At 35.1% G+C, this 56717-nt stretch overlaps 3 protein-coding genes, 1 long non-coding RNA gene and 2 pseudogenes across 19 annotated transcripts; 3 read left to right on the top strand and 3 right to left on the bottom strand.

Annotated features, from left to right (window-relative positions):
* The first annotated feature begins 717 nt into the window (after nt 1–717).
* Nucleotides 718–13283, top strand: LOC110806822 (uncharacterized). 12 transcript variants are annotated; one of them, XR_015821395.1, is made up of 7 exons: nt 719–1145; nt 1248–1298; nt 1406–1539; nt 1628–1719; nt 1813–2032; nt 2165–2201; nt 2607–13283. XR_015821395.1 is itself a non-coding variant. In XM_022031772.2 (6 exons), exons 1-5 carry the CDS (start codon nt 846–848, stop codon nt 1998–2000), a joined length of 765 nt encoding a protein of 254 aa, XP_021887464.1. In that variant the 5' UTR covers nt 719–845; the 3' UTR covers nt 2001–2032; nt 2244–2377. The 12 variants fall into 12 exon arrangements, 5 of the variants coding, with proteins under 5 accessions (XP_088078253.1, XP_021887464.1, XP_021887458.1 ...); XR_015821393.1 differs by having other exon boundaries at nt 2126–2201; XR_015821396.1 differs by having other exon boundaries at nt 2114–2201.
* A 2975-nt stretch (nt 13284–16258) lies between these two features.
* LOC110806821 (protein HEAT INTOLERANT 4) lies at nt 16259–22386 on the top strand. 2 transcript variants are annotated; one of them, XR_015821732.1, is made up of 14 exons: nt 16259–16716; nt 17223–17261; nt 17350–17403; nt 17718–17781; nt 18092–18150; nt 18293–18417; nt 18547–18606; nt 18965–19023; nt 19297–19376; nt 19584–19622; nt 19824–19886; nt 19956–19999; nt 20107–20235; nt 22022–22386. XR_015821732.1 is itself a non-coding variant. In XM_088223181.1 (14 exons), the coding sequence occupies exons 1-14, from the start codon at nt 16522–16524 to the stop codon at nt 22067–22069; spliced, it is 1062 nt and encodes a 353-aa protein (XP_088079307.1). In that variant the 5' UTR covers nt 16263–16521; the 3' UTR covers nt 22070–22386. The 2 variants fall into 2 exon arrangements, 1 of the variants encoding a protein (XP_088079307.1); XM_088223181.1 differs by having other exon boundaries at nt 16263–16716; nt 19956–20003.
* A 3211-nt stretch (nt 22387–25597) lies between these two features.
* Nucleotides 25598–35581, bottom strand: CPR5 (protein). 4 transcript variants are annotated; one of them, XM_088222872.1, is made up of 7 exons: nt 35269–35581; nt 35085–35196; nt 34898–35002; nt 29674–29730; nt 29223–29258; nt 28347–29075; nt 25598–26589 (listed from the first exon to the last, which is right to left on the bottom strand). In XM_088222872.1, exons 1-7 carry the CDS (start codon nt 35487–35489, stop codon nt 26065–26067), a joined length of 1785 nt encoding a protein of 594 aa, XP_088078998.1. In that variant the 5' UTR covers nt 35490–35581; the 3' UTR covers nt 25598–26064. The 4 variants fall into 4 exon arrangements, with proteins under 4 accessions (XP_088078998.1, XP_088078997.1, XP_088079000.1 ...); XM_088222871.1 differs by having other exon boundaries at nt 35085–35580; XM_088222874.1 differs by lacking the exon at nt 34898–35002 and having other exon boundaries at nt 35269–35579.
* A 1571-nt stretch (nt 35582–37152) lies between these two features.
* LOC148253468 (uncharacterized) lies at nt 37153–38254 on the top strand (annotated as a pseudogene).
* Nucleotides 38255–53144: 14890 nt separating this feature from the next.
* LOC148253467 (uncharacterized) lies at nt 53145–54179 on the bottom strand. The gene is made up of 3 exons (XR_015821675.1): nt 53761–54179; nt 53480–53550; nt 53145–53235 (listed from the first exon to the last, which is right to left on the bottom strand). It is a non-coding gene; the product is annotated as an uncharacterized LOC148253467 (long non-coding RNA).
* Nucleotides 54180–55168: 989 nt separating this feature from the next.
* On the bottom strand, nt 55169–55885 carry LOC110806818 (nuclear transcription factor Y subunit B-1 pseudogene; annotated as a pseudogene).
* Between the last annotated feature and the right edge of the window lie 832 nt (nt 55886–56717).

The following is a 56717-nucleotide window of genomic DNA, read 5'->3' as shown; positions in this document are numbered from 1 at the left end:
AATTTATATGTAGAGGCCATGAATGAGGGTTTATCTCTTTAACATATTTTTCAAAACTTTCGTTTTAAATCAACTATAGAAGCCTAATATACCTCACTTTAATTAATAAATTAACACAAGGGTTTTTAGTAGAAATGACACAAACACTTTAACATTCTACAATTATGCTGATTCCAACATTTAAATATATATTGTTCGTCCTTATTCTTATGAAATAGAAGAAGAATCAAGAAATACTTAAAAAATAAATAAAATATGATACATATATATATTAATTATTATAAGAATCGAAATTACATATAGCATTATTTTAATGATCTACATGTTATTTGATAACAACTTTATACTTTTCTTTTATATATACATATTTAAATAAGAAGAGTAATACAATATTGAGTTCATCTTTTCAATTATAAACATTTTATAATTGATCTTACTATATACAAAACATATTTATTATTATAAGTACGAATGTACATATTTATTATAAATAAATAAAAATAGCACATAAATTAAAAATTATTAATTACATAAATTTATTTTTATCACTATTAGACGTTTAATTCATCATTATATATGTACACGTCTGTCTTAGTAATTATAAATTTTTTAAAAATAAAAATAAAATTACATTAGAACGCTATTAATTACAATATACTGCCGTGGCCATAAGTATTAAGTACAGCCACCTGTTGATATATATACATACATGTATATGTATGTGTATAGTTTTGCAACACAAAATAATTTGACCGGTTGCTTATGCCAAATGAAAGCCGAAGGACAAAGTAGAAGGGTAATCCGTTGAAGCGCCGGCTGTGAAGAGGGAGAAGGAGGCCAGGCAAATGTTGGGTGCAGTGAGATTGCAGGTCTCAAACCCTAAATTCAATCCTCCCATTCGGTTCTCAACCAATGATTATGTCCGCTTCCGCCCCTTCCATCTCCGCTTGCCGAATCGCCGACTCTCTTCCCTGGCTGCTCCATCAGCCAACAATTCACCTGCTTCTTCATCCTCATCACAACCATCAGAGCCCTTCGTTTCGTCTCACTTCACATCCTCCATTGGATCCTCTCCTCTCCACCTCTCTACTCCGTGGAGACTCACCGAACGCCACATCCTCTTCTTCAATGTCATCGCCTGCGCGGTATTTTTTCTTAACTCCGACGTGATTTCAGTCGATTGGAACCATTTTTGTGTTCTCTTCGTTTTTTTTTTTTGAAAATTTGAGTCGTATTTCGTTGTGCAGGCAGCTGTTTCGGCTACCTGGCTGTTTTGCTCTGCAATCCCAACCCTATTGGTTTGAACTTAACCTGCATTGTATTTCTTCTGCTGAGTGATTCTGTTACAATTTTATTATACTGATTGATATGTTATATATTAATTCCCCGATCTGCCATTAAATAGGCTTTCAAGAGAGCAGCGGAATCGCTGGAGAAGCTGATGGATGCCACGAGGGAGGAGCTTCCTGATACCATGGCTGCTGTGCGGTTATCGGGCATGGAGATTAGTGACCTTACTATGGAACTCAGTGATTTAGGGTTAGTGTTTTGAAACTAACAGCGATCTCTTTTTTTTTTCCGGTTCATTGCAGTTTAAATCATCAAACTCCTTCGTGTTCATTTTTAGGCAAGAAATTACGCAAGGTGTCAGACGTTCAACGAGAGCTGTTCGCTTAGCTGAAGAGAGGTTACGCGGGTTAACGAACATGGCTCCATTAGGTTATTTACAAATTTGCAGCTCTTTCCTTGTTTTCTATACGCGCTCAAATGGATTCGGAGTCGGGAGTTTTACTCCATCTTATACTTGCTTAGCTTCGGTGCAGGGAGTGGTGGCAGTGAACCAGAACAGGAATGATGAAACTGGACCAGTATTAGCTAGAACTGCCAGGGGCATAAGGGAAGGGATTGTCAAGGGGCGTGCCATTTTACAAATGTTTTTCACATTAACTCAATTTTCTAGGATAGCCCTTCGCTACTTTGCCCGGCGAACAAAGCGGTAGATAAACAAATCAGACAAGGTTTCTGTCTTTTGGTGAGCAATATCATCTCTCTCTTATGTATTGATTTTGTTTCTGTCTAAATTTTGTAATTTTCAGATAGCATTTCTGTTAAGTTTCATTTTCAGGACGAGGAGACTAAGCATTCCTGCTTTCTTCATTTGTAGATGCTTGCAAATTATTCACTGTGGCTCTGTCATTAATGTAAGTGGTTGATTTGGTTATTCTGTGCATTTTTTGCTGCAGCTGTCCTCTGATGTTATTCAAGTCTTCCTGTTGGTTTCATTTCCTGCTCTCACAGAATTTCTTGCGAGCTGTTAATGACTATGATATCTAAGTCTGATAATAATGTGCAGAATTAGAGACCTTGGACTGATTGATTGCTGGATTTTTCTGACATGAATATTGCATTGCATTGTCTTGGTATGACATCCAAAGGCAAGATAGGTTTCATGATACTTTTTTTTGAAATAAAAAGATAGGCTTCATGATACTTGGTTAAGCTTTTAGTTTGAATGGATCAAAGATTGAGAAATATAAACATATAATTTTGTTTACGGTGGAGCTTACTGTTGTTATCACATTAGTAATGTCGTCATCATGTGGCAGGAACTAGGTTATGATTTGTTGCAACGCTAGTGCCATGTGGAGGCACACTATAGTGCAGTTCTGAGCTTCAGATTGCGTTAATCTGTTAGGAGACTGATAACAAACATTGCTTTGTAACATGGGGTGGTCAATGTTGGAAAGGAGACAATGGGATGAAGGCTGTCATTGTGTTCTATGATTGAACAAAAGTTCTGGATATATGTAGTTAGTGTTAGATATTGTTCGTTGACTTTTGAACAGGAGAACCTAGCTAAACACTGATAAAGTCAATGACAAGTAGGAATTAAGAAAGAGAGAGCAAATTATACCAAAACTACAGCATACGCTTTCTATTTGGAGCCCTGAATTAGGATCTAGGAGAAGTTTCATTCTTATAATAAAAGTCTTAGTTCCTAGTATATTGGGAATTAGACCTAAGTTAATCCCTAGAAGGAAAATAGAAACTAAAGTTTCCTAATTTGGTAAGCATGAATCTCTCATAAAACTTCATTATACGAATAAAAAAAGGAAAATCTTATGCAAATATGAGTACTTGCATGGCATTAGGTTATGTTTGGTTCAATTCCCAATCAGTTTTTTTTTTTAATTCTAGCTTTTATTTTCATATTAGTCTTATTAATGCACAACTAAAACATAATTTGCTTTGTTTAACTTATCCCACCTTAAATTCTTTAATGGTAGGAATCAAATTCCTAGTAAATTTAAGATGGGGATTGAATTCCTATCATCAAGGAACTTAAACCAAGGTGGTGGTAACTCAAACACAACAAACTATGTTTTAATCAACATATTAGTAGTGATATTTATTTTTTTTAAAAAAAACATATTATTAGTGATATAAAAATCTGAACTAGAAAATTACTGAGAATTAACTTTGAATTAAACCAAATGCAATGTAACAATAATAAGAATTGGTAGTGGATCAACTTTAAATCACTTGTTTTCAAGTTGATTTTTACGATTCAGTCGATTCTAGTAAATAGTAAATCTAATTAAATATTTAGATATTTTATATTAAGTTTATTTAAAAATTATATTTTTTTGAATGATATAAGAAATTGTCTTTTGTTATTAGAAAAGTTAAATTATATTCGTATAAGAATTCATATAAATACTCGTGCAAATTTTGTTTAGAAAAAAATATTTTTTAGTCTTCTATAAAATTTATTTTAACTTTTTTATTTTATATATATACACAGCAACACACTTTTTACTAATTTGAGTAATAGGCTAACCTGAGTTGGGCTTAATTTGGATAAATGGCTTTAGCAAAAGGTGGTGGGTTTGCTTGAGACAATTTATATTGGGTTTAGAAGTAGATTTTGATTTGGGTTTAGAGAAAGTGAATATATAAGGAACATTTGGACTCTTGATGAAGTGGATGTTTGTGTAAAGGTTCGAAACTTAAAAGGAAATAAAGTCACGAATTAAATGCGGAAGCGAAACAATAGAGTTTAGGGTTTACGTTGCTTATACAATAATTTAGAATGTCCAATAGGGTTACGGAAAAAACCATTATAAAAGAAATTACGAAAATTAAGGAAAGAAGCAAAAAGTAAATAAATGAGTATTTTAGGACGATCTTCACTAACTTTTGAAGAGAGTTTGGGTGATGAATTATTCACAATCCTTTTGTTGATCGGGATTTAGGTCTTGGTTTTCTTGATCTGAAATAGTTAATGAAATGGTGAGTTACATTAGTTCAGTAAGAATATCACACTACTCACCGATACAGAAATGAAGATTGGTAAAAATTATAAAAATAATCAATAGAGCTCTTAAATTAAGTAAATTCATTTATTATAAATAAAACTATTTATTGTATACTTACCGTTGCAAGATTTTCAAAACCGACCTATATAGACAATAACTCAAATAACATTCTAATCTCATATTTAAGTGAGTAAAAATAATAATTTTTTTTTATTTGCCTACTGGTATTCCTGAGGGCTTATAGGAATGTCTCACTACGCGTAAACCGATATTCAACATTGTCAACTAACCGATCGTTCTCATACCCCATCCGGTATGAGCGCCAAAAATACCTTCCCTTAATATCTCGTCCGGTATGAGGATGAAACGGACCGTCGCATAATCTGTCTGGTATTAGCACCAAAAATATCAATCCTTGATACCCCATCCGATATAAGGCAACGTTCACGGCAGGGTTCTCTATATACCCGATTCGTCCATCATTTCTCAGGATATCCAGTAAGGCTACCATTCATTAATTTATATGACCAATTAATTTTCTGTTTGCATATTAATTATCAATTTCACAATCAATCATGAATCACGCAAGATAAGCAATATATACATTAAGGAAGTATATTTGAATCATTTAATCATTCCAGTATATGATCATATAATTAAAGCTGTAAATTCAACAATCAGTTAAACAGAATAACAAATAAATGATTAACCGATTTTCTGCTCAATTGGTAACCTGTAATTATTATCAAAACTTTTTAAATTACACAAAATACCGTATTACTGATTAGTACGTCTCAATTCCATAACAGGGAATAAGATGAGGGATTCTTATCCGAATCGGTGTCCGAAACACCGAACTTTCCACTGCATCTACTGGCGGTTCTTGAGTTTTCTGAATTTTTCTGCGAAGGTTAAAACACGATTCACGTACTTAAAAATACTCCAAAAAATTCAAAATCGGTGTTAAAAACCTTTTCCGGCCAATTTCGAAATTTCGGCACGGCGGCATCGCCGTGCTTTTGCGATGGCACTGCCACCTGTGGCGGCGGTTTGCCTCGGCCTGGCCGTATTCGGTCAGTTTTGGCTAATTTTGACCGATTTTATACTCATCCCTGCGAGAAAATACGTTAGTGGGTCTCGGTTGGCCGAAAAAAGTTAAAAAACAAAAACCTACCGACATGATTTTTTGGTGCGGCGGTTCCACTAGCTCACCTTCGCGGCTAGGTATTTTTCTTCGGTCAACTTGTAGAAAGTAGAATGGTGAACATAATGGTGGAAAATCGCACGAAACGTGAAACGAGAAGAGGCTCATCAGAGGTAGTTTCAGATTTTGCCAGCGGTTTTTGGCTCATCCGCCATTCATTTTACTCTGATTTGACCATGGGGGTGTTTAGAATTAAATTCCGAAAAGATAGGAGAATTTTTACCTTTTTTGGCAGTCGAATGTGGCTCTGGCACAACAGTTGGTGACGGTCGGCTCTCTTTTCTGGCAACTGGTTCTTCTTCTCCTGCGGGAGGCTGGCGGCTAAGGTTTGGGTTTGGTGTGATGTGAGATATTTATACCAATCTCCCTTAAATCTGGGTTGTTCATTGTATTTGATCTCGACTGTTCGATTGTATTTAAAGAAAAAATATATCTGAACCGTTCATCGCGATTTGATCTCGACCGTACGATCGCATTTAAAGAGATAACGAATGTGGACCATTCATTGCGTTTAATTGCGACCGTTCGATCGCGCATGAGGATAGAACGAATTTGAACCGTCTGCGCGCGCGGGAACGCATCTGGACGGTCCGATCGCGGACACGCGGATTGCCAGCGTGGCCTCCCGCGTGATACTGAGTCAGCATGCCTTGTTACGCGGCACGCTCCGGTTTGCCGGAGCTGCTGACTTGGCATTCCTACGTGGTGCAATTTTTCTTAATTGCATTTTGACCCCTAATTTTTTATTTTTCTTTCAAAAATACTTTTCAAACTCAAAATTTCACCATTTTTTCTTAAAATTGTTTTTAATTTTATTATCAATATATTTTTTTCCTAATTTCACATTAAATAAAAATTTATTAATTTCAAAATTATATTTGTATATATTTTTTAAATTTTAAAATTAATCTCGGGTCAAATTTTGGGTCTAGGTATTACAGCTCTCTCCTTTTAAAGAAATTTGGTCTCTCAAATTTGTCTCTCTCACTCAATCAAACAGTTGGGGATACTGAGCTCTGAAGTCTGATTCTATCTCCTATGTGGTCTCTGTGTGTGTGTGATTCTGTCATCGGATCTTAACGAAAGAAATTTTTTGGTTACGGAGTACTTTAGTCTTTCGTTCCATAATACCCACCAATATCTCCTCATAGGACAGATTCTCGTGAAGTGAAAGGGGTTCGTGAACCAAGATGTGATAGGGGTCCGAGTTGTACTTACGTAACATAGACACATGAAACCTACTGATTCCCTTAAAATGAGTGACTTTAAGGAACATTTGATCACCTTTCTCAAATTCTAAATCTTTCATCCAAGTGTCCGCATAACTCTTCTATCTACTCTGAGCCGTCTGGTTGTTCTTCCTGATCTTAACTATTTTGGCTGTAGTCTTCTCCACAAGATCTGGGCCAAACAATTTCTTATCACCCACCTCTTCCCAACATATCCGCGATTTGCATGAAAGACCATATAACGCCTCATACGGAGCCATACCAATACTTGCTTGGTAACTGTTATTGTGGGCAAATTCTATTAAGGGTAAATGATCATTCTAATGGCCCCTGAAATCAAGAACACAAACTCGGAGCATATCCTCCAATGTATGGATCGTCATTTTTTATTGTCCATCGATTTGAGAGTGGAATGTGGTACTAAGAGACAGTTTCGTTCTCATGGCTTGCTGAAAACTAGATTAGAACTGATAAGTGAACCTGCGGTCCCTGTCGGATACTACTGTCACTGACACTCCATGTTCCCAACTATCTCCCGGATATACATTCTTGTTATCTTATTTAAGGGGTCGGTCATCTTGATGGCCAATAAATGAGAAAACTTGGTGAGTCGGTCAATAATTACCCAAATAACATCATGTCTCGAGCGTCCCCTAGGCAATCATGTCACGAAATCTATTGTGATGTGTTCCAACTTCTACTCCGGAATCGATAATGGCTGAAATAGCGCGCTTGTGCGTTGATATTCTACTTTGACTTGCTGACACACCAGACATTTAGAAACAAAGTCGGCCACCTCTTTTTTCATTCCGTTCTACCAAAATCGGGGTCACATACTTTGATACATCTTAATGCTTCTGGGATGCATCGCAAACTTTGAGTTATAAGTCTCTATCATGATGTCCATCTGAAATCTAAGCAACCTATCGGCAGAGACTCGAAATTCTGAATTTATTCCATATTCTGCATCTTTCCTGAGGGCTGTTAGGGTGGAATCGGTGTATTGATCTTTCTTTATTCTCTGAATCAACTCAGGTTGAACAGTTAGGTGGGTTAAACATGTAACTCTCTTCACGTTCTAAAGTCGTACCTATTGTGCAGCCTCTATTACCCTGCATTCTGAAACCATTAGGTGAGCTAATATACCTGTATTTTTTCTGCTGAGTGCGTTGGTTACCACGTTATCCTTATTCGGGTGATATAAGATGTAATCGTAGTCCTTGAGGAGTTTTATCCATCGTCTCTAACGTATGTTGAAATCCTTTTGAGTGAATATGTGTTTCAAGCTCTTATGGTCGGTATAGATCTGAAAAGTTTTCCCATACAAGTAATGGCGCCAAGTCTTCAATGTGTGGATAATCGCGGCAAGTTCTAAGTCATGGGTGGGGTAGTTTTTATCATGACTCTTCAACTGACTAGACCTATAGGATATGACCTTCCATTGCTACATCAGAACACAACCCAACCCCACGTAGGAGGCATCACTGAAAAGTGTATATCTACTTGTCCCGCTCGGCAAGGTCAACATAGATGCAGTAGTCAACCGCTTCTTTAGTTCTAAAAAGCTCATTTCACAGTGCTTGTTCTACTCAAACTTGACGTTCTTCTTTGTTAGCCAAATCAAAGGAGCAGCTACACTAGAAAATTCTTCCACAAATTTGTGATGATAACCTGCTTTTCCCAGAAAGTTACAAATTTTCTTGACCGAGATCAATTTTCTACCAACCGAGCACTGCCTCAACTTTTTCGGGGTTCACTGACACTTCATTCCTTAATATGATGTGTCTTAGTATGGTATTCTGCTCGAGACAGAACCCACACTTACTCAATTTTGTATACAACTTTTTCTGAGAACCTGCAAAACCTAAGTCAGATGGTGAGCGTGTTCCTCTCTGCTTTTTTAATAGATCAGGATATCATCGATAAATATAATGACGAACTAATGCAGGAATTGTCTGAAAATCCTATTCATCAAATTCATAAAGATGACTGATCTGTTGGTTAGTCCGAATGGTATGATCAGGAACTCATAGTGTCCGTATCTGGTTCGAAAAGTTGTTTTGGGAATGTCTTCTGCTTTGATCTTTACCTGATGGTAACCTGAATGCAGGTCTATTTTAGAGAAGATCTGAACACCCTGCAAGTGATAAAAAATGTCATTGATCCTGGGGAGGAGGTATTTGTTCTAGATCACGACCCTATTAAATCCTTTGTAGTCAATACATGATCCTAACATCTCTTCTCATTTCCTTGCAAATGTGACTTCAGCGCCTCAAGGAGAAACACCGCGTCGGATGAACTCACTGTCCTGCAATTTTTTGATCTATTTCCTCAACTCTTCCATTTCTACGTGACTCATACAGTAAGGAAAAACTAAGATAAGCTGCGTGTTAGGGTGAAGGTCTATGATGAACTCAAATTTCTTATCCACTGGTAGTCTGGAAAGTTCATTAGGAAACACATTTGGGAAGTTTCGGACTACCGGGATCTCTAGAATGTAAATTTCTTTTTTAAATTTGCCTAGTTAGAGAAAACAACTAAGTTAAAGCGCTATGTAATAAAGAAATTGCTATAAGAGAATAATATTAAAAAAATTTATTAGCTTGTAAATGACTCTTCGTTAAGAGACTTAAATACAATTTTTCTCGTAGAAACAATTCACGGTGGCGTGATACGTTGTTAACCAATTCATTCTTAGAAATACATTAGGGTCCCTCGTGTCAATCTCTATCAAGTCCATCATGGGTAAAACCGAGTCCCGTGGAAGAGGGGTCAGATGTTGCTGGGGAGGGACCGGGTGACCCTATAACGATGTCGGATGATATGGTGGGGGCTCCAAATTGTATTGTGACGGTGTCAAATGATACGATGGAGGAGCAGAGTTACATCGAGGTGGTATTAGATTCTCTCGTTGTAGGGGTGGCTTATAGTGTGAAAGTGGTAGAGGGTCAGATAATTCCCTCATTTCTTCCCTGGCTTTTTGGGCAGAGGTGAGTCGCTCTTAATTTCGGAGAACTGATCGACATCCTCTCGAAGCGACCCATCTCGAGCTGCCCTATTCAGTAAGGGACATCATCTCCTCGTATCTTGTATTTATTTTTCATAAGGAAGGGTTGGGCGATAGTTCGTATTTGGTGTTTTTAGGTTTTTGTGTAAGAAATGATTTCGAGGAATGCAGTTCTGATACCAACTGTAAAGGTCCGGAACTTAAAACGAAATAAAGTCACGAATTAAATGCGGAAGCAAAACAATAAAGTTTAGGGTTTACATTTCTTACACAATAATTTAAAATGCTTAATAGAGCTACAAAAATAACCATTCTAAAAGAAATTACGAAAATTAAGGAAATAAGCAAAAAACTAATAACTGAGTATTCTAGAACGACCTTCACTAGTTTTTGAAGGGAGTTTGAATGGTGAACTATTCACAACTCTCTTGTTGATCGGGATCTGGGTTTTGGTCCTTTTGATCTGAAATAGTTAATGAAATAGTTAGTTACACTAGTTCAGTAAGAATATCACATTACTCACTGATACAGAAATAAAAATTGGTAAAAATCATAAAAACAACTAAATGAGCTCTTAAATTGAGTAAATTTATTTATCATAAATAAAACTATTTATTGCATATTTACCGTTGTAAAATTTTCAAAATCGACTTATAGAGTCAATAACACAAATAATATTCTAATCTCATATTTAAGTAAGTAAGAACAATAATTTTTCATTTTTATTTGTCTACTAGTATTCCTGAAGAGCCCATAGGGATGTCCCACTACACGTGAATCGATATTCAACATTGTCAATTAATCGGCTATCCTCATACCCCGTCCGGTATGAAGACTAAAAATACAATCCCTCAATACCTCGTTCGGTATGAGAATGAAATGAGCCGTCTTCATATCCTGTCCGGTATGAGCGCCAAAAATACAAATTCTCGATACCCCCGTTCGGTATAAAGCAACGTTCACGGTAGGGTTTCTTATGCACCCGGTCTGTCCACCATCTCTTAAGATATCCAGTAAGGATACCATTCATTAATTTATATGACCAATCAATTTTTCGTTTGCATATTAATTACCAATTTCACAATCAACCGTGAATCACGCAAGATAAGCAATATATACATTAAGGAAGCACAATTGAATCATTTAACCATTTCAGTATATCATCATATATTTTAAGTTGTAAATTCAACAATCAGTTAAATAAGACAACAAATTAATGACTAACCGATTTTCTGCTCCATTGGTAACTTGTAATTATTCTCAAAATTTTTCAAATTTCACAAAATACTGTATTACTGATTATTAAGTCTCAATTCCATAACAAGAAAGAAGGTGATAGATTTTTACCTGAATCGGTGTCCGAACTTTCTACTACACCTACTGGCGATCCCTGAGTTTTCTGAATTTTTCTGTGAAGATTCAAACACGCTTTATGTAGCTAAAAATACTTCAAAAAATTCAAAATCGGTGTTAAATTTTTTTTTGGCTAATTTCAGAATTCCGGCACGGTGGCATCGCTGTACTATGGCGACGACACCGCTGTTCGCGGCAACGGTTTACCTCGGCCTGACTATTTTCGGCCAGTTTTGGCTAGTTTCGACCGGTTTTATACTCATCCCTGCGAGAAAACACGTTAGGGGACCTTGGTTGGCTGAAAAAAATTAAAAAAACAGCGGTGAGATTTTTCGATGCGGCGGTTTCACCGGCTCACCCTCACGGCTGAGCGTTTTTCTTCAGTTAATCTGTAGAAAACAGAACGGTGAACACAATGGTGGAAAAATCACACGAAACGGGAAACAGGAAAGGGCTCATCGAATGTAGTTTTGGATTTTGCCTACGGTTTTCGGCTTATCCGCTGTTCCTTTTGCTCCGATTTGGCTATGGAGGTGTTCGGAATTAAATTCCGAGCTGATAGGAGAATTTTTACTTTTTTTGGCGGTCAGGGATGGCTCTGGCGTGGCGGTCGGCGGCGGTCGGCTCTCTTTTTCGGTGACTGGTTCTTCTTTTCTGACGGGAGGCTGGCGGCTAAGGTTCGAGTTTCGTATGATGCAAGATATTTATACCCGTCTCCCTTAAATCTGGGTCATTTATCGCGTTTGATCTCGACCGTCCGATCGCATTTAAAGAAGAAATGAATCTGAACCATTCATCGCGATTTGATTTCGATCGTACGATCGCGTTTAAAGAGAGAACGAATCTGCATAATTTATCGCGTTTAATTGCGATCGTCTGTTCGTGCCTGAGGAGGGAACGGATCCGGACCGTCTGCGTGCGTAGGAACGCAACTGGGCCGTCTGATCATAGACACGTGGATTGCCCGCGTGGCCTCCCGTGTAGTACTAAGTCAGCGTGCCTTACCATGTGGCGCACTCCAATTCGTCGGAGCTGCTGACTGAGCGGTCATACGTGATGCAATTTTTTTTAACTGCGTTTTGATTTCTAGTTTCTGATTTTTCTTTTAAAAATACATTCCGAATCTAAATTTTCACATATTTTTCTTAAAATTATTTTAAATTTCATTCTCAATTTATTTATTTATTTTTTCTAATTTTACATTAAATAAAAATTTATTAATTTTAAAATTATATTTTTATATGTTTTTTAAAATTTAAAATTAATTCCGGATCAAATTATGGGGCCTTCCTGTTTCCCTTTTCGGCCTTGTTGAAGTGGGTGTTTAAACTCGGCCCTCTCAATGGATCTCGTAAGTGAAGTGCAACCCCCACTTAGAAAGGTTAGTAATGGCAAATCCGAAAGCAGAATATTTTGCTTGACTAGTTCATGAGAATAGGAAATCTTTTGGTGTAAACTTAAACTCAAGCTGTTGTTAGCTTGTGAGATCTTGTTAGTGGTAAATTGTTTTCTGCCTTGTACTTCTAAGACGTGTATCCCTAGTTCGTGCGCACTATTTTGGTTGGGCTCATAGGGGTAAGGGTTTGTGAGACTAGGAGTTGTATGTGAATTCTCTTAAGGTTGTCCTTCAGAAGGACTAGAATGTTCCCTCCTCCTCGGAGGGTAATCCTCTTAAGCATTGATGAGTATTTCACGCTAGTTCAGTTGATAATTAGTCATTGATGATGATTAGTTTTCATATCCTAGAAGTTTAAGGCGAGTCAACCTATTTGGTGTCCCACCCAAATGGGCATTAACTTGATAAATTGTTGTGCAGTCTGGTGCCTCACCTAGCGGTGGTTCTTGATAAGAAGATAAAATAGTCTGTATGGAAGTGAATCAGCTTTCATTAGATAGAAATAAACGTTAGAAAGTTTATGATTCAAACAAGTTAAAAATGTAGGCTCTAGTTGATTGAAGAAAGCTCTCTCATAGTTGGCAAATACATTTCCTGCCCCCCCTGAAATGCTTCTTTTCTGGACAAGATTTCTGCAATGAACTTTCTGTAGCGGCTGTCCTCTCGATAAGATTTTAGATCTCTCTTTGATTTTCTGCACTCGGTTAGATTCTCGTGAGAACGTGGGGCTGTGAAATTAGAAGGAAATGATGATGAAGAAAGAGAACAAGGAAAAGATATATATATATATATATACATACATGTTATTTTTTAAGTTGATCCATAATATTGAATCGAACTGGAATAACATCGAAAGAGATTTAATTCTTGTTTGTTTGACGTGGTATAGACTAAACAAGCTGGTCTAGTCCAACTTTCTGATTTAGATTAAGCAATGATACTCATTTCTTATAATAAATAATTAGTCTCATAGTACTGTTTAAGAATTTTTAATTAAATTATACAAAGCAATAGCCAGTTGTGACTTTTTTTTTTTTTTTTTTTTTAATTATTTATAGAAATAGTTGTTGATATGTCACATAAATTGTCCACCGACACAATCAACTTTTGATAAACAATTTCTGTGAGTTGTGTCACACATTAATTGTGTTGACATTCTACATATTTTATAATTGCAAGAATTATGTATCACCGACCTAAGAAAAATAATATAAAATTAAGGAAAATTATAACATGTGTGTGTAATCTTTTTTAGTGTTTTTAGCTTAGTCTTCTCTAAAAAATGAAGTTTTAATTGAATATAAAAATTGACTTACCACATGACTCAGTTTTTTGAAATAAATTTCTTCACTATCTATAATGTTGCATATGAAGTTAAATAATGAATTGGTATTTGTTTATTTTTGAAGGTGTAACTTTTTTAAAAAAAATTTACAATTCCTCTTGTATCTGGATTTACTGTCATTTTAATCGTAATAATTCCTGTAAACTAAGTAAATATATATATATATTTATCAATAATATATATATATTTTTTAGTAAATTCCTTGTCAATATCTAAATTACCTTAATATTTTTTAATCCTGTCAAATTAAAAATACAATTATTAAAAGGTCCTGATTTTTCTCTGATAATTGACTTCATTGAGCAATTTTTTTTCTTAAAATAGGACAATTAATTTTTATTTGAGTTTATTTTTATTCTAAGTTCAATTCTTAAACTCAAAAAATATGATAATATTTATATGTGACTATACTTTAGATCCTCCATTTTAATCTCAACTTTCTTACTACATCTGTTGTCTCTATTATTCTCAAGAATTTTTATCCTATGTTGTTAACCCTTTAATTTGTGATGGTACCTTAAATTGTGTATCTCCATTGTAAATTTATATGAAAAATAACAAAAATATTATTTGATGTAAACAACATTACACAGAAATTGAATATTTTTAAACAATGATACAAAAAAAAAAAAAAAAGTAATAAAATCGTCTCAACGATTCTTTTTTAAAATGCTGATAAAAAAAAAAAAAATAAGTAACGCGATCAAATAACTCGAATATAAAGATTAATTATTTTATTTTATGAGTTACTTATCCACATACCTATTAGTTAATGGTAACGAACAAGAAAAATTAAAATATAATATTAATATTATCAATTTAAAAACATAAATTTACTTGGTTAGTACATATCTTAAATATTTTGTAGAAAATTTATATAATGAATGAGTTGATAAAAAAAGTACGTCAAGAGATTATAAAGTGAATATTCCAAGAGTTTTGTGATTTTTCCAAATTGGCAATGCAATATAAGAAAGATGGGGGAAGGGGGATTTTAGTCTAGTTCGAACAGATCCTGTTTAATTTTGAATTGATGAGCACCTTCATATATACATCTAACTTTTTTTCATAGCAGCATTATCATGTAAAATGTTGCAAATTATTCCACTTAAATAAAAAAAATCAAAAAAAAAATTGATATAGTTTAAATAAAACACGTATGTATAACATGACAATAGGTGTTAAGTTAACTCTAATACAATTTGCAAGGTTACAAACATCTTGATTTATTGTTCAAAAGTAACAGTTATTAGTATTTTTGAGGTTTTTATGTCACACACACATATATATATATATATATACATAATTTTTCTCTATAGAACTACTAACATATGACATGAGATATTTCTATACATGTCATTTATATTGACAACATGATGTTAGTTTGGATTGTGAACAAATATTGCTTGATACTTGTGGGGGAAGATATTTAGAAGTTGGGTATGTCTAATAAATTTAATTTATTTGGGATCGGAAAGTGACAATACATGGGTAGAAACAATGATATAATTATTTTAGTTTTATAATTAAAATAGTTAAAAGTATATATGGCACTAGATCAACTATTGCTTGTTGTTAGGAAGACGAATAATTTAATGGTTCACAATCACATCTAATAACATTAAATTTGATCTATCAATAAAAGGGTTTGTTTGAAATAATTTTAGAAATATGTTATTTAATTAAACATAAAATTTATTTAAATATGTATTTGGATAGTTTTAAATAGTATACAAATGTTTTTTGTACTTTTGTTTAAAAAACATATTTTGTATATTTTCAAAAAATTACGTTGATGTAATCCAAAATCCAAATAAAAATATTTTTTATACATTATAAGATATTACGTTGCTATATTATACATACAATACTATATATAATTAAAGTTGTTTGGATTCTGGTATGGACCAAAAAACTAGATTGCACAAAATTGAATAATTCAAACTAAATTGAATTAAAAGTTGCCAAGACATTAAAGGATAAAAATGGTTGGTTTTTAGCATGGTGTTCTGATTTGAAGTGAAAATATAAAATTAGTTTGAACTTTATTTTAACTAATAAATAAATATAATAATAAAAAAAAAAATTACTTGTTCAAACTAAACTGAAAAAATAACGATTTGGTCTTTAGTCCAAATTTCACTTTTAATAGTTTGAAGTCTACAATAAAAAAAAAAAAAAAAAAAAAAGATAAAAACCTCCCCCTTCCTTTCCTTTATTGGAAACAAAATCCAGAGAGTTCAATGCGATTTCATCCATGGATGTACGATGATGACGTGGCAAAATCACATTGGATAACAACTTAGCACAATGTAGACTCGGATGCAGCTTATAATTCCGGAAATTAAAATAAAATTGAAAGCCCATCAAAATTTTTGAAAAATTTCAATCCGGTTATAGTCCCCCGCGCCTCTCTCTAGAATCTTTTTATTTCTTACTTATTTATTTATTTATTTTTCAAAATAAAAACCCTATCACTCTCTCTCTTCTTCAAATTCGGACCACCTGCGTCCAATTCACGTCCAAATCGCCGTATTATTCGAATTCGAATCCGGATCCACCGCTCCAAATCCGATTCTTCTCTCTGTTTCCCTCTATCTCCGCCACTAGATTATTTACACTACACCTTCATTTTTTCTCTGTTGTGGTGGCGTTTTGTTATCAGACAATGACCAAGAGAACTAAGACGACGGCCAAGGGAGCTAATAAGAGAAAAACAGCTCCTAAAGAAGAACCTAAAGCTGCTGCTGCTGCTTCTTCTTCTTCTTCTTCTTCACAAGCAAAGCCTGCTACTCGCGCTGTTAAGAGAGTCAAGGTTGAGCATCAACAGGAGCCTGAGTACTTCGAGGATCAGCGTAACTTGGTATCTTTTCCCTCTTATTGTTTATGTATTTCTAAATGTTTGCTGGTATATATAATGCTTCTTATAGTGTTCGTATTTTCCTTTTTCCATTTTTGGAGGCTCTGGTACGCGTTATTGTTTCATTTAAGTGTCGAATTTCTTCGGTCGTAAATGTAATATTTCTTCTAATTCGGTGGATGAAGATACACGCGACATTATTCATCTTTTAAATTTTACTTATTGGGTGCTATCAAAATTCGGGGATAAGAAGGAACTAGAGTACCCAATCTTCCGTCTTCTGTTAGTTCCGTTTCTTAAAAGGTCTTGAAAAGCTTGTTTAACTTTGAGGCTAATTGGTGCATTGACCTCATACTAATGCTTTGATTACTGTTTCTGGACAATGGAAGGTTTAAAAATTTGAGTATTGCATACTGGCTTCTGTGACGTTACTATCCTTGTTTCCATTAGCTAAAGTTTGAAATTGTATTGATGTTTGCTGATGGCATTTGTTGACGGTTTCCCTGTAGGAAGATTTATGGAGAGCTATATACCCTGTTGGAACCGAGGTACTATAGTAACTTTGATTCGTCTTTATTTCAGCCTATTTCTTTTCTTTTTAACCGTGGCTTACATATGCTAAAATTTTTATGTCAGTGGGATCAACTGGACTCTCTTTATGATGGGAAGTGGAGTTTCTCAAATTTAGAAGTAAGTTTCCATGAGAAAAATTATTAGTTAATGCTGGAGAATAAGTGAGTTGGAAAATTGCATAAATGTGATTAAACCATATAGTGTATTCTATAAAGTTTTGTCTCAGATATAAAATGAACATGCATATGTATTTATTATTCGAACTCATCTACGTTCCTGGAATACGTAATAGTTGTTGCATAATCATCTTTGCTTTTCAAGTTCTTTTGTTAATCTGGTATTAGATTCCTTTTTGACCAATATTTACTCAAAACTGGTTCTGACTCATCAGATTTATTTACCTAGTTACTTATTTCTATTTTTGTGATTAGGATGCATTTGAAGAAGGGGGGAAGCTATATGGGAAGAAAGTTTATCTTTTTGGTGCTACAGAACGTATGCAACTTCTAATCTTTGTTCGCCATTTTTTGTTGTTGTTTGTACCGTGCTTTAGTTTCTTATGTGTGTCAGAGGATGAGTCCTGCATTTGATGGTTCTAGTTCTTTTTCCCCTTCTCTTCTTTTTCAAAAGGTGGCTGATGTGTTCTATTCCAAATTTAAAGACATTGTTGTCTTTAAACTGTGTGCATGCGTGTTGCCATTCTATCCTTCTTTGTTATTATCTTTTTTTTTTTTCTGAAATTCTTCTTTGTTATTATCTTACCAAGTTTTAATTCTTGCATTATACTTCTTTAATGTTCCTGCAGCTCAGTTGGTCTTTTATAAGGGAGAAAATAAAGTCATGTGCATACCTGTTGTGGTGGCTGTAAGTTTAAATCTTCTGAAGTTGCTATTTTTGCTGTTTTGTTTGTGATTCCTTGTAACGAAGAACTTATAAAACAAGTCATCTCATTGCTATGCATGATTGCTTAGTCTTGTTTGGTAATCTTTGTGTTTCATTTTTGCAGGTCGCATCTCCTTTCCCTCCTTCTGATAAGATAGGGATTAACTCAGTCCAAAGAGAGGCTGAAGAAATAGTTCCCATGAAGAGAATGAAAATGGATTGGATACCTTACATACCACTTGAGAAGAGGTATCCAACTATTTGGTGATTATTATATTGATTTTTAACAGATTTCAAGCAATGTGTAACTCTGATATTTTTAGTTTCTAACTGAAAATTCTTTTATTTCACCACTTGTGGGATTTGGTTCTTCTGCAGAGGCAGCCAAGTCGATAGATTGAAATCACAGATATTCATTTTGGGCTGTACTCAGAGAAGGTACAGTTGCATTCACTTTTTCTCACTGTTTCTCACATTAGAAGGTAGCAATCTTGTTGATATATTACCACAGGACACATCAGTTAATCTATTACAATAGCAACGCAAGATGCATGTCTATTTACTTTGAAGGAAAAGTATGTTGGTAGCTTTGCTGGAAAGTGAGTCTATTAATTATTTTTGGCTTTGTATGCATGTTTTCATGCATTTCATCATGCAGTTTACCAAACTTATACATAGTTTTGACTGTCACAAATAACTGCCACAATGAAAGTTTTCCTTTCCTGATTTCATTTCCAATTCCTAGACATGGTTTCTTGCATGTTTAAAAGTTTCTGGATTTGGATTATTCCTGCAGGGCTTCTTTGAAAAATATGAAGTTCGACCATATGAAGAAATTTGAATATTGCTTGCCTTGTAAGTTTATGTCTACCTTTTGGCATTATATACTTTTTTTTTATATATACCTAACCTTTGTATTTTAAACTTCTGGGTTACTGAGTTATGTTATGAGAATATTCTGTCAAATATTGCCAAAATAATTGTATAGGGGTACATTTGTTTGACTCGACCAAACTCTGTTATTCGGTCACTGAATCAGGAGTCAGCACGTCTAATATGTTTCCAATTCTCCTGTCATGTAATTGTTGATACATGTAGAACTAACTGGTCATGTTACATGTACTACAGATTTCTATCATCCGTTTAAGGAAGATGAAATTGAACAAAGCACTGAGGTTCAAATAATTTTTCCTGCAGAACCAAAGCCGGTAAGGTTATACTGATTCTATGAGATAGTGTTAGACTTTGGATCATTTCGAATGATTGGTTTCTATTGAACGGTGTCTAGTTGTTAGCCTGTCGAATTCATTGGAGTTATACAATCCAACTTATTTGTGATTTGCTAAGGAAGAAGATTTACATGATTGAGACCTACATGCAATCTTTTTTAAACTGACTTTTATTTGATTCTGCAGGTTTTCTGTGAATTTGATTGGGAATTAGATGAACTTGAGGTATCTAATCAATATTTTCTTGCTTATACCTTTAGTTTGTAAAATATATTGCTTTTGTCTTGCAAAACTGGATATTATTCTGTGAGCATTTTAGGCCAAGAAGCTTTTTGTTAACCATGTAGCTGTTGAATTTTCATACTAAGTGTCTTTTTCTTATAAATTGCATATTTTCTTGCACTAAGTACACCTACCAATTTATAGGAGTTTACTGACAATCTGATCAAGGATGAGGCATTAGCTGAAGACCAAAAGGATGCCTTTAAGGTAAATTTGATTGTTGTGGTGCAAGTTCATCATGGGTTTGTGCATATCTAATCTGCTGTGGTTTTTCAGGAGTTTGTTAAGGAGAAAGTACGGGAAGCAAAGAAAGCTAATCGGCAGGTTTCTTTTGACACGCACGTTATATCTCTCTGTGTTTATGTAATTATGTGGATTCAAAAATTTTATATTAATCAAAATGTTTTACTAATTTCCTTCCTTTTAGGCAAAGGAAGCCCGGAAGAAAGCTATTGAGGAAATGAGCCAGGAGACTAAACAGGCATTTGAAAACATGAGGTTCTACAAGTTCTATCCCGTGCAGACACCTGATTCACCTGATATATCAAATGTTAAGGTAAAGCTCTTGAACAGCATTGTCCGCATGTCTCTTTAGTTTGCAACTTAAATTTATTGAGACAATTTGGGCAGATTAAGATAAATTCATTTTGCGTATGATGGGATTTTTCTGTGGGGTTATAAATTTTATGCTGACAAAGTTTGTTAGGCTGACAGAACTAGTTTTTGTTGCTTAATATGGTGAAGTGAGAAGGGGGTTTTTTCGGCCATTTCCAGATGTCTTGGGGAAATGGAGCCTACATGTTATCCTGATGAAATTTTTGTTTTAAGGCAAAATCATTTTTTTTATCTGATTATTTGAAAGATTTTCTTTAATATGTCAGGCTTAGGTACACGAGCAAACTAGTTTTTATAGCTTAATATGGTGCAGTGAGAAGGGGATTCTTTTGGCCATTTCCATATGTTGTGTGGAACTCGAGTCTAGATGTTATCTCGATGGAATATTTGTTTTAAGCCAAAAATCATTTCTTTTGATCTGATTGTTTGAAAGATTTTCTTTGATATGTCGGGCTTAGGTGCACAAGAGCAAACTAGCTTAATATGGTGAAGTGAGAAAGGGGATACTTTTGGCCATTCCCAGATATGGTGTGGAACTGGGGTCTGTGTTATCTTGATGAAATTTTTGTTTTAGGGCATAATCATTTCTTTTGATCTGATTGTTTGAAAGATTTTCTTTTATATGCTGGGCTTAGATACACAATAGCAAACTAGTTTTTATTGCTTAATATGGTGAAGTGAGAAGGCGATTTTTTTGGCCATTTCCAGATATGGTGGGGAACTGGAGTCTACATGTTATCTTGAAATTTTTGTTTGAGGCAAAATCATCTCTTTTGTCTGATTGTTTGAAAGACTTTTCTTTAACATATCAGCTTAGGTACACCAGAGCATGTATGTGATAGAAAAATTTGTGTTGTAATGGATATATGTTGACATAATTCCCCATTCCCGTTTTCTTTTTTAGTAATTTAAAGAAAACTCAAAGCGGCCAATAAAATTTTTTGGGACATTAATGGTATGCCGCTAATATTATAAGGGGTATTGCATCTGCTTAATTTCTTGTCCAAGGTGATCAGTGTAAGTAAACATGTGATATATATGTGATGTATCGAGTGGAGAGGGTCTAATGTAACAGTTCTGGGATTTCTCCTTCTTCCTTTTGTACTTCCAGGATAAACTTGTCGTATAACATGTTACGAGTAACACCAAGCATACTTTTTATTTTTGAGATGGAACACTTTCCCATATTTTGATTATCGGCAAAAAACAAAAAGTAAAACCCTTCACTTGTGTATGCCAATATCATTTCTTTTGGTATACTTGGATGCTATATTCCGAGTTTCTCATTCTTGTTGTTTGTTGTATTTCATTTTATTAATTGGGGTTTACAGAGTGAAAATTACTTATTGAATCCATTTAATTTCTTATCCATTCAGATGTGGATTAGTCATATGAAATTTAGTATTGACAGCTACATGGGCATACAGGTCTAGTTCCTTCCTGGGGAAGCTAGGGTCTACTTCAGAAGAGTAAAGCGTGCATATTAGACAGCATATTCTCTTGTGCAAATGATTTGGCATCATTACTTTTGTTAGTAACTTAAATAAGACATTGCTCTCGTTATGTGTCATATCATGATTAAAGAAGTTCTAAAAAAAAAAAAAAAAAGAAAAGAAATTTCCTGTAGAATGGCACTGCTGTTGTCATATACACGGAAGGAATCATAACTTCTCCTTTCTGTTTGCTTATTGAATGTTACACCTCTTTATGTTGATTTTACCTTGCAGGTACCATTCATAAACAGGTATTACGGAAAGGCTCATGAAGTGCTATAATCATGCTGATGAAAATCTGATATGGCTGGATATCTATTAGCCAGACTGCTTGCTTGACTGCCAAACCATTAGCAGGTGGCTAAATATGTTCTTTTTTAAGTCGAGGAGGCATACACTTGGTGCCCAATCGGATGATCCTTGATCGGCTAGTTGTATCTGGAGAAAAATATTAACTTGTAGTTTCAAAATTGGTAGATGAAAAAGATCAGGTACTCAATTACAATAGGAGAAATTGTAAGATACATTCTTAAGATTCTTTTATTTTTCCAACAATTTCTTGAGCTCCAGGTACAAGAGCTTATCCCTGGTTTTTGGTAGGCCTCTGGTAATGTTTGTTCTAATGTTCTAATACCAGTCATGTACGACGGCAACTTCAACATACATGATAAAACTAAGCTACAATTTTGGAGGCAAACCATTGGCACTAATCCGATGGACACAACTCATACAAAATATGATATACGTGCAAGCAATATTGAAACAGCACCACAGGTAATATTATCGAAATTGGATGTTTTGGATTGCCCATAATACATAAATTCATGACATGGAGAGTTGAATTGGATGGCAATTTGGAGTTTATAATAAAATTTTAAAATTGGATTTTTGTTTTACATAAACAATTTCAAAAGCTTTAAAATATTTAATATGATGAGGTTATTTATTAAGAATAAAGCTGTCCTTAGTATTTATCTATTTACAGGATACCTTTGCCTGTGCACAAAATCATATGATTCTAAATGGTATGAAAAGTGAACAACACACTCCCTGTTTAATCTTTTAAACTTATCTCTTAATGTTTATTTACATTTTAGTTTTTAATATTTTTATATAATTTGATACTTTATATTTTATATTTATTTTAAAATTTCAATTTTTATATATTTTTCACAAAAAAATTAAAAATAATTAGAATATATTTCACTGTTTTGAAAAACAATTTAATTTTAATTTTAAAATAATTGAAATAAAATAAAAAAAAAGAAAGAAAAAAAACCTTGTAGAAGCAGCTTAAGCTCTTCAACAATAACCTCTCCATTTCTTCTTCTTCTTTTTCATTTAATAACAATAATAATAATAAATAAATTAAGTAAAATTACTAATAATTTAATTTAATTACCTTCTTCTTCCATTTGACTCTTCTCCCTTTCTTCTTCAACCTCTTTCTACGAGCTACTAGCAATAATAGACAAATACACATACATAAATAAGCACACAACCTATAGGCAAATAAATGTGCATATATAATCCAATATCAACTAAACACACACAACATGAGCATTTGGCTTAATAAGAGATTTAGAAAAATTTTGGAATTGAAATGGAATTTTTGTATACTTCCTATAATTTTCTATATTTGAAAGCTTGTTTAAGTAAATAACAAATTTAATGAAAATTTTATTTTTTATAAAAAATATTACATAATTATTTAAAATATTCAAAAATTAAAAATTAAATCTCAAACTAAATAATAAGGATTTAGTTTATAAACAGATTTAGAAATGTAAGACATGATTTTTATGCCATCATGCGCGGAAGGGTCGTGTTCTTGCATTGCCATATGCATTTGACTCCACTTTCCTCTATGTGTGCATTTGCGTACATTGCCTCACTTGGCTTTGTTCAGCACGACCATGTGTTTTGTCTTTGTTTTTAGATTCTAACGATTGATGTTATTTTTAAGTTTTTAATTATTTTATGTTTAAACTTTAGTAAATAAATAGTGAAAAATAAGATTAAATCTCTCATTATTTGTTTCGTAACTTCATATTTTTAATTTTGATTTTATAAGATTTGAACATCATAATTATTTTACAAATTTTTTATTTAGATGATTATGTACCGATTAAAAAAAATTGAAAAACACTCTCTATATACACAAATTTCATTACATTTCGTTTAATTTATAAATATTGATTATAAGGTTTAACCATTTAAATTTTTAGATTTTAAAATTTGTATTCAAAATTTTTGAGTACCATTTTATAAACGTGGTAACTTTTTCTTATAATCTTTAAAATTTTTGTACTTCAAGTTTTTTGGGTAACGTTTTTTAAACATAATCACTTTTTCTATAGATTACAAGTACGGGTACCATCTTCTAAATATAGTAACTTTTTCTTTTAGTCTTTCAAATTTTGGTATTCAAGTTTTTTGGATACCATCTTTTAAGCGTAGTAATTTTTTTTATAGACTATAAGTATGGTTATGTGTGATTTTGATAGTTATGGGGTAGATTTATTTAGGTTTTCATGGTCATATGTCATTTGGTTCATCATAAGCATCCAGGCCATGATCCACTTCATATACCAATAAGAGAGGCACATAGCAAAGTAGAAGATTGACTTTGACACTTTGAAGACCCGTGTTGAATGCCCAAGAGAAGGAGAAACAGGAAATTTTAATTTTTTTATTCGATTTTATGCCAAAGGATTTTTGATCTTTTAATATTTGAAAGAACTTCAGTTAAGATTTTAAAAAATATTTATTTCAAAAAGTTCAAAGCTTTTACAGGTTTTCTTTTTAACTCTTTCTGTATCACTAAGATGCATGGTATAAACAAATTGAAAATTTTGTTGGAAATTTTTAACCCTTTTTGTGTTGACAATATTTAAACATGAATTCTTTTAGACACATATTATGCAAAACCCCAGCCTCAAATCTGTAAAATGTTTTGTTTAAGGGTTAGTAAGATCTTTTGGCCTTTTGAATATCTTTTAACTTATAGCATTATAACAAGATTTTGAAGGAAAATTAAAAACTTTTTTTTTTTTTTTTATGTGATTATTCTTCTGAAACCAATTGCAGAAAAAACTTAAAATTTTTCTCGAACCGGTCGAAAAATGTTTTTTCAGAGAGAGATTATAAATAATGTTTTTTTTTTTTTTTCAAAATTTGGAACATAATTGGGGTGATCTCTTAAATATGTATTTGGGTGAAGGAAAAAAAAAAAAAAACATTTTATGATGAACTAGATGAAGTACCTTCAAGAAAAAAACATAGGTAGAAATTTTTGATCAAGCCTTTGCAAAATAACATTTACAATTCTTATTTTTATTCTATTTAATTCTTATTTTTATGTTTAAATTTAATATTTTGAAATTATATAATCAATGTTCCATTTTATTTAAAAATTTTAAAATCCAATTCAATTATCGCAGCCTTTTGCACTATCAATGTGAAATATTCCAGAGATTAGTGTTTTCTTTTTCTTCTCTGCCTAGTAGCTAAAGCATGAAAACCATCCAGGCTCAAGCAAACACTCAAAAGTTCTTTTTTTTTTTTCCAAAATTTCATTCAATCATTCATCAAGCACGTTACTTGCAGCTGAAGAAGCTTATGTTACCAGCAGCATCATAACTCCTGTCTTCACTTCTAAGTTTCTCTAAGCAGCCTTCTCCTCAATGACAATGCCTCTCAAGGCTTTCCTTCAACAACTCAGTTTTATTCTTTCAGCGGCATCACGATCCTAATGAGTCAAGATATTACCTCGAAAGAAAGATCATGTAAAGGGAACAGCTTTATGACTAAAACGCAAACCAGCCATACAAGCTGCAATACTGTTTATTAATCCAGCACTTTTATTAGTTTCTCTAAAATTCGAGGACAGAACTGACTTCTATAAGTTACATTTTCTAATGGTTAAACATAATACAACACATTGACAACAAAATACAGACTTAATACTTGGTCAAACCCTAACCCGCCATAACAAAGTCAATATGGCGAACACTGATACAGATGTCTGAAATCAATAAAACCAGCCAAACCCCAAGTCCTAAAAGTTGCCAAGTTTTTACAGTTAGGCTTAAATGACATGTAGTCCACTCTAATCAAACTCATTTTTTTTTTTTTGAGATTGAGTAAGGTAAGACTTGAATTCGGTCGTCAGCTTTGAAATAGAATTATCAAGCCTTCTATTAAAGATATCATCTGATAATATTACAGAGGAGCTCGCGTTGGCACTCTAAAACATCAGGTTTCAATAATCACCATTACTTGAGAAAAAAATCCAACATGAGCTCTGAAAAGTGGTCTTTCCACTCACCCAAGCCTGCGAAAGGCATAAGGCCGCAGAGAATTGGCAGAATCAAAGGCACAATAGCATAGAAGAGAACTTGTCGAACGGAGTATGGAATCATTGGATTTCTTTTCACCCTTTGATCAACAGTGACTGGTCCATACAGGAGAAGAAACAATGCCGAAATATAGACATTTGAAAAGAAATGCAGCAAGCACAAAGCCTCCCAATGCAGGAGCCAATGATATCCACTACCTCCCAGTGCATCCACACAAAACTTGCCAGCAAAACCACAGAATGTTCCTAATAACAGAAGAATGAAAGTAACTGGCATTGCTTGTTTTGAGGCTGCTGAACGCTGGAGAAGCAAATATCCAATTGCAGTGATCATGAAGATGCCAAACAACATTCGGCTCACAACCTGAGCTTGACACTTAAGAATGCTTATCCCAGAATTGAAAGATGCCATGGGCTTTGGAAGCCACCAAGATTTGGACTCCTGAAAAAAGATAAAGCATCATAAATATTACCCGACTTAAAAATGCTTAAGGAAAGAAACAAGATATCAATCATCATACAGAGTTACTTAGCATTTGATTTAATCTTACTAGAATACAAATAGAAATTCGGGTCATTTTTCACAAGCTAATGGCTTTTAGGATGATCAGTCAGCTACTTGTGTTAAAATTTTGCCATGAGCAAGATGCAACTGGTCAGGTCTATAGGTTGAAAATAAGCATCAGCTTCAAGTAGATCTGGCTAGCAATTCAGGGTATGGCAGCCATAAGCAGAGACATGAGCCGTTCACCACATTTATATTACTGTTGACACGATGACTTTTTGGCAATTTTCTTAATTCACCGAATACTTTTATGATCTGGTGGCCTCTTGAATTCAATGTTTATGTCTTCTTTTTTTTTTTTTTTTTTCAAATTCAAATTAGTTTGAAGTGTTTTAGTGAATTTGGTAATTGTTTGATCTTTTAGGCAATAGGTACATCCAGTTTGCTGGGTGGATAACATGTATTGTTGTAACTGGGAAGAGCATAACAGTTGAGATTCAATGTTTGAGAAGCTAAAAAGATCATTTTCATGTCTGGCACTGAAGGACAAAGAGAATTTTGATGATTATCGCATTTGATTAAAGGAAGATTTGTTTGAAGTTCCTATTTGGATTAGGATTTTTGGCAATATTCATAATTCACCAAAGACTTTTATGATTTGTTGGCCGCTTCAATTCAATTTTTGTCTATTTTCTCAAATTCAAGTTAGCTTGAAGTGTTAGTGAATTTGGTAATTGTTGGATCTTTTAGGCGATAGGTAGATCTATTTTGCTATGTGGATTACTTGTAGTGTTGTAGTGGAGAACAGCATAACATTCAAGATTTCAATGTTTAAAAGCTAAAAAGGTTGATTTCATGTCTGGCATTAAAGGACAAAGAGTTTTGATGATTATGACATTTGACTAAAGGGGGGATTTGTCGAGATTTGTTTCAAATTCGTATTTGGTTTAGGATTCTTGATTAAATATTTCCCATTTAGGGCTGACTTGACAGGTATCAGTTGTCTACAAATAGGATTCAACTGAAGAGGTCTGTTGGCTTTGGGCTAAAGGTTATGGAGTACCTTTACTTGGTGAGAGTATAAGTCAATGAGAGATCCTTTGTGTCTAAGGAATCAAGAGGTTTAAGAAGTTTCAGAGGTTGCATGTTTTCTAACTTTATTGATTAATTACTAGGATATACTGATTCTAGTGGATGTTTGTTGAGAGATTGACTATATTATTTTGTCTTGTTACTCATTGGTCTATCATGCAACTTCCGACTGAACTTGTAAAGATCTGTGCTGTTATCGTACGTGTTTTTACTCATTGGTCTATTATGCAACTTGGACTAAACTGGTAAAGATGTGTGGTGTCAATTGTGTTTACGATCATGATTGAGTAGTTGTCAATGAAATTAAGGATAAAAAACAAATCATAAATTATTTCACATGTGCAATATAGTGATATTTCTCTAACCAACATAATTATTTCGGCTAGTATCTTGAGCTAGAGGTCAAATTTCAACTTAACTTCCTTGTTTATATTTAAAAACAAAAAAAATCAGCAGAAAATAGGGTAGGTTTATACTTTGTCTGCGTTCTAAACCAAATAGATTAGCACCAATGTTTACTCATCAAGAAACTAAATGATAAACAACAGATGTCATTTAGTTGAGGCTTTACTAAATGTAAGAACAGAAAAGGCAGTTCTTACCTCAGAAGAGGGAATACATGATGCAGTAGCTTCTGTAATCCTTCTGTACGAATAAATATAAGCACCATAAGAAAGGGAGAATATCATGATAAACAGACCAGCAACAAGACAATCTATACACTTCCTGAGCAGCTCTGAGGATCTCATATCCTCTAATTGATTCTTGAACTTCTCAGCTTTAAAAGATGCTTTTGACACACCCATAGCTAATTTTGATCTCTCCAAATGATTTGACTCAAAGTTTAGGGCTAGTTGCTTCTCCTTCAACTTCAGTTTTTCCATTGAAAGACCAAGCTCTAGTGTCTTCAAATCATTTGCACGGGCCTGCTCCATCAGAGATTTCTCAGTAGTGCTCATTTGGTTTATTACAAAATGTAAGGAGTTTGAAGGAACACGAGCCAGTTGATTCATGTGTCCCTGCAGCACAAGCTCTCTATTCATGGAATTCATTGGGATATTCCCTTGCAGCTCCTCAGGTGTAGTCATCCTACTCTGAATTTCAGCAGGGGGTGATATCATCACTCCATTCTTGTCTTTTACATAAGAATTGCTTCCAGAGCATTCTACTTCATTGCAAGTTGAATCTGAACAACTTTCTGAATTCAGGTTGCCTAAGTGACATCTTTCCTTGTTCATGGATGATTCATTAATCAATCTAAGAGTCCTCAATGTACTTCCAAAGGATCTTTCAAAGTTATTCAGAAAGCAATCGAACTTGTCCCTGTACACCTGTTTCAACATTAACAGTGAAAAGAAAAGGGCAAATACACTTTAATGATTCAATCCTATTTGGTGATATTTGATAAGAAACTAAACAACTAAATTCACTAATAGAACTATGGCAATCAGCAAGTAGACAGTTGAGATCTTGCTTACATTTGCCAAAGATTCCCTGATAGCTAAAGTGCAGACCTACAAGCAGAGAAACAACATACATCAGTTACTGCTCCAAACAAAAACAAATTTCATCAACAAAAGCTCATAAAATTGGGAAGGATTACAAGGAGACAATTACTATCCATTGTTGGCTTAAACTCTGCATGATTGATTTCATCAAAATGATGAACCAGTATGTAGACTATTCACTGAAATAAAAAAAATTAATTGGCTGGTTTCTGTCAAACATTTTTTTTTGAGATAACTTCAAAGGCGGATATGAAATATTATAATATACATGGTTTCTGTCAAACATAGGGGTACATAGTTATGCCAACGGGAAAAAAAGGCTACAATAACTGAAAAACGATGAATGGGCTCACACATACCGATGACTTGTTATAGAAACTTAAAAACTGTTGTTGACCTAGGATAAAAATGAAAAGAATACCTTTGCAAGCTCATCGATGGACATATTTTCAGCAACTGTATCTTTCCTGTCAAGAACCTTCAAGCAACAAGCACCACATCGGTAAGATGAAAAAAAGGTATTGATATTGTAACAAAAAAAGTAAGATAAACCATTGTATGAAGTTTAAAGCAAGAAAGGCATTTTTTTTTTATGTATAACAGATTGCAGCAAGAGAGATTCTTTTTTACATGAGAAGGAAAGGAAAATATTGTTAACAAGACAGTACGGAGGTACTGTCGAGAAACAAAAGGAGAATCACAGAAAATTTAGAGACAATAAGATCCCCATGGTCATCAGCACAAAACAGGATAGTCCTTATACAAAAGAAAAGAGCCTCGAACCACATATCTTTGACTCATCAAAGGAAAACGCCACATTCTCAAAAGCTCTCTTATTTCTTTCTTTCACAGAAAATTTAGAGTTAATAAGATCCTCATGATCATCAGCGCAAACAGGATGATCCTTATACAAAAGAAAAGGATCTCGAACCACAAATCTTTGACTCATCAAAGAAAAAACCCACACTCTCAAAAGCTCTCTTATTTCTTTCTTTCCAAATAGCCCCAGGATAGCCAGGGGGGTAAGAGAAATAGCCTTCTTTTATCGCCCTTGATACCTCACCAAGCCTAGATCTAATCAATAACGAAGCTAGCCATCACACAAGTTATACCCAAGGAATCGAGGACTACACACCAAAGTTACAAAGAAAAAGGGTACAGCAAAAGTAGATGGTTGGACTCTGTCACCCTTCTACACATGTAGGATCCATTGACCAAAATCTTGCTCCTTTTTCTCAAATTATCATTAATTAGGATCTTCTCGTGCATAGCCTCCCAAGCATGAAAAGCACTTCTTGGTACCACATTGACCTTCCAAATGAGCTTCCATAGAAATTGCTCTAGGAAAAGGAAAAATGTCCAAGGTGTGAGTAGAAGTATCTTACTAAGAAAAGACCATCAGCACCAGGTTTCCACACAGGAACATCTGTCTTGGAGGACAAAATCCTAAAAAGAGAGGAGATTCAGGAGTCTAAATTTGTTCCTCATCCTCCTAGATATTGAAGTTTGTAAACATGTTCAACTTCCAACGCAACATGCCCAGTCGAGATTGAATAGTGCTTGCTCACCAGTGCTTCCCTTCTTGTGTACAGAAAAAGCACCCTAGAAAACTGTGTATTAGGAGCCTTCACAGTTCAAATATCTCCAAAACTTTACCTTCCTCCTAGAAATGACTTTCATTTGTATACATCTATAAAACATAATTATACTCTTGTAGATACCAACCCTTTTATACTCTTCCAAGAAAGATTGAGTCAGATTCACATTCAGCTAGAAAAATGACGCAACACCAAAGCATCAAACAAATTTGTTTGATCTCAATTAAGCTAGATGTTTACTTTTGCTTGATCCCTGTGAAGCTAGATTGAATTTTCTTGATATTGTTTAAAAACTTAAAGTCCACAAGATCTTAAAGCTAACCATTTTCACTGATGAATAATGAACATGTTATAAGTTACAAAACATAGTAATTTACCTATTTATTACATGTCTACTATGACTATTTCAGTAAGTGTTGCCAAGAAACTGGAAGGTACCCAAAACGGGTTCCTATAGGGAGATGTGGAAGATAGAAGACAATACCAATTAGTTACTCAGAATGAAAATAAGAAACCACTTCTCTTTGGTGGTTTGGGTCTTCGATCTTTGGTGGAAATGAATGTGGCACTGCAGAGTAAATGATTATGGAAGTTCTTAAAGGAGGGAGCTTTGGAGACGGATTATTGCAAGCAAAATTTAGGATTGAGGAGAGTGAGTGGTTTACTAGTATGGCACTGAGAGCTCATGGTAAAATTTTGTGGAAAAAGATAGGGGCGGGAAGGGAGAAATTCCAGACATACATCAGTGGATGGGAGGAGATACTCTCAGGGATCAATTCTCTCAGATTTTCACTATTGTTCAACAAAAAAGCGTGAAGATATGTGATTGTCATACAGGGATGAGAGGAGGGGACTGGGAAGTGGATGAATATGAGAAGTTATTAAGCATACTTTTGTTATTGTCTATAAGGATCTCGTACAGACAGATTTCAAAGGTAAGAGTTCCACCACGAATATCATTTTTTGTGTGAGAATTTAGCAGAGAATGTATCTTAACTATAGATAACCTAAGGTGTAGAGTAAGGTTCTGGTGAATGCTTGTGACTCATGTAAGGGGGCAGAGAGAGTTGTAATTTATGTTTTATTGTGGTGATCGATGGTGTACAAGCAATTGACCATGATTTATGGGTTGTTAAGTATCAATTAGATGATGACAGATTTGGAGAGGGAAGAACTATGGGCACAGAAGGGCACCAGGAGTAGGAGCAAATACGCTGATATGATTCCACTCACTATTTTATGGACCGTGTGGAAGGAAAGAAATAAGAGAGCTTTTGATTGGTGGATGACGTGAATGGTTTCAATATCCTCAAGAATAGATGGTTTAACACCCTTATTTTTTGTTAGTGGTCATTCTCTACAGTCAATATTTAGGGAATCTTTTTGACAAGTGGATAGATTTGTAAATATTTTTGTACGAGTTGGTATCCCGTTAGTGCCCATAGCAATATAATTCTTTATACTATTTCTTTCAGGAAAAAAATTACAAAACATGGCAGTTATACATCTACAGCGCTCTAAAAATTAGTCCTAGATAAATTAAATTCATAATTAAACAAATTCTAATCCACTAAGAACCTAATTAAGCTATTTCTGGAACAAATTTAAACTTCAACTAGGAAGAATGAAAATTTTATTAGCAGATAATAAAATTAATGTCATACTAATAAATTATGTGGAATTCCAACTAAACTAATAGAATTAATGAAGTATTATTTCAATTTCACTTGATTTCTTAAAAATAAATTTTTATCAGTTTAAATGGATTTTCATCCTCTTTTAACTAAACTAAGTACGGATTTCCAAACAAATTCCATATAATTGTTCACTTGCTCTATTTAGTCTAAATAACTATCTTAACTAAATTAGTAAATAATAAGATCAATAACAAAATTACCAATCTTCATCGAAAACAAAACCTAAAACAAATTTTAATACCTTTTGATAATGCAAATGGAATTTCAGAAAATTTTCAACATTGTTCACTTGCTCCGAACATAACCTTACTACATAATCTAAATAACTATCTTAGAAAACTAGTAAACATAAGATTACTAATAAAATCCTAATTTAGATCAAAAACAAAATCTAAAACAAATTTTAATACTTTGATAATGCAGATAGAAATCCGAAAACTTTCCTTTGTGTTACTCTTGCCAGTTTAAGAAAAACTCAACCTCAAATTGAAGTATCGAAGGTATCAAGAATGACAACTTGTGAACATCCCCAAAAAAATTAAATTTTCTTATGTGTTTTCCTCCAACAAGAAGGAGAAGGAGCTTAAACGAAGAAAGAGCATCCAAATACATTTGCAACATCAAAAAAGAAAACCCCTTCAAAACTAATGGATTAGCCCCCATCTAAGCTAAATGTTAAATCTTCCTGATACTGTTTCATTTAAACTTGCATGTATCCTAGGATCAACTAAAGATAAAGAAATATTGGAATCCATAAAGACATATAGAAGCGATATTATAGGTGTTTTTCATTGGAGAATAGTGAATATGTTATTACTTACAAAGAAAGAGTATACATGTTTACACCATTCTAAACTAATCCTAAGACAAAACTAGTCTCTAGGTAAGCAAATGCTAAGGTACTAAGGACTTATTTTTTATCATAAGATCTAGATAATATCCTAATTGGACTAGAATAACTATAAGATCATCTTACAAATGTTAAGATGGATAAGCCATGGCAAGTATACAACAGGTTCACACAAGGCTCAAGGAAGAAGCAGGATTATTATCTAACTAAAGTATATCCCACAGCTGTCATCATCTCTTATTTTTTATTTCAAAAAAATATCTCAATGTAATTTCTATGCTTTAATTTTGTGTGGTAGGTGGCAGTATGCCATTGGTTATGAGAGTTTTATTATATTGCAGACTGACAAGATGCCAATGGACAGTAGATTTATTTGTAGATAGAAAGTACTTATATGGCAATTTCTATAGAACCATAATTCTGGATCCACTACTTTCTTGGAGTAGTTATGATCCTAATTAACAGTTGTATCCTAAAAAGTAATCTGAAAAATGCCATCTATTCTAAATAAAACTTGTGCAGAAAACTTCTCCCAGAAGTTTCTTAAAGCACTCTGACTTTGGATTCTCTCCTAATGAGCCCTAACATTCTATGACAATAGTTTGAAATAAAGTAAAAACCAGAGAAAATCCAGGGCTCTGGAACAACCCAGATCAATAACCCAAATCTACTCACATAGAAAACCAAACCTAAAAACAAATTGTAATAGCTATAATATCAATGGAAATTAAGAACATTTTATCTATTAGTCTGTGAAACCTACAAATTTTGGGACTGAGGAGTAAGGGGGAAAATTAGTGGAGCCAAGATGAGTCGCACCAAATGTCTCACTGCTCTACTCAACTCAGAATATGTGGGAACAGTAGGCAGAGGTGTTTTAGCCACATGAGCTCACATAAAACATGAGAGATTGATTGTTCAACAATCAGTTGCATTCACTTTTTGCCTTTCAAGAAACTGAACTACTACCAAACACCTAAACTAGTAGCACACTTTCTGTCATGGTGTCATCTGCAGAAAATGTCCAATCAAGAATCTGTAAAGCCTACTATCTTTGAATCACAATCCACCCTGAACAGAAAAATAAACATTTACATACAGAAAAACCAATAAAGCAATCATTCTTCCCAGAAAAAATTCCATGGTTAACCAATTATAAAAGAAAAACAAGTAGCTTAATTGGGTATTTTAAGTTAGATGCTGGTTTACTAGGTTAGACAACCAAGTTTTTGCATTCTAAATTTTAAGTTTTATATCCCCATTTGCATTATGTAGCTCAAAGTGCAAATATAGTTCACGAATAAGGGACAATTACCCAGGAAAAAAGAAAAGCAATTTTGAACAATTCCACGCACTAATTGCAGTTACCTTTAGCTACATTGCTACAAAGTATAGTTATACGTAATCAAAATCATATCTTTTTAATCCAAAACACGATAATACGAAAAAAAAAAAGTAAACCTTTTAGAAGAAAAAAATCAAATTGCCAGAGGAACTAACATTGAGGACATTGGAAGAAAAAACCCTAGTAATCAACATTTTCAATCCCTTCGTTTTTTGTCTCCAACCAATACTAAATCCAAAAAGAAAAGAGAGAAGCCAGTCCTGTGTCATACATCCACGTATACACATATAAAAATTCTGTTTTGAAAAAAGAAAAACAAGCGGAGGGGGAAGTCCAACTAACCATGTCAACGAAAGCAGCAAACGACATCCCCAGAGAAAGAGCCAATGCGTTCACATCACGCCATCCGAGACTTGGCCGAACCGCACCGAAGCGAACCGCAGGATTGCGCCGTCTGCAAGGTACGCGAGTGAGCCTCTGAGAAGAATTAAGAGAAGGGGAGCAAGAAAGGGATAAGGGCGCAGACAAGGAGACATCTTCAATATCTAATCTTTTCTTCTTCTGGGAATTCATCGTCGTCTTCGTCTTCGTCTTCTTCTTCTTCTTCCTCTGGTTATCACAGATGGAACTAGGAAGATGAGAGTCGAGCGTTAGAGTGGAAGAAGTAGAGACGTCAGGAGGTTGTAATGCGGATTCGCAGAAAGTATGATGATTGGGTGGTAGAGGAGGAGAGCCGGGAGCGCCCATGGAAGCGGGGGAAAGAAACAGGGGCCGTGTATGGGAGCGTAAGAGAGAGAGAGAGAGAGAGAGAGAGAGAGAGAGAGAACCGGCTTCAAAAATATAACCTGTTTTGTTTTCTTTATGAAAAAAATAATTAGTATTAATTCTTCGTAATGAAAAATTCAGTTATTATTAGGTTTATTGGTAGAAATACGAATGGATTTTTTTTTTTAAAATTCAACACATAAAATCACAAAAAGAATTAAATAATTTGAAATAAAATAAAGAGAGAGAGTTTGAAAAGTATGATTGGAAAAGCTTAATTGACTAATTTTTTTGGTATCTTATTTTTCAAAGATTTTTTTTGTACATATTTTTTTTAAAAATATCAAATTTATGTCTAGTAATTATTCACTAGAATTCGGATACTCCAAGTCTGAAAAAAAAAGAAGAATTAACTAGATGGAATTAATTTCAATTTGATTTTTAATTTTAAAAAAAAAATTAAACCATTAAAATTTTAATATGGTTTATTGTAGACTTTGATCTGGACTAGGAATCAAATATTGTTATATTTTAGTATTCGTTTAAATATTAATTTTATGTTATTAACTTTTTTAGTTTATATATAAATATGCCTGTTGATTTTTATTTTTATCATTACTATTAAATTAAAATATATTATAAATAGTCGGCTTATATTGAGCTGGTTTTATTATTTAGTTCAATTTTGTATCAACGATCACTCATATTTCCACATCACATTTTTTAAATGAATCATTTTTTTTAATCTTTTATGATTGTATGTTGTATTATAAGTGATTCTAATTCATAATGATTATTTGTACTTATTTATCTGAGTCTAACTCATAAAAATTATTTTTATCGAATGATTGAACAATTAAGAACATTTGCTTGATGAATTTAGATTCTCTTTTTGATATTTACTAATGTCATGGCATGGTAATGTTGATATTATTTATCTTATTGAAAATCATGTATTTCATACATTTATAAAACATATGTGGAGATTGACTTTCATGTTTTGTGAGAACTAATGGTTACGAGAAAAATCATGTCTAAGTTATTTTTTGTGCTAATCAACTTTCTAATATTTTTGTTAAACTATTATATCAAGCTTTGTTATTGGGCTTGTATAAAACAGGCTGACTCGACCTAGTGACAAAGACCAAAACGCATCGATTCACTAATGTGTGATCTGGTGCGTTTGTGCTCATGTGAGCTCGGGGACAGAACGAGTATTTAAACCCGTCTTCTTTCCTAAGAAACCCTAATTTTCTTCTTTCCTTTATGCTATCGCCAATGGACACCAAAGCTTATAGTTTATTTCGTTTTCTTGCATTTTTTTGTTTCTGGTTGTTTGCAGGTTATTACACACACATATCGCACACACACTCTCGTGAAGAACTTCTCTCTCCGCTCACTCACCTCTGCGCCTTCCGCCTTCACCAAGCTTTTCTCCCTGTTCGCTTGCCTCTACGCCTTCTGCCTTTGCCAAGTTTCTCTCTCCCTTTACTCACTTCCGCAGCTTCCATCCTCACCGAGGATCACCTGCGCAATTCGATATTTTCCTTAAACTTTATTTGTTGTTTTTTATACAAAACGTTGATTTCTGGATAGCTTAGATAGTGAACTTCATTTTCTTTCATGATATCAGAGTAAATTAGAAATGGAGAGCCAAAATTCTTACCAAACCACCACAAACCCGAACCCAAATTTTAGGGATTTGGCTATAGCAAACCTAGACCCTTTAAATGTCAATAGCCTGTATTATCTTGACAAATCACTGAATTCTACGACAATTCTTGTCTCAGAACTGCTTAATGACAACAATTATTACACATGGACAATTTTCATGGAGCGGTCATTGAGTATACAAAACAAGATAAGGTTTATAGATGGAACTCTAACATAACCTATGGATCCAACAGATCCATTGAGAAAGCACTGGAAACGGTGTAATAATATGGTGATTATTTGGATATAGAATTCACTATCACCTGATATTAAGACTAGTACATTTTATGCCCAAACAACACATCAACTATGACATGAACTAGAACAAAGACATTTTGAGCAAAACGCAACTAGAGTGTATCAAATTAAGCAGTCGATATCTGCACTCATGCAAAACTAAGAGCCAGCACGAGCTTATTTTTCAAAGCTCAAATTTTTAATTGATGAACTCATAAATTATGAATCCATTCCCATATGCACATGTGGGGACTTAAACCGTATATTGGATATCAAGAGAAGGATCACACAATGAGGTTCTTAATGGGACTTAATGAGTCATATGGTAGTTTGACGTCCCAAATCTTGACAAGGAAGCCTCTCCCTAGTCTGAATGAAATATTTTCTATCGTTCAACAAGAGAAAAAAATGAGAGAAATTTCTTTGAAGTTTGTTACTAACCAGACCATGGTCTTTAGCATAAAAGAGGCCAATAAGCCACAGAGAACTGCCAGCCCAAATAAGGAGAAGTATTATTGTACCTGTTGTAAGAAGACTGGATACTCTTTAGAAAGATGCTTTCAGGCTAATCCAAATAGACCTGTATGCACCAATTGCAATTTGGCAGGACATACGGCTGAGGTATGCTATAGAGATAAAACCAAACGAAGGGACAAAGGACCTAAAATAAGATAAGACAATCCATTATCAATCAGGTATATTCTCTTGATGCACAAACTGAGCTCAAGGGAGAAGATCACAATCTATTGATAAAGAATCAACTCCACCAACTTATGGCCTTTATTCAACGAAGTTAAACTACTGTCAATATGGTACAAACAACTTCAGAGCAAACTCAAGATCATAAACTCAAAGCATTCTCTGGTATGTTTTATTGTTTTAATGTATGCACAATAAATAGAAATATCAACACGCACACAACTTGGATAATTGATACTGGGGCCTCAGATCACATAATACACACACCATAATTATATACTGAGAAAACATCGAATATTAAATTTAAAGTTGTATTACCGAATGGAGAAACTATAGATATGTCTCATGTAGGAGTAGTAAAATTAAGTGATAAACTTATGTTAAATAATGTGTTATGTGTTCCCTCATTTAGATTTAATTTAATATCTGCAAAAAGGTTAACAAAGGATATTAAGTATTGTCTAATTCTTTTAAAACAACATTGTATCATTCAGGACCTTTTGACTTGAAAGATACATGGGATGGGCGAGATTAAGGATGGATTATATCAACTTAGACAGCCTAATGATTCAAAAAACGCAAGTCAACAAATCTTTATAGGAATGACACTACAAAACTCCAGCAAAGAGGAGAGAGATTTTGATTTGTGGCACTACAGATTTGGACACCCTTCATACAAATCTAGTTTTGATTTTGATATATTAGCAAACAAAGATTCTAAGTTATGTTATATATACCTATTGGTAAATATGCATAAACCTTCATTTTTTGATAGTAGTAATAAAGCAGAACAATGTTTTGATTTAATACATTGTGATATTTGGGGACCTTGTAATGAAATTTCTTATGATGGTTTTAGATATTTTTTAACGATTGTTGATGACTTTACTAAATGTACTTAGGTATATATGATGCAAAGTAAGGCTAAAATAGGTTTACATTTGCAATATTTTTGCACTTTTGTTGATACCCAATTTGACAGAAAACTAAGAGTAAATAGAATTGATAATGGAAGAGAATTCGAAATAAAGAGATTTTATGATGAGAAGGGAATCATAAATTAAAAGAGTTGTATAGAAACTCCACAAAAGAATGGGAGAGTGGAGAGAAAACATCAATAAATACTCAACACTACAAGGGTGTTAAAATTCCAAAAGTGGAATGGACATTAAATATTGGAGCAATTTTGTTCTTATTGCTGTACATTTAATTAGCAGAACACCCTCCTCCATGTTAAGTGGGAAGACACCTTTTGAGATTCTACATAGAAAGAAACCAAATTATAGTCACATGAAAGTGTTCGATTGCTTAGCGTTCACATATACTTTATTGAGTAGAAGACGAAAATTCGATGCAAGAGCAAAAAGATGTGTGTTCATAGGATATCCTTTTGGTACAAAGGGATACAAATTACTAGATGAAGAGACCAGTGAGGTCATTATTTCTAGAAACGTAATATTTCATGAAAAAGTAATTCCCTCACAAGGAAAATAAGTGTATAAAGGACGTGCAAACTATACACGATTTTAGGAATATATTGATAGACTATAAAGATCCTGAACTTAAAATGAAATGAATTTACAATTTAAATGTGGAACCGAATAATAATGTTAAAATTTATATTACTTACACAATAAATTAAATTTTTCAATAGGACTACGAGAATATCTATTTTACGTGGTTCATAAAAGATAAATGATAATTAAAAATAAAAAATAAATAAGTATCCTAGGACAACTTTCACTAATACTTGAAGGGAGTTTGGGAGGTGGACTACTCACAATTCTTTTGATGATCGGGATTTGAATCTTGGTCTCATTAATTTGAAATGATTAATGAAAATGTGAGTTACACTAGTCCAGTAAAAATATTATACTAATCACTGATACAGAAAACTGAAGATTGGTAAAAATAAAAAAACAACTAATGAAGTCCTTACTTTAAATAAATACATTGAACTTTAAAATATTTTATTCGATATTTACCATTACGGTTTTTTTTTTCTAAAATAGACCTATGAAGACAATTGACTAAATGACATTTCAATTTCATGCATAGGATCAATAATCCTTTCTTTTTACCCTACGTACTAGGACCCATGGAGGTCCATTGGGATATCTCTCTACTTGTGAACCCAGTATTATGATTTGGCAATTAACCTAACCATCCCCACACCCCATTTGGTAATGGGTGCTAAAAACATCATCTCCTCGATATCCCGTCTGGTATAAAGGTAAACCATATATCCCAAAATCCATCCGGTATGGGACTTCTCAGCCCCGTCCGACTGAGATAATGTCCACAGTAGAGTTTTCTATGTACTGGATTCGTCTACCCTTTCCAAGGATACCTAATAAGCTTTCATTTATTTAGATTCTCATCATCCAAACAACTACTAAAGCAAATCAACATCTCATTTTATATTCACGATTAATCGAAAGACACTTAAACGAGCAATACAGTTTAGTATAGCCAAATAACAAAATAATCAGAATACCGAATAAACAATGCAAGACGAACCAAATAACCAAATAATCGAGGAGATCATGAAAACCATCAATTCAATTATGCACAGTATAATAATAACTAATTATAGGCAGTACAGAAAAATAAACAGGAAATCGGAACAAATGTGAACTAACCGATTTTGACTCCACTAGTGACATGTAATATTTTTAGAATTTTTTTTAATTTTTCACCAACATAAAATTATCGATTATTAATACTCAATTTATCGTAACCGAGAATAGGGTGAGAGATCCTTACTCGGATTGGTATTTCGAGATGTCACACTATCTATTACGCCTCCTAACGAGTCTCGAATTTCCTAAATTTTCTTACGAGAATTTAAAATACTTGTCACACAACTAAAAATACCACAAAACTCCCAAATCAATGTCGAAAACCCTTTCTGAAAAATTTTAGGGTTCCGACATGGCGCGTCGTCGTGCTCCGGCACCGGCTCTGCCGCCCATAGTGGCTGTTCACCTTGGCTTGACCGATTTTGGTCAGTTTTCATCAGTTTTACATGTATCCCTATAAAAAAACACGTTATAAGGCATCAGTTGGCTGTAAAATTACAAAAAATCGAACCTACCATCAGGGGGGTCTTCGGTTGCGACGACACCGCTAGTTCTCATTCGCGGTTGGGATTTTTTCTTCGGCTAACCTGCACAGAAAATGATGGTAAACACAATGGTCAGAAAATTGCGTGAGATGAAAACGAGAAAGGGCTCATCGGATGGGTTTCAAGGTTTTGGTCGTGGCAGCTCTGTCAGGCTTTGCCCACCACCTGTTGTCCCCTTTGCTCCGATATGGTCACAATAAAAGTCAAAATCGAATTCTGAGCGGGTAAGGGAGAATTTTACCTTTTTTAGCAGTCGACGGTGGTTCTAGTGCGACAGTAGTCAGGGCTCGATCTCCTTCTCCAACGGCTAGTCTTTCTTATCCGGTAAGGGCAGGTGCTAGGGTTAGAGTTCCCCTGCGATGCAATGTTTTTATACTCATCCCACGTCAATCTTTGTCATCCATTCGCGTCAACGTGGAGCGGGGAGAGTCGTCTTATGGTTGCTTATTTAGGTTGATTGTGGGGGCAAATCTGGACCGTTCATCGCGATTGATCTCATCTGTTCGATCGTGCCTGAAGAGAAAATGCATATGAGTCATTCATGTGCGCGAGATTGAATCTGGATCGTCAGATCACTTGGCATGTGGATCGCTTGCGTGGCATCGATGTCAGTGTGTTTTGTCATGCAGCGTGTTCTGGTTTACCGTGACTGCTGATCGGGCCATCCCACGTGGCTGAATTTCTTCTTTTTATATTTTGACCCCTATGTTTCTAATTTTTCTTTCAAAAGTACCTCCTGAACTTAAATTTTCATCCATCTTTCCTAAAATTGCCTTCAATTACGTCCCTAATCTATTTTTCTCAAATTATTTAATAAAATTAAATTAAAATAATATTTTTAATTATTTTTATAAACACGAAACTTGATCCTAGGTCAAATTTTGGGTTCGGATATTACAACTCTCTCCCCTTAAGAAAAAAATTGGTCCCTCAAATTTGTCACTATCTCACTTAGTCAAATAGTTGGGGATACTGGGTTATGAAGTCCGATTCTAGCTCTTATGTGGTATCTTTCTGTGTGTGATTCTGCCATAGAACTTTGATGAATGAAATTTCTCTATTGTAGAGTACTCTACTTTTTAGTCTATAATGCACATTGGTATCTCCTCATAGGATAAATCCTCTTAGAATGAAAGAGACTCGTGGGACAGGATGTGTGAGAGGTCCGGATTGTACTTGCATAACATGGATACATGAAACACATTATGAATCCTACATAGCTCTGGAGATAGTGACAGTTTATAGGCAGTCGTACTAATCCTGTCTAAGATATTAAATAGCCTAATGAACCAGGAATTTAATTTTTTTCTCTTGTCAAACTTATTGATTTTCTTGAAAGGGATGACCTTAAGAAACACTCGATTACCTTTCTCAAATTCTAAATCCCTCCTTCAGATATCGGTATAACTCTTCTGCCTACTCTGAGATGTCTAGATGTTCTTTCTAATCTTAACTATTTTGGTTGTACTCTCATCTACAAGATCTGGGTCGAACAATTTTCTATCACCCATCTCTTTCCAACAGATTAGCGACCTGCAAGGGCGACCATACAATGTCTCGTACGGGGCCATGCCGATACTTGCCTGGTAGCTGTTATTATAGACGAATTCTATAAAAGGTAGGTGATCATCCCAATGACCCTTAAATTCTAGAACACAAGCTCGGAGCATATCGTCTAATGTGCGGATCGTCTTCTTTGATTATCTATCGGTTTGAGGGTGGAACGCGGTACTAAGGGACAACTTCATTCCCATGGCTTGCTAAAAACTATACCAAAATCGAGAAGTGAATATGGGGTCTTTGTCTACCACTGTCACTGGAACTCCATGTAACCTGACTATCTCCTGGATATATATTCTTGCTAACTTATCCAAGGGATCAGTCATCTTGATAGCCAAGAAGTGAAAGGACTTGGTGAGTCGGTCGATAATTACCCATATAACATCATGTTCTGAGCGTGCCTTAGGCAACCCCGTCACGAAGTCCATTGTGATATATTTTCGCTTCCACTCTGGGATCGGTAATGGTTGAAGTAGCCTGCCTGGGCGTTAATGCTCTATCTTAACCTATTGACATACCAGACACTTGGAGATAAATTTGGCTATCTCTCTTTTCATCATGCTCCACCAAAATTGGAGTCGCATACTTTGATACATTTTAGTACTTTCGGGATGGATGATGAACATTGAATTATGAGCCTCTGTCATGATGTCCATTTTTAGTTCACTATCATTTGAAACACACACCCTGTCTTGAAACCTGAGTAATCCATTAGTAGAGACTCAAAATTCTAGATTTACTTCCTATTTTGCTCATTCTTAAGAGCTGTTATGGTGGAATCGGTTAATTGGACTTCCTTTATTCTTTGGATCAATTCGGGTTGGACAATTAAGTAGGCCAAACATATAACTCTCTTCAAGTCTTGAAATCGTATCTATTGTGTGATGCCTATTACTCTGCATTTAGAAACCATTAGGAGAGTTAACATACCTGTACTTTTTCTGTTGAGCGCGTTGGCTATCACGTTACCCTGGTATGAGTAATACAAAATATTACAAAGTCCTTGAGGAGCTCTATCTAATGCCTCTGACGCATGTTGAAATCGTTCTGAGTGAATATGTGCTTCAAGCTCTTATGGTTAGTATAAATCTCAAAAGTCTCCTCATATAAGTAGTGGTGCCAGGTTTTCAAGGCGTGGATAATGGCGACAAGTTCTAAGTGGTGGTTGAAGTAATTTTTCTCATGACTCTTCAACTGTCTGGACCCATAGGTTATGACCTTTTTATGGTTTATCAAAGCACAATCCAATTCTAGATAGGAGGTATAACTATACATTGTATATCCACATGTTCCACTCGGTAAAGCTAACATGTATGCAGTAGTCAACTACTTTTTGAGTTATGTAAAGTTTCTTTCGCAATTCTTATTCCATTCAAACTTAACGTTCTTCTTTGTGAGCCGAATCAAAAGAGCGACTAGGCTAGAAAATCATTCCACAAACTTGCGGTAATAATATGTCATTCTCAAAAAGCTATGAACCTCCTTAACCGAGATTAATTTCTTCTAACCAAGTACTGCCTCAACTTTTTTGGGGTCCATTGATACTCCACCCTTTGATATGATGTGCCATAAGAAGGTAATCTACTCGAGCCAGAACCCACACTTACTCAATTTTGCATACAGTTTCTTCTTCTTGAGAACCTGCAAAACCTGAGTTAGGTGGTGAGCATGTTCCTTTATACTCTTTGAATAAACCAGGATATCATCGATAAACACAATGACGAACTGATTTCGAAATTGTCTGAAAATCCTATTCATCAAGTTCATAAAAATGGATGGTGCATTGGTTAGTCCAAATAGCATCGCTAGGAACTCATAGTGTCTGTACCTAGTTCTGAAAGTTTTATTGGAAATGTCCTCTGCCCTGGTCTTTATCTGATGGTAACCCAAACGCAAGTTTATTTTGAAGAAGACCTGAACACCTTGTAACTGGTCAAAAAAGGCATCAATATTAGAAAGGGGGTACTTGTTCTTGATTGTGACTCTGTTCAATCCCCTATAGTCAATACATAATTTTAATGTCTCATACCCTTTTTTTACAAATGTGACTCTAACACTTTAAGGAGATACACTATGTCGGATGAACCTACTATCATACAATTCATTGATTTATTTTTTCAGCTCTTCCATCTCAACACGACTTATGCGGTAAGGGATAACTGAGATAGGCTGGGTGTCAGGCTGAAGATCTATGGTAAACTCAACTTCTCTGTCTACTGGTAGTCCGGATAGTTCATCAGAAAATGCATTCGAAAAGTTTCAGACTACCGAGATCTCTTGAATGCGAACTTCTTTCTTAAGTCTGTCTAATATAGAGAAGATAACGGAGTTAAAGTATTACGTAATAAGAAAATTTTTATGAGGGAATAATATTTTAAAATTTTTATTAACTTGTAAATTACTCTTCGCTAGGAGGGTTTAATACAAGTTTCTTATGGAAACAATCTACGGTGACGTGATACACTACTAACTAGTTCATTCTTAGAATTATATCAAAGTCTTCCCTATTAATCTCTATTAGGTCTACACTCAATTTTCTATCTGTTATGTCTATGATACAAACTTTATATATAACCTCTCCTAGTAGTGTTCTACTTCTACGAGTAGACACAAATAACATAGAATCAAGTCTTTCAAATAATACATTCAAGTTTGGTGTAAAAGCATGTGAGACAAATGAATGTGAAGCATTAGTATCAATCAAAGCATCTAGGTTGGCTTCAGCATCCTACTGATTGAGGTTGTAATCTCTACCCTGAATAGGAAGTCTAGCTTTATTTTGATTTTATGGGCACTCTTTCGCGTAGTGTTGGACACTCCCACATAAGTGACAAGTATTGTTGAGACAATAGTAGGGTCGATTCTCATGATCATTGCCACAGTGCTGACAAGTCCTACCGCGTCATATTACCGAACTCTGAGGAGGAGCCTGAATCACTAAACTAGGCCTCTTGTTATGTTGAACCGGTGTAGTAGGTGCTAGTCTACAGTGTGAAACTGGAGGTCTGGGATTCTCCATTATTGGAGGAAAGATGCGAATATTCATCTCCATTAGTTGTGCCTTGGCCAGAATGGCTGAGTAGGTACTGACCTCAAATACGTACAGTTGTTGTCTGATCTCAAGACGGAGGTCCCACTCGAACTTCTTTGCTTTCCTGCCTTTATCCATCATGCTCTCTAAAGAATACCGACCCAACTCTAGGAACCTTCGGGTATAATCCGACACAGTCATATCACCTTGGATTAGGTGTGCAAACTCTATTTCTTTCAAATACTAGAGATGCTCTAGGAGGTACTCTGTATTAAAGGCTATCATGAACTATTCCCAAGTTACTAGAACGGGTAGGGTGGCCTGCTTGAGTTGCCACCAGCGACCTGCCTCTCCCACAATCATGTAGGTGGCAAGTACGACCTTCTGTTTAGTAACCACCCTAAGAGTCACGAAGACCTTCTCTGTCTCAGCTAACTAATACTTGGTCTCTTCAAAAGAGGATGCCCATACTAATGTAAATGGGTTTAGTCTTTTGTACCTTTTAATGTAGTCTAGGTCCATCATGGGTGGAATTGGATCCCGTGAAAGAGGGATTGGATTGTACTGTAGGGGGACTGGGTCGCCCTGTAGCGGTGCAGGATGATACGATGAAGGCACCGGATTATACTGTAGTGGTGCCGGATGATATGGTGGAGGAGCAAGGTTGTACCAGGGTAGCTTCGGATCTTCCCACTGCAAGGGTGCTCAAATTGTGGCAGTGAGGGAGGGTCAGACAACTTCCTCCTTTCCTCTTAAGCCTGCTAGTCAGAGATGAGTCTCTATAGCATCTCAAAGAGTTGGTCAACATCCTCTCGAAGTAAATCATCCTAGGTTGCTCGGTTTAGTGGGGAGCTTCCTCTCCTCATATCTTTGTACTTGTATTTAACAAGAAATAGTTGAGTGATAGTTTGTATTTGGTATTTTGAAATCTTTATACAAGGAATTGTTCCAAAGAACACGACTCTGATACCAATTGTAAAGACCCTGAACTTAAAAGAAAATGAATTTATAATTTAAATGCAAAAGCGAATAATAATGTTAGGATTTACATTCCTTATATAATAAATTAAATTGCCCAATAGGACTATGAGAATGTCCCTTATATGTGATTCGTAATAAACGAATGATAATTAAAGAAAACCAAATACATAAGTATTATAAAGAAACCTTCACTAGCACTTGAAGGAAGTCCGAGAGGTGGACTACTCACAACCCTCTTGCTGATCGGGATCTCGGTCTTGATATTCTTAATCTGAAATAGTTAATGAAAGAGTGAGCTATACTAACTCAATAAGAATGTTACGCTAATTACTGATACAGAAAATTGAAGGTTGGTAAAAATAAAAAAAATAAGTAATGGAAGTCTTACTTTAAGTAAATATATTTAACTTTAAATATTTTATTTGATACTTATCGTTACGATTTTTTTTTCCAAAATTAACTTATGAAGACAATTGACCAAATGACATTTTAATTTCATGCATAAAATTAATAATTCTTCATTTTTATCCTACCTACTAGGACCTCTGGGGGCCATAGGTATCTCTCTACTTGTGAACTTAGTATCATAATTTGAAAATTAACTCGGCCATCTCCATACCCCCATTCGGGTGCCAAAAATACCATCACCTCGATACCCTGTCTGGTATGAGAGTGAACCATATCTCCCAAAACCTATCTGATATGGGACTTCTCAACCCCGTTCAACTAAGGTAATGTCCACGGTAGGATTTCCTATGTACCGAGTCTGTCTACCCTTTTCTAAGATGCCCAGTAAGCTTTCATTTATTTAAATTCTCATAATTCAAACAACTACTAAAGCATACCAACATCTCATTTCATATTCACAAATTAATCGAATGACACTTAAACAAGCGATACAGTTTAGCATAGCCAAATAATCAAGAGGAACCAAATAACCAAATAATCGAGGAGATCATAAAAACCATCAATTTAATTATGCATAGTATAATAGTAAGCAATTATAGGCATTACAGGAAAATAAATAGGAAATCAGGATAAAAGTGAACTAACCGGTTCTATCTCCACTAATGACCTGTAATATTTTAAAGATTTTTTAAAATTTTTCACATACATACAATTATTGATTATTAATCTTTAATTTAACGTAACCGAGAATAAGGTGAGAAATCTTACCCAAATTAGTATTTTGAGATGCCGCGTTATCTACTACACCTCATAACGGGTCCTGAGTTTTCTGAATTTTCCTGTAGGAATGGAAAATACTCGTCATGCAACTAAAAATACTTCAAAATTCTCAAATCAGTGTCGAAAATCTTTTCTAGCCAATTTTATGGTTTCGACACGGCGTTGCTGCCGCCATCGACGACAGTTCGCATCGACTTGGCTGATTTTAGCCAATTTTATACGTATCCCTACAAAAAAATATGTTAAGGGGCTTTGGTTAACCAGAAAATTATAAAAAAATTAAACCTACCGGCAGGGGTCTTCGAGTGCAGCAGCTCCGCCGGTTCTCCTTCGCGGCTGAGGTTTCTTCTTCGGCTAGCCTGCACAGAAAAGAACAGTGAACACAATGGTTATAAAATTGCATGAAACGGGAAACAGGAAGGGCTTATCAGACGAATTTTAGGGTTTTAGCTGCGACGGCTCCATCAGGCTTTGCCATCAATTTTGGGCTCACCCGCTGTGCTTTTTTTTTTTTTTTTTTCAGATATGGCCACAGGGAGACTTGGAATTGAATTCTGAGTAGGTAGGGGAGAGTTTTACCTTTATTAGGGATCGGCGGTGGCTCCGGTACAGCGAAGGTCGGGGGTCGGTGTAATTCTACGATGCCTAATCCTTCTTCTCCAGTGAGAGCATGTGTGGCTAGGGTTAGGGTTCCTCTGCGACATGATGTTTTTATACTTGCCTCACGTCGATCTGAGCCGTCCATTCGCATTGATATGGAGCGAGGAGAGTCGTTCAATTGTTTCCTATTTAAGCTGATTGCATGAGCGAATCTAAACTGTTCATCGCGATTGATCTCATATATCCAATCGTTCCTAAGGAGGGAATGTATTTGAGCCATTCACGTGTGTGAGATTAAATCTTTGCCATCAGATTATTGGGCCCACAGATCGCTCGAGTTTCCTCCTACATGGCGCCAGTGTTAGCGTGTTTTGCCACGCAACATGCTCTGGTTCACCGTAGCTACTGACCGGGCCGTCCCACGTGGTCAAATTTCTCTTTTTTTTTTTGCATTTTGACCTCTGTTTTTAATTTTTCTTTTAAAAAAACTTCCGAACTCAAATTTTCAACCATCTTCCCCAAAATTGCATTCAATTACATCTCTAACTTATTTTTCTCAAATAACTTAATAAAATAAAATTAAAATAATGTTTTTAATTATTTTTATAAATACAAAAATTGATCCCGAGCCAAATTCTGGGCCCGGGTATTACATAAATGAACTAGAATCAAACACCTTTGCGTAAGATAATATCAGGGACCAAGTGATGGGTCAAGATAGCCCAGATATGGAGGTTAGAGACCTCACACAGATAGAAGAGGTATTTAACAATCAAGAAATAATTGATGGGGAAGTAGAAAAAAGAGAAAACCATATGAATGACGATGAGATTCCAAGGAGAAAATCAATGAGGACAAAGAGGCCACCAGAATACTTAAGGGATTATATATGTGATCATATTCAAGGGAACAATGATTGCATAGAGCTGTCTGAACCACAAGGCCGCAATGGTGGTGTCGTTCCTCTATCAAGCACAGTTGCATATAGTAGACTTATGGGGGGACATAAGAAGTACATACTTGCTGTAGCATCCCATAATGAACCAAGTTCATATGAGGAGGCCAACAAGGACCCAAATTGGAGAAATGCTATGGAAAACGAACTCCAAGCTCTTGAAGAAAACAAGACTTAAAAAGTAGTTGATTTATCGATAGGGAAGAGAGCAATAAGATGTAAGTGGGTCTACAAAGTGAAATTCAAAGCAAATGGAACCATTGAAAGACACAAAGCTAGACTTGTTGCTAAGGGCTTCACTTAAAGAGAAGGTCTAGACTATCACGAAACATTCTCACTTGTGGCCATAATCATCTCCGTAAGAGTATTGTTGACTCTAGCTGCAATCAGAGGATGGCATATTCAACAATTAGATGTCAACAATGCTTTTTTATATGGAGATTTAAATGAGGAAGTGTATATGGAGCTTCCTTTTGGAATCCCTAAAAGGAAAAAAGGGAAAGCATATAGACTTTAAGAGAGCTTGTATGGGCTTAAACAAGTATCCAGATAGTGGTATACAAAATTTTCTGAGTTTATTACTCAACAAGGATTCAAGAAATCCAATACCGACTATAGTTTGTTCGTGAAGACCAATGGCGAAAGCTTTAGCGTACTACTTGTATATGTTGATGACATTATTGTGGATGGTGATGACAAATCTGTTATTAAAGAACTAAAGATAACATTGGATAACAAATTTAAAATTAAGGATTTAGGAAATTTAAAATATTTCTTTAGCATTGAAGTTGCTAGGTCAAAGAAAGGGGTTCATATATGCCAAAAGAAATATGCTCTAGACCTTTTGAAGAATGGAGTGGTTTTAGGAAGAAAGACCTCATCACTCCTATATTAAACTTTTGAGGGATGAAGGAGAGCCAATACTAGAACCAACGAAGTACAGGATGTTGATTAGAAGGTTGATGTACCTCATATTAACAAGACCTGATCTGGCTTACTTTGTTCAGGTTCTAAGCTAGTTCATGGAGAGCCCTGGAGACTGTCACTTAAGGGTTGCATACAAAGTTCTAGGGTATATTAAGGGTACACCAGGCTAAGATTTATTTTACTAAAATACATCTAAGCTAAAACCAAATGGTTATACACACAGTGGCTAGGCAGGATGCCCAGACACAAGAAAGTTTGTTATAAGATATTGTGTTCTTCTTAGCAGTTCATTGATATCTTGAAAATTTAAGAAATAACAAACAGTTTCTAGATCTTCAGTAGAAGAAGATTATAGAGCCATGGTCAGCGTGTGTTGTGAGCTAAATTGGATAAAATACTTGTTTGATGACCTTAAGGTGTATAATTTAGGGGCAACAAACTTATATTATGATAACAGGGCAGCCATACACATAGTTGCTAATCCTATATTCCATGAAAGAACCAAGTACATTGAGATAGATTGCTATTTAGTCAGGGATAAGGTACAGGAAGGGAGTATAGTTACGAGGCATGTGAACAGCAAGCAACAACTAGCAGATATTTTTTTTAAAGCTCTATCTAGTTGGCTCCTTAAGGAGCATATGATCAAGATGGGAGAAAAAAACATTTACTCTCCATCTTGAGGGAGGATGTTATCGGGCTTGTACAAAACAGGTTGATCTAGCCCAATGACAAAGATAAAAGCGCACTGGTTCACTAATGTGTGATCTAGTGTGTTCGCGCTCATGTGAGCTAGGGGACAGAACGAGTATTTAACCCCGTTTTCTTCCTTGAGAAACCTTAATTTTCTCCTCTCCTTTCTGCTACCATCGACAGACACCAACGCTTTTAGCTTATTTTGTTTTCTTGCATTTTTTTTTTATTTCTGGTTGTTTACAGGTTATCACACACACACATCTTACAACCACTCTCGTAAAGAACTTCTCTCTCTGTTCACTTGCCTCCACACCTTCCGCCTTTACCGAGCTTCTCTCTCCATTTGCTCGCCTCCTCGCCTTTTGCCTTCGCCGAGTTTGTCTCTCCATTCACTCGCTTCTGCGGCTTCTGTCCTCATCGAGGATCACCTGTACAATTTGGTATTTTCCTTCAACTTTATTTGTTGTTTTTTATACAAAACGTTGATTTCTGGATAGTGTGGATGGTGAACTTCATTTTCTTTCAAGCTTTGTCTGCTAGATTTTGAGATAAACTTCCTCTAAACTCTATTGTTAGTTTGTAAGGGGCTAGTCAAAAAGTCTAGAAAAATTATAATTAATTTCCAATTTAATCTCCGGCATGCCTTCTTGGGTTCTCTTGTTCTAGTAGAAACGTGCCTATTGTAGCACTTTAATTCACCAACATTGTAATGGCCCCGGAAATATTAAAATGAAATGAGTATTTAAATATATCAAATGCGGAAGCGAGATCAAAATTTCAGTTAACATCCCTTACACGAAAAAAAACCAGAAACGTACTTAAAATATAAAAGATTAAACTAACTAAGAGAGAAACTCGAAAATAAAACTATGAGTATGACTACAGAGTCTCTAGGTATCCCCTTCGTCGTCCTCCTGCGGAACGGGCTCGGGAACGATGTCTTCCTGATCTGAAATGGTTAAATAAGGAGTGAGCTACACTAGCCCAGTAAGAACATCACGATATCTCACCGTCACGGAGGTAAAGGTGGGTAGAAAAACACAAAAAGACCAATGGAGCATAATTTACAATAAACTCGTTTATTAACATGAAAACCTTTACCATCCACTTACCTTGGTGGAATTTATGAAAACAATATGAGAAAAACAATAACATCATCATAATCATTGAATAATCTAAGCTGTAAAACATAACACTTATCACGCCTCTTGTAATTCAATCATTGTACAACATATCTTTTTCTCATTTACCAGCCTACTAGTATCCGTGGGGGTCCATAGGGGTTCCGCTACCCGTTAATCTTTAACATTCATAATCAGTTTCCAGGGCCGTCCCCATACCCCGTCCGGTATGGGCGCCAAAACCATGAACCTCAATACCCCGTCCGGTATGAGGGTGAAACGGGCCGTCCCCATACCCCGTCCGGTATGGGCGCCAAAACCATAAGATCTCCATACCCCGTCCGGCATGTGAGACCACAATCCCGGTAGGGTTCCCTACGGACCCGGTCCGTCCACCATCTCCCAGGATATCTAGTCAGGCTAACCCCATCATACAATTATCAGTCTACACAATCTTTCATTTTCCTTTTCCTCAATAAGCATCATCAATTCACATACAAACAAGCAAACAGTAGTTCATGCCAAACAGACAACATACAGTATCGGTTTTTCAGTCATTCAACCCATGATTAATAAAAACGTAGTAAATGCACACAAATCTGTAAAATAAACACATCAAACCTCATTTTGCATTTAAAGCTGTAAACAGGCCAAATAACAGTAAACCACCAATCACACTAGACTCGGGCTCCATTAGCTACCTTAAGCAATTTCACACATGCGTTAATTCAAGAAATACCGTTTTATCATTTTGAACTTTAATACCGTGATAGGAGATAGGGTGAGGGGTCCTTACTTGTTTTTGGGATCCGAATACGATTCACAGTGCGCCTGCAGGCCGTCCCTAATTTTCCCTGAATTTTTCCCGGGGAACTGAAACACACTAACAGTACCTGCACGTGTTCCAAAAAAAATCCAAATTAGGCCCAGGGCCCCTTTCGGACCAAATCGCAACTCCGGCACGGCGGCTTCGCCGTGCTTCGGCGACGGCGCCGCCGCTGGCGGCGGCGAGTCGCCTCGGGTTGACTGTTTTCGGCCGTTTTCGACCGAATTCGGCCACACTCGCATTGGTCCTTGTCAGAAAACAACCCTAGGGCCCTCGGGGGGCCAAAAAAATCACGGAAAAACGGAGCTTACCGGCGGCGGCGCTCTCGGGTGCAGCGGCTCTCCGGCGAGGTTCGTGTTTTGGTGATTCGGCTCCGATCAACCTGTAGAGAAAAGAATGGTGATCACGGTGATATAAAAATTGCATCGAACGGAGGCCGGGAGGGGCCTCGTCGGAGGCAAAAACCGCGAGGGGGCGCGGCGGCGCCGCTGGGCTTCGGCCGCGTATTTCGGCCGTTTGGCCGGGATTTCGGCCTCGATTTGGCCACAGGAGGAATCAGCGGGGAAAAACGAGTCGGGGGTATGAAATTTACCTCAATCGGCGGTCGGAAATTTCCCCGGTGCGGCGGCGAGTGGCGGCGGGTGGCGGCGGTCGGCCTCTGGTTCGTCTTCTCCGGCGAGCGGCTGGCGGCTAGGGTTTTTGGTCTGGTGTGGAGGTTCTATTTATAACCCCTTGCCTTTTGATCACAGCCGTTCATTTCGTTTTAATCTGGGCCGTTCGTTTTTGATTGAATCTGGGCCGTCCGTGCGTTTGAATCTGGGCCGTCCGATCGCGTGATTGATCTGGGCCGTCGGATCGCACCCACGCGGATCGCCAACGTGGCTCCTTTCGGAGTGACGCGATCTTGCCACGTGGCAGGCCCTGGTTGGCCGGGACTGCTGACGTGGCTGCTGACGCGGCTGCTGACGTGGCCCCCCCTTTTTTTTTTTTTTTTTTTTTTTTTTTTTTTTTTCCTCCTCCTTTCCGGGTGCTACAAACGTAACTATTGTTCGTAGTAGCTAGGACTACTATGTTAAGCTACGTTATGGTTTTGGATGCTTTCTTAAGTTGATTTGAGTTTTTTTATTATTCTGACAGAGACAAATATTTTCTATTATATTAAATTCATATTTTTGTAAGTTACATAAAACATATATGATTATGATAATAAAATATTATAAATAATTTTCAGAGTTTTAGTTTTCTATATGCTTTTTAGGGATGACAACAGGTTTGTTTTATGGTGAATTTCTGAACACTTGAACTCCGCACACAATCGTTATTTTTTAATAATGAAATTTTGTTACTTCCATGTAATTTTTATTTATATTATTTTTATACGATTATACAAAATTATATTTTATACAAAGCACGAGGTACGAATCTTGTCCTAACCTAATAATTTATCTTTTCAATTTTTATTTTCGCTACCATGTAATAAAAAATTTTATTATTATTTTTATTATTCTTAAACAAAATATATATTTTAAATATATAGTTAAAAAGCAACAGTAATTATTAAATATCTAATCACAATACCAGATTAGAATATGGTAATATATATATATATATATATATATATATAACAGGCACAGAATCGTACATATAGTTTTTCCTTGAGATGACACCTTTACATATGATATGTATATATATATATATAAATAATTAAAAACATGAGAGGGGACACCTTATAATTGAGCACCAATCAGATGGAAATTGATAGTAGTATTAATTTTTTTTAATCTGTTCCCTAGATAGTTCAGAATTCCAAATTACAGCTTTTTATTATATATATATATATATGTATATATGTGAAAGAGAATATATCCAGCTTTTTAACAATTGTTGAGATGAACATGGCCGATCCCATCACTCTTTCTTCTTATTCCAATTCGTGGAATATAATTAACTACAATATATATATATATATATAAAAGAAAAGATACATGCATACACATATATGGTCTCTCATATATTAAAATTAATTAATAGATTAAATATTAATTGTCAATAAATTTAGGGCTCTACCATCCAAAACCACCATTCTGATGAAGGTGAGCAGCCATGCTTACTGTACTACCATTCCCATCATCTCCGTCTTGGCGAATTATCCTACTCCCCGTGAAACCTCCATATCCGATCACCGTTCCGGCGTGATCTGAATAAACTCCGGCGTGATTAGAACTCGGACTATTACCGTTCTTGTCTCCTTCAGTGTCTCTGTATTTGTTGAGATAAATCTTCAAAGGAGCAACGTAGTTGTCGAATCCGAGAGTGGTCATGGCCCAGAGAAGATCGTCACCGTTGATGGTCTTTCTCTTCTCCCGTTGGCACTTGTCGGAGGCTTCGCCGGTGATGAAGCTGATGAACTCCGACACGCATTCTTGAACGGTTTCTTTTGCTTCTTTGGAGATTTTAGCGTTGGCAGGGAGGGATTTTTTCATGATGCGACTGACGTTGGCGATTGGAAGAAATCTGTCTTGGTCTTTTGAGGAGTTGTCGGAGACCGGACTGCTCATCGGACTGCAAGTTTCTTTTCTTTTTCCGGCCATGGAAGGTGAAGCTTTTTGTTTTTTGTTAAAGGGGAAAGGAAATGTGAATGTGGGAATCTGAGGGGAGGGAAGGATGAGGTTATAAGGGAAGAGGGTTTAAGGGGGAGATGATGTGGGAAAGAGTGGAGAAGCGGTTTGATGGGGACATCAAATTATTTAAAAAGGGGAAATTTGATTTTATTATAAGAAATTTATTTTTATATTGTTATTCAGTTAATGATTTGATTTACATCTCTAAATAATTCTTTCGCAAGTGCTAGTATTTTGTGAATATATATATATATATATATATGTATACTCTTTTACCATTCAATATTTAGTGTCCACCACCACCACCACCAATTCTTTTGGAAAGACATCTCTCTCTCTCTCTCCACACACAACATCTCCTATTAGTTAGTAATAAGATGCTTAATATTTTTATTAGAAAATTACCTTATGAAACACATTCCTCATTTAAACGTAGAATTTTATTTTTTTTTCTAAAGAAAGACTCTATTTAACTTCCTTACAACTGATTTTTATTTTATTTCAATTAACAACACATTTCTTTCTTTTAAATATAAAAATAATCTATAACTTTTTTACAATCAAATTCAAGATAAATCACCATTTTCGTTTTTTCGATGAATGCAGTTTAATATTCACTTGATATTGGGTCTACATTCTTTACCATGGTTCTGCTGTATTTAGTATAATTTTTCTTTTTTCATAATCATTTGAAATTTTATGTTACTTTAAAAAAAAAAAAAATTGTGCCCTTTGTATGTATTAATTGTGTAAATATCATTAAACCCAATAATATATAAATTTAATCAAATGTAGGAAATAAATAAATGCAAATGAAAAACATAAGAGTACAAGATTTTACATAAAAAATCCTCCAATATAGATGAAATACATCATGCACCAAACTCTAAATCAAATATAGTATCGAAAAAATAATAAGAATAAATAA

Source organism: Carica papaya, chromosome 6 (genome assembly GCF_054855325.1).
Source record: "Carica papaya isolate Zhongbai chromosome 6, ASM5485532v1, whole genome shotgun sequence".
NCBI lineage: Eukaryota > Viridiplantae > Streptophyta > Magnoliopsida > Brassicales > Caricaceae > Carica > Carica papaya.
Note: the sequence above shows the minus strand (reverse complement) of the source record. Positions and strands in the feature narration are given on the sequence as shown.

What these genes read in the sequence shown, in the direction of transcription:
- LOC110806822 (XM_022031772.2), top strand. Translation starts at nt 846, where the DNA reads ATGTTGGGTGCAGTGAGATTGCAGGTCTCAAACCCTAAATTCAATCCT. An exon ending in TCAATGTCATCGCCTGCGCG is followed by an intron (nt 1,146 to 1,247) that starts GTATTTTTTCTT and finishes TTCGTTGTGCAG; the next exon opens with GCAGCTGTTTCGGCTACCTG. An exon ending in ATGGAACTCAGTGATTTAGG is followed by an intron (nt 1,540 to 1,627) that starts GTTAGTGTTTTG and finishes GTTCATTTTTAG; the next exon opens with GCAAGAAATTACGCAAGGTG.
- LOC110806821 (XM_088223181.1), top strand. Translation starts at nt 16,522, where the DNA reads ATGACCAAGAGAACTAAGACGACGGCCAAGGGAGCTAATAAGAGAAAA. An exon ending in TCGAGGATCAGCGTAACTTG is followed by an intron (nt 16,717 to 17,222) that starts GTATCTTTTCCC and finishes GTTTCCCTGTAG; the next exon opens with GAAGATTTATGGAGAGCTAT. An exon ending in GGAGTTTCTCAAATTTAGAA is followed by an intron (nt 17,404 to 17,717) that starts GTAAGTTTCCAT and finishes TTTTGTGATTAG; the next exon opens with GATGCATTTGAAGAAGGGGG.
- CPR5 (XM_088222871.1), bottom strand. Translation starts at nt 35,489, where the DNA reads ATGGGCGCTCCCGGCTCTCCTCCTCTACCACCCAATCATCATACTTTC. An exon ending in TTGCTGCTTTCGTTGACATG is followed by an intron (nt 35,003 to 35,084) that starts GTTAGTTGGACT and finishes TGTATGACACAG; the next exon opens with GACTGGCTTCTCTCTTTTCT. An exon ending in TCAGGGAATCTTTGGCAAAT is followed by an intron (nt 29,076 to 29,222) that starts GTAAGCAAGATC and finishes ATGTTGAAACAG; the next exon opens with GTGTACAGGGACAAGTTCGA.